General features: G+C 53.2%; 1 protein-coding gene across 2 annotated transcripts; it reads right to left on the bottom strand.

The window, feature by feature from the left end:
- Positions 1-13065: 13065 nt before the first annotated feature.
- ACVR2B (activin A receptor type 2B) lies at positions 13066-49781 on the bottom strand. 2 transcript variants are annotated; one of them, XR_003763858.2, is made up of 12 exons: positions 49405-49781; positions 27430-27637; positions 27044-27153; positions 26041-26192; positions 25516-25659; positions 24714-24857; positions 23705-23853; positions 22132-22246; positions 21687-21825; positions 21046-21176; positions 19503-19842; positions 13066-13384 (listed from the first exon to the last, which is right to left on the bottom strand). XR_003763858.2 is itself a non-coding variant. In XM_029077793.2 (11 exons), exons 1-11 carry the CDS (start codon positions 49454-49456, stop codon positions 19648-19650), a joined length of 1539 nt encoding a protein of 512 aa, XP_028933626.1. In that variant the 5' UTR covers positions 49457-49781; the 3' UTR covers positions 13066-19647. The 2 variants fall into 2 exon arrangements, 1 of the variants encoding a protein (XP_028933626.1); XM_029077793.2 differs by having other exon boundaries at positions 13066-19842.
- Between the last annotated feature and the right edge of the window lie 21508 nt (positions 49782-71289).

Raw genomic sequence — 71289 nt, 5'->3', positions numbered from 1 at the left:
TTGAGAAGCAGCATGGCCTAGTGGATAGAGCATGGGCCTGGGAGTCAGAAAGACCTGGGTTCTAATTCTGGCTTTGCCACTTGTCTGCTGTGTGACTTGGGGCAAGTCACTGAATTTATATTATAAAATGTAATAATAATAATAATAATGTTGGTATTTGTTAAGCGCTTACTATGTGCAGAGCACTGTTCTAAGCACTGGGGTAGACATAGGGGAATCAGGTTGTCCCACATGGGGCTCACAGTCTTAATCCCCATTTTACAGATGAGGTAACTGAGGCCCAGAGAAGTTAAGTGACTTGCCCACAGTCACACAGCTGACAAGTGGCAGAGCTGGCATTTGAACTCATGACCTCTGACTCCAAAGCCCATGCTCTTTCCACTGAGCCACGCTGCTTCTCTAAATGTACACTCTAGGAGGATTAAAACAGTGAAAGCCCTGATACTGGACCTTTTGTTTGGACCCCAGAAGGCAGCTGAGGAGGCTCTATGATTGTATCTGTGAAAAGTTTTGTATGCACTGTCAGTGCTTTTTTCCAAGTACCAAGTCATACCCATGAGCTGAGATGAATGCTCAATCCATGAGCTGAGGTGAATGCTCTATCCATAGTTAAACACCTCTTAAAAGCAGATACAGTGTGGCCTTGTGGCAAAAGCAGGGGCCTGTAGATTCTAATCTTGGCTCTGCCACTTGTCGGCTCTGTGACCTTGGACAAGTCATTTAGCTTCTCTATGCCTCAGTTACCTCATCTCTAAAACTGGAATAAAAATGTGAGCCCCATGTGGGACAGGGACTGTATCCAAGCTGATTATCTTGCATCTATCCCAGCAATGAGAACAGTGCTTGGCACATAGTAAGCACTTAACAAATACGATAACAATAATAATAATAATCTGTGCCTCAATTACCTCATCTGTAAAATGGTAACTAAGACTGTGAGCCCCATGTGGGACAGGGACTGTGTCCAACCTGATTTGATTGTATCCACTCCAGCACTTAGCACAGTGCCTGAAATATAGTAAAGACATCAAATACCACAATTATTATTATTATTATTATTATTACAACACAACTAGTAGTATTAGTAGACACTTTCCAGGCCCACAAGGAGCTTATAGTTTAGAGGAAGGGACAAGGTGAAAGGACGAAGTTTGTCTGGCACAGGTGGCACTAAGAACAGCTCTGCTCTCTGACCTATGGTGGCAGCCGCTGCTTGCCAGGATTGTGTGGACTTCCCCTCATTTTTCTTGGACAGGAGACCACCCTTGGACAGGACACCCTTGGAAAGGGACCACCCTTGGACAGGGGACCACCTTTGGGCAGGGGACCACCCTTGGACAGGACACTCTTGGGTAGGGGACCCCTCTTGGACAAGGACCACCCTTGGGCAAGGCAAGGCAAGCCCCCCTTTTCCTCTGCTCCCCCTCCCCTCCCCATTACCCCGACTCACTCCCATTGCTCTACCCTCCTCCTGGGACCACCCTTGGACAGGGACCAACTTTGGGCAAGGTAAGCTCCCTTTTTCCTCTGCTCCCCCTCCCCCTCCCTATTGGGCCAACTCGCTCCCATTGTTCTACCCTCCTCCCCACCCCACAGTATATATGTACATATTTACAGTTCTATTTATTTATATGAATGACGTGTATAAATCTATAATTCTACTTATTTATATTGATGCTATTGATGCCTGTTTAATTGTTTTGATGTCTGATTCCCCGCTTCTAGACTTTGAGCCCCTTGTGGGCAGGGATTGTCTCTGTTGCTGAATTGTACTTTCCAAACGTTTAGTAATAATAATAATAATAATGTTGGTATTTGTTAAGCGCTTACTATGTGCAGAGCACTGTTCTAAGCGCTGGGGTAAACACAGGGGAATCAGGTTGTCCCACGTGGGGCTCACAGTCTTCATCCCCATTTTACAGATGAGGGAACTGAGGCACAGAGAAGTTAAGTGACTTGCCCACAGTCACACAGCTGACAAGTGGCAGAGTACAGTGGTCTGCTCACAGTAAGCGCTCAGTAAATACGGTTGCATGAATGACCAGCCTCGACGGGGGGGCTAGGGATGAGACCCGACCCGGCAGTGCGAAAGGGGCTCCGGGCGCCCCCTGGTGGTCGGCGGGGACAGCCCCTTGCCCGGTCCGGAGCGGAGCCCGCGGCAGCGCCTCTCTGCTGGGACCGGCCCCGTCCCACCCTCTACCCGAGGCCGGAGGAGAGGACCGAGACTCCTGAACCCTCATCACCAAAGGGACACGACATCCTGGGGCTCTGGACCGAGGGCGGGGGGCTACAGGGCAAAACAAGGACAAAGATGGCACAGGCCCCATGCTGAGCCGGCTGCCCCGGGTATCGTCGATTCATTCTTTTTATTTATTTATGGTATTTGTTAATTCATCGATTCATTCATTCAATCGTTTATTTATTGGGTGCCTACTGAGTGCAAAGCACTGTACTAAGCGCTTGGGAAAGTACGATACGGCAATAAAGAGGGACAATCCCTGCCCTCAACGAGCTCACAGTCGGGCGGGGAGGGACCACAGGCATCAATACAAGTAAAGTCATCGATATAAATAAATAAAATGTCGGATATATACATAACTGCTGTGGGATGGGAAGAGGGGAGAAGAGCAAAGGGAGCACTCGGTCAGGGTGACGAAAAAGGGTGAGAGAGATGAGGAAAAGTGGGGCTTAACGCTTGCTTGGTGCCAGGCCCTATACTGAGCGCTGCTACGTCTCTGTTCTGGCCGGTCCGGGTCCAGCGGGGTCCGGGCCCCGCCGAGCGGAGAGGAGGGGAAGCTCCAGGCCCGGGGCCCTGAGCTGCCGGCCTGGACCTTCCTCTTGCCTTCCCACGGTGGCTCCGAGATCCCCGCGGAGAATCGCGGGCCGGGCTGCGGGGATCTTGCGTGGGCCGTCGCGCTGGGACCAAAGCCTTGCTTATCTCCCGATCCGTTTCCGATTCTCCCATCGAGCCCCGGCTAACAGCTTCCCAGGTGGGAACCTCCTCCCCACTTTCTCTCGCCGGGCCAAGAGTTTCCCCTTACCGTCCTCCCACTCCCCCAACCCGGGGGCTGGGAGTCGCCCCCTCCCCCCTCCCATCCCGCTACCCCCCGCCTAGGAATCGCCTCCGGGTTAGGAATCGCCCCGTCTCCACTCCCAGGCTAGAGTCGTCGCCCCCCGGAGGTTAGCAGCTACCAGATTAGAAACTCCCCTCTCCTTCCCCCTCCACCCCACCCGTCCGCTAATAGCACCCCCGGCTGGGCTTCATTCATTCATTCATTCATTCATTCATTCATTCATTCATTCATTCATTCAATAGTATATATTGAGTGCTTACTATGTGCAGAGCACTGTACTAAGTGCTTGGAATATACAAATCGGTAACAGATAGAGACAGTCCCTGCCCTTTGACGGGCTTACAGTCTAATCGGGGGAGACAGACAGACAGCTTCCCCCACTGGACTGACACAGTCCATGACCCGTATGAGTCTCACGGTCTTAATCCATTCTACAGGTGAAGTAACTCAGGTACAGAGAAGTGAAGTGAAGTGACTTGCCCAAGGTCCCTCAGCAGACAAGTGGTGCGGCTGGCATTAGCACCCAGATCCTTCTGACTCCCAGGCCCATGTTCCGATTCACTAGGCTTCCCTGCTTCTCTGTGCTTCATCTGTAAAATGGGGATTAAGACTGTCCGTGTGAGACACGGACTGTGTCCAACCTGATTAGTTGTATCTATCCCAGCGCTTTGTACAGTGTCTGGCAAAGGGAAAGCACTTGGACAAATCCCACTTGGAGGAAAAAAAGATTGATTGTGAAGGGCGACCTCAGCAGAATGCAAGTGCTGCTCTCTAGTGACCACAGGAGGGAAAGCTGTAAAACCCAGCCTGCGGACTAGGCCCGCACCAACCCACTCTGAGGTCGCCCAGCTCCCGGACCTGGTTCTCGGATGGGCGCAGAGGTCAGCAGTCACAAGGGCCCTTGCCAGGACCACCACCCTCAGCCAGGCCTCCTTGCTTTCAGAGGTTGCCAGTCGACAGACACAGCATAGTCACGAGGCTAAGCCCGTTGTGTGTAGGGATTGTCTCTATCTGCTGCTGAATTGTACTTTCCAAGCTCTTAGTACAGTGCTCTGCACAAAGTAAGCGCTCAGTAAATACGATTGAATGATTGAATGAATGAGCCTGATTTCTATAACCCTCCCCAGATAGCAGGGTCAAAGAAGCAAAGCCCCCTGCATGGGGAAATCGGTCTCAAGGGGGAGCAGCGGCCCCTCCCTGTTGGGCCTGCCCCTCAGAGACACACTCTGGTCTCCCCAAGCAGCACAGCGGGGCCCAGCACACCAGACACAATACCACACAGTGTAATATGGTAAGACTGTGAGCCCCATATGGGACACAGACTTTGTCCAACTTGATTAACTTGTATGAGGCACTTCGAACAATTCCTGGCACAAATTAAGAGCTTAACAAATATCCCTAAAAAAAATGGCATAAAACGTGGCATAAAATGGCTTTCTGTCCCTTTGGAAATGTTTGTTTCGCAACTTTCTTTCCTAACATCTTTCCGTTCACTTGGAAATGAGAAGGCCCAGTTGGGGTCAGGCGACTACCAACTGTTTATCCTACCCAGTGATGCCAGGAACTTTTACTTGGGTACCCTGCCACTGGTATTATTTATTACTATTTATTTATGGTATTTGTTATTTACTTTGTGCCAGGCACTGTACTAAGCGCTGGGGTGGTCACAAGATAATTGGCTTAGACACAGTCCCTGTCCCAAGTGAGGCTCAAGCCTTAATCCCCATTTTACAGCTGAGGAAACTGAGGCACAGTGAAGGTAAGTGACTTGCCCAAGGTCACACAGCAGACAAATGGTGGAGCTGAGATTAGTACCCAGGTCCTCTGACTCCCAGGCCTGGACTCTTTACACTAAGTCATTCTGCATCCCTGCCTTGGGCAGTTCCCACACTCAACAGCCTAAGCCCTACTCTTCCAAAGCAGTATGGCCTAGTGGATAGAGCATGGGCCTGGAAGTCAGAAGGACCTGGGTTCTAATGCCAGCTCTGCCATTTGTCTGCTCTGCGACCTTGGGCAAGTCACTTCACTTCTCTGTTCCTTAGTTACCTCATCTGTAAAATGGGGATTAAGACTGCATTAAAACAGGGACTTTGTCCAACCCAATCACCTCTATCTACCCCAGCACTTACAACAGTGCTTGGCACATAGTAAAAGCTTAACAAATACAACATTATTATTATTCTTATTATTAGCCTCTTCTGGACACTACAGGCCCCACAGAAATTATGTCCATATCTGTAATTTATTTGTCTATCTCCTTCTCTAGACTGTAAGCTTGTTGTGGACAGGGAACGTGTCTACTCTGTTATATTTTTCCCTCTGTTATATTGTTAGTTCAGTGCTCTGCACATAATAAGATTTCAATAAATATGATTGATTGATTGATACAACATTGGCAGAGAGTGTCCTGCAGATTTCTCTTCACCTGCCACCTTGTGTTTCATGTGTTGAGGTGGGATGAGTTTCTTCCCTGTTCCAGAATCCGGAATTATTCTCCCAAGTTCTGAGGTACAGTTTTGGAGAGGTAGAACCTTTCAGTTGTGGTCTGCAATCAATCAAGTAAACAATGATATTTATGGGCCGCTTACTTTGGGCAGAGCGCTATACTACATGCTTGGGAAAGTACAGTAAAATAGAGTTGGTTGACGCTATTCCTGCCCACAAAGAACTTACAACAAGGGGCAGAGAGACAGACATTAAAATAAATTACAGGGAGGGGAAAATGGCACTGTAAGAATATGTACATAAGTGCTTTAGAGTTGAGGGAGGGGTGTATATCAAATGCTTAAAGGGTACAGATCCAAGTGCATAGGCAACATGGAAGGGAGAAGAGTTGAGGAAATAGGGACTTAGTCAGGGAAGGCCTCTTGGAAGAGATGTTATTTTAATAGGGCTTTGAAGTTGGGGAGAGCGGTGGTTTGTCAGATAGGGAGCAGAAGGGAGTTCCAGGCCAGAGGGAAGATGTGGGCAAGGGATAGATGGAGAGATAGATGAGAATGAGATACAGAGAGTGGGTTGGCACTGAGGAGTGAAGCATGTGGGCTGGGTTGTTTTAGGAAATAAGTGAGGTAAAGTAGGAGGGGGCAAGCTGATTCAGTGCATAAACTCAACGGTAATAATAAAGATGGTATTTGTTAGCACTTACAAGTGGCGGAGCTGGGATCAATAAGGCTGGGATCAAAAGAAAAGGACCCTTCAGGGGAACAGAGGGCACCGAGCAGGAAGCACAGGGCGTGAGGCAGGGGGCCAGGGAGCATGGAGCAACGGGCGAGGTCTCTGACTGACTCTCGGCTTTGACACTTGCCTCAGTTCCACTGTTTTCACTGTATTCCTTGTCCAGTATTTCCTGATTGTCAGTGTGGCTCAGGGGAAAGAGCACGGGCTTGGGAATCAGAGGTTGTGGGTGCTAATCCCGGCTCTGCCACTTGCCAACTGTGTGACTTTGGGCAAATCACTCAACTTCTCTGTGCCTCAGTTACCTCATCTGTAAAATGGGGATTAAGACGGTGAGCCTCACCTGGGACAACCTGATAGCACTGTATCTCCCTCAGCACTTAGAACAGTGCTTGGCACATAGTAAGCACTTGATACCACAATTAATTATTACTAGATGAAGGAGCTCTAGCTCCTAGAACCCCTGTTCCCAGGGTCTCAGCACCTCCTCCCTCCCCAGGCTCAACACCTCGCCCAACCCCTGGGCTCATCACAACCCTCTCCCCTGAGCTCAGTTCCACTCCCCACCCCTGAACTCAGTACTACCCCCAGTTTAGCTCTAATTAGAGCACCCAGGGTTTGTCTTCAGGCCCATGGCATCAAACCCCATGTCAAAGGTCTGGGGGTATTGACTTTTGACATGACCTCTTCTTGGCCCCTTCACAGTCCCTTTTCACCTTTGGAGCCCAATGAAATACCCATCATTTGCACTCTCATCTCCCTGTAGGCCCTCAGCCCTCCTCACTTTGGCCAAGCCAACTGCCTTCCCTTCCTGCCCTCAGGGTTGGCATAGGCTCCCCTCCGCACCATCGCGGAGACCCCTGCTATCCTGATGCCCTCCTTACCCTTGGAATGAGAACAGTACCTGCAGCATGAGGCCTCATATACCTCAGGAAAGCTGGTGGTGCATAGCCATTGATGTGGACTCTGAATCACAAGGAGAAATTCTGCTCCTCTAACTACAGCTCCTCTAACTACAGTTTTTATTTTGTGTGTTGTGTATTTGTCCTTGTCCCTTATGCTGTTTTAGTGCTTCATTTCTCCCAGTGTGTCCCAATCAATTCATCACTTGTGAGCTCCTCGAGGAACAGGGTCTGTACCTAATTCCCACCTATATGCTCTTTCCCAGCACACACTTAGGACAGTGCTCTGCACACAGTAAATACTTAAACAATATTGTAGTTACTAGGGACTGACTGCAGCCAAACCTAAGGCTTTTCAGTATGGACCTCCCTCCCTCCCATCCCACTTGCCCATCCCACTTGAAGATCAGCTTGGCAAACTTGGGCTAAGAGGTGTCCCCCCGTGGAAGGGTGTCTACCAAGACCCCAAACCCAGCCAGAGTGGCTGTTGGGGTACAAATAATAATAATAATAATGGTATTTGTTAAGCACTTACTATGTGCAAAGCACTGTTCTAAGCGCTGGGGTGGATACAAGGTAATCAGGTTGTCCCACGTGGGGCTCACAGTCTTAATCCCCATTTTACAGATGAGGTAACCGAGGCACAGAGAAGTTGAGTGACTTGCCCCAAGTCACACAGCTGATACGTGGCAGAGCTGGGATTAGAACCCATGACCTCTGACTCCCAAACCTGAGTTCTTGCCACTAAGCCACGCTGCTTCTCTACATGCAACCGAAGGTCAGGGCACCGACCCTGCCCGCCCTCAAGCCCAATTCTCCTTTGCACCCTGACCTCACCCTGATGGAAGGACTCAAACATGCCTTTTTCCAGGGTAATGGTCCACCGTGCTTGTGGACCTTGCAGTCAAAGGGCAGACCCTGGCCTGGAGAGGACAGCCCCTGCGTGCTGGGCTCGGTCCACCTCTCAGGATGTTGGAGGATTGGGTGGGGAGGGGGTCTCTGAGACACTCGGTCAACTTGATCCAGAGAGGGTCTGGGTGGCAGCTGGCCCCCAAGTGCTGGCCACCTCCCGATCCTTTCCCAAGAAGCAACTCCAGGCCCCTGCTGTGTAGAGCTCCAGGTGACTCTGTGGGGCTGGAACCTGCCAACTGGTTCCCAGGCTCCCCCATGGGGCTGCACCCCAAATTGCCTGAGGGCACAAAGCAGTCCCCGGAAGAGGGGCCCAAAGCTCACAGACTCCGCAGGCCCGCCAAGCCGCCCGGGATGCTCGGGGCCCCGGCTCGCCCCAGGGGAGCCCTTTGGGACCAGACGCGGGGGGGCTTAGAGACAGTCAGGGCAGACTGAGACATGTGCCATGCGCTATGCCCTGGATGCCAGTTATCATGTGCCATGTGTTGTGGGCCTTATGCCATGTGCCACGAGTCTGGTCTTCGATTCCTGGGGAGGGTGCAAATGAACCGGCCATTAATGACATAGAAACAGGCCCTCTCACCCCGACTCACGCCTTAGTCCCTTTGCCCCATCTCTCTCAGCTGTCAGGCTCTACCTTCCTTCTTCCTTCCCCCTTCCCTCTCTTTGTCCCCGCTTCTTGCCACTAAGGCCAACCAGCATCCACTGCGCCTCGGTGCATCAGGTCGGAGGGAGGGCCGAGACCCATGGCAGAGCCAGCACCCAGGAGGATGGCAAACAGGAGAGGAAGCAGCATGGCCTAGTGGATAGAGCATAGGCTTGGGATTCAGAAGGACCTGGGTTTTAAACTCTGCTCCATCACTTGTCTCTGTGACGTCAGGCAAGTCACTTCACTTCTCTGGGCCTCAGTTCCCTCCTCTGTAAAATGGCAAATAAGATCATGAGCCCCATGTGGGAGAGGTACTATGTCCAACCTGATTACCTTGTATCTACCCTAGCGCTTAGAATAGTGCTAGACACATGGTGAGCGCTTAAATACCATTATCATCATCATCAAGACAGTGCTTGAAGTATCAGTAAAACTCTGCTAACTCTTGCTGATTTGGGCCAACCCGAGAAAATGGATTATTTCTTGCTGGTGCCATGAGACTCTGTGTTCCTCTCCTCCCGAGGTGGACCTCACTGGCAGGCGGCCCCAAAGGGTAACAGGGTCTGGTCCGAATGTGCAGTGTTGCTGGGCCACGTTGCCTGGAGAGTAACATTCCAAACGGGCCGGTTATCAGCGGGGTGGCGGGCTCGGGAGAGGGCAGGCACACGCACACCCACATGCAAATGGGCGGAGTGCGCCGGCCCCTCGTTATCTCTCCCGGCGCCTTGCATTCCGGACTACACGTGGGCCCTGAGCTCTCGGGATGGTTGACGTGCTTTCCCTTTTCGATGGAGATAGGGCTGAGCCAGTGTGGGACAGAATTTGAGGCCTTGAGTCCCACCCTCTGTCTGGCTCCTCAAGGCCTGCTCCCCCCTATTCCCTATCCTCACCCCCAGGTCCCACTCCCATCGACCTGGCTCCTGCCGCCAAGACCGGCTCTCACCCTCCTGGTCTGAAGGGAAACTGTGGAGACACCGGAGGGGACCCTGCTATTTCCACAGACGATCACCACGGGAACAGGGACCCAATTTGCATCTTAACAAGTCTGCACCTAGTGAAATAGCAGGCAGATAACCAGTACAGACGCCGAAACAACTTGTCCCGGACAGGCATGCACTGTGGGGAGGAGGGGCGGGGAGAGGATGGGGGATTGCTGGTGCCTCATGGCTCCATCTGTGCCTCGACAAACATTCGGGACCCCAGTGCGCTCAAGACAGAAGCCTCTCGTGGGACAGGTGGCTTGGGCAGTGTCGGTTTTGCCGACTGGCTGGCCGCCCTCGATGCTCCGACAGAGCAATACGCCAAGGAGGCGAGGGAACCTTTTGTGGGCAAGGTGGGGGAAGAGCTTTTGAATTTATCCTCTGGCAACAACATCTGCCTCCGCCCCCAGCAAACATCCCAGATCCCTTGGTCTCTCCAAACCCTGGGAGAGTCAGAACCATGGTCAAGCCATCTCTGCTCTTCCTTTCCTCTTTTCCCACTTTCTTTTGTGTTGCCCTGACATGCTCCCTTTATTCATCCCCCCTCCCATCCCCACAGCACTTATGTCCATATCTGTCATTTACTTATTTATTTATATTAATGTCTTATCTTGTATATTAATGCCCCACCTGAGACCACAGTCTAACTAGGAGGGAGAATAGATGTAAGTGCTCAATCTTTTTGATTAATTAACCCCCCATTTTATAGCTGAGGAAACTGAGGCCCAGAAAAGTTAAGTGACTTGCTCAAGGTCACACTACAGGTAGCAGAGTCGGGATTAGAACCCAGATCGTCTGTCTCCGAGGCCCTTGTGAGTCATAGGCAACCATGCTCCTCATCTTAACAAGAGGGCCACTTCTCGGGACATTATGAAGGTGGTGCCAGGGAAAATCTTTCCAAAATGGCCACCAAAGATGCACAATGTCCTAGGGGCAGGTGGTGCTGCGGCCCAGTCCCAGCCTTCTGCTCCTTCTGACATTAAGTACGCGCAGTGACCATATCCTCTACTGTGAATCGACACATTATCGTGGCAGGAGCTTTTGTGTATGCTGATGAAGCTTAGAGCTATGCCGTATTGGGTTATCCATAACAGAAATGTCTAAGCCAAAGCAGCGGGTGAAATTGATTCACCTATGCTGGGCAGCAGCGGCTTGGGAAAGAGTCAAAGGCAGATAATAATAATAATAATGATGATGGCATTTGTTAAACACTTACTATGTGCAAAGCACTGTTCTAAGCGCAGGGGGGATATAAGGTGATCAGGTTGTCCCAAGTGGGGCTCACAGTCTTAATCCCCATTTTACAATTGTAACTCAGGGCCAGAGAAGTCAAGTGACTTGCCCAAAGTCACACAAGAAGCGGAGCCAGGATTTAAACCCATGACCTCTGACTCCCCAGCCCATGCTCTTTCCACTGAGCCACGCTGCTTCTCTACGTTGATCAAAAACCACGGCAGCGACTCAAGCTTTTACTGCATGAAAGAAGGTGATGGTAAACCACTTCAGTATCTGTACCAAGAAAACTCTATGGATACATGTACCAGAACTACTTTATGACAGAAGATGGGATGTTCTGAAGAGGGTGCGTCCATGCAGTTGCTATGGGTTGGAAACTAGTCGTTGGCATTTGAAGAAGAAAGAGGGTCCGTGTCAGCCTTCACTCCACTGAGGATCGGGGGTTGAAGGAGGCAGGGCTGGGCAAGTCCCACATTTGGAGCTCCGGTCCAATTCCCTCCAGTGTGCTTCGCCCCTCACCCTGGGCCGAGGCTGGCAGTCCCACCTGCCCATGGGGTGCCCGGCGCGGGCCCAGTCCGGTCTGTTGCGTGAAAGGCCACTGAATGTGGGGGCTCAGCACCGACTCAAGGCAGTGGGGATGGGTAACTCGTGACTGGAGCTGGTGTGTTCCTACCCAGCAGACATGGTGAGGCTGACGGATCCTTCCACCAGCCCTGGGCATCCCACCGTCCCCCTACCTGGGTTGGGGGTGGGAGCAGGCTGGCCCAGGGTGAGGCTGCTGGAGGGGCAGGGACCTGTGGTCCAGACCCTGGGCGGGCTACAGCCACCACCTCATGGGATGTTCCAGCTGTCCCAGAAGCCTCCTCCCTCCTTTTTCCTCACCTCTCCCTTATCGTTCCCTCCCTTTTCTCATCCTCCTCTCCCCTCCTTCCTCTTTCCCTCCCCTTCCTCCTCTTCCCCGCCCTCCGCCCCAACCTCCTGTCCTCTCCCCTGATCTGCCTTGCACTCCATTCAGTCTGGGGTTGCAGCTTGCAGATTTAAAGCAAGTGGGCATCTTGTCCACAGAGCCCTGGTAACTCACAGTGGGACACCGGTGAATGTGCTGTGTGAGATCATTAGGCTCATTATCATACAGTCGTGGTTTGGGGCTGAAAGAAAAGTGGGGTGTAAAGTGAGGGAAAGGCCAGATCGATGCCCCTTTCTTCAGTGCCTTGCTGTTATCTAATCCTGGATTAAGATAAACAGGTGGAACTCAAATCACAGATACTACCAATAACAGGCACTGTGAGAGCCCAAGTCTGTTACATAACATAGCTGTGCTCTGATGAGCATCAGAGGGACATGTGCAAAGCTTTTGGTCAAGCTGTTAAGGATTTCTTATTTGTGCATCTTTTAACTTTTAATTGTTTAAATTCATCTTGTAGTCCTGGTCCATCTTTAACTCTGGGGGTGGGTGCACATAATGATAATAATCATAACAATAACTGTGGGTTTTGTTAAGTGCTTATTATGTGTCAAGCACTGTACTAATCAGGTCCCACATAAGCTCACATTCTGAGGAGGAGGGAGGATATCTACTGAATCTCCATTTTGCAGATGAAGGAACTGAGGCACAGAGAACAGAAGTGACTTGCTCGAGGTCACAAGTCAGAGATGTAGTAGAGCTGGGGTTAGAACTCAGGTCCTCTCTCTTTCCACCAGACCACGCTGCTTTCCTGTTTGTGGCTGCTCCAAGCTTTCTGGTGTCTATTGGAAATCTGGGGCTGGGCAGAACATGGGTCTGACCCAAGGGGTTTCTGATGGGGGTCCACAAGGTTCAAGAACACAGTTTTTTAGATAGACCCCAGAGGAGGATCAAGAAAATGTGGCTTTGAAGCGCAAAGGGAGGGATTAGACATGGGGGGAGGGTGCAAGGGGTGGGGGCTCAATTCCAGGCCCAGCCAGATTTTACCCATCCCAGGACCCCAGGGAGGGAAACAGAACTCCTGAGCTCCCCTTCTGGAGGGAATGAGTTAGACTCCCCCAACCCTTGGGTGGGGATTTCCTGACCCCTGATCCACCCCATCACGGCCCAACGAGCAGAGCTGGAACCCCCTCCCATCCCCCACCCCCCAAAGGTGGAGGGAGACGGCTGAGCCCTGCACGGTTTATGGTTTTATTTTCATATATAAAAAGATAGTCAAAATCGTACTTTCTAGATTATTCCTACAGAGCCGGGGGCCAGCCGGGCGGCCCCTTGGGCAAAAAACACATTCATCCCGAGTAGCTCTGGGAGAGACTGTGAGGGAACTGGCAAATCTCCACTGGCCAATTCAGCCCCCCTAGATCTCATTTCTCCAATGGCCACAGGAAAAGCCACACATCACTCCCAATGAGCTTGGACACAGTGTCCGCCTCACCCGCTGCATCCACGTCCTTCCCCAAGCATCGCCATCTCTGCAGGACAACAGTGCTTGGACTCTGCTCTCGGCCATTTCAGAGAGAGAGAGAGAGAGAGAGAGAGAGAGGGGTGTGTGTGTTTGTGTGTGTGTGTGTGTGTTTTATATATACACAGCACACTTTTCAATCCAAAAGGGGTAACAGCAACAAGATTAACTTTCTCTGTAGACTTTTTTCTTCTGTAACAGGGAACTTTAGTATAACTTCTGTTAACTCAGTAGTACAAGCTATCTCTGCTCTACAAAATTTTGCATTTTATAGCTACAAGAGTGAAATATACCCGACCACATTTACATTTCACACATCCTGGCAGACAAACAGTCCCTGACCAAATGGGGACCAAGGAGCCGTTTCTGCCCCTAATGGGGCAGGCGTCCGGGGCGAGCTCAGTTCTGCAGCTGACAATTGATCTCATCCTCGGAGGTTCTGGCCCATTCAAACTGGGAATCCTGAGAAAAACAGGTCCCTGCAAAGTTGGGGTACAGCAGACTGGACTCTTCACACACAAGTGGAGTAAAACAGCATAATGAGATTCAGTTATGCTTCCTAGAATCGACGGACACACACCTCACTATGCTAGACACGTCTTGGAACTCGTAGAACACTTCTTTCTCTTAAATACAGAACAGTCTAGAAAGGAACTGGTGAAATAAATGGGTTTCCCTGGTGGCTCTCTCCTCGGGAGCTCACTGACTCAAGGAGGGGCTTGGAACCACCGTGCCTATGAAAGTCAACTGAAACCAGGCATCAGGTCAAAGATCAGATGCTAAACAGTGTTCTGGGATGGCGTCGGGTGGATTTAAGGGACAGAATGACGGACCACAGGACGCGACCGAGTCTGCAGTTGCTGAGGCCCTCGCTTGGTTCTGCAGTACCAAATGTTTTGCTTCACATCTCTACCAAGTTCCATAAAATAAAAACCAAAGCCACTGGCTTTACAAACATTCCCCTCCCTCCTGGGGGGGATTAATACTTCCAAAAAGATTTACCTAAGAAAACCCACCGGGAATTCCCCACTTTGTCTCCACGCCAGGACACCGAGATCTACTAAATAGATGAAGATGGATTATCATCCTGCCATCCACCACCCATCTGTTCACTGCTGCTGCTCCGTCACCCAGGTGCTGTCCCCCTACTTCCGATCTCTCAGTCACCTGGATTCTGTGACCTGCCCCCATCCCTGGGGTTATTCGGGACAGGTAGGGAGGCTGGTCTTTGGCCACCAATGCATTTCTGGTTCAAGAGGTTTTCTCAAGGACCAGAATTGCGGCCTTCCCATCCCATCACTCTCAAACTGGGGCCAGGTTGGAGATACGAGTGGCCGTTTGGGGCCTGGGCATGGGAACGTCGGGAGTGACCGGCAGACATGGGGCAAGATGGTTTTCTGGAGCCTGAGAGTTTCTTGCAATGCCGAAGAGGAATGTTTACAGCTTCGACGTCACCCCCAGACACTTGTCACAGTGATGCCCCCCCCACCTCCACCCAAGTGACCTGTGGGCCTGCTCACCCCCATCTCTGTCCTCCTCCAAAATTCTGAGACCAGGAAACTGCCAAGAGCTCAGGAAGCCCTTCACAGACCTGGCCTTCCTCATCTCCCGGGAGCCCTGAAGGGCATGGGGTCACTGTTCACTTTGAAACAGCAATGAGTTGAACATGGGGCAAGTCTCCTGTATAGGGGTGGGCTCTACAAAAGGGGGTCTGCGAAGAGCCGGGGCTAACACTGTCACACGAGAGGGAGGTTTGAGGTAATTGGTTCGTAAAATACCTGGCTCATCAACTGCATCTGGTAATTAAGAGCAGGGCGCCAAAAGGGGAGACAGAGACAGAGAAAGGGGGAGGGAAGAGAGATTGAATTTTGCCTGGATTGGAGTCAGAAAAGACCGACAGAAAAGACTCGCTGCCATTGCTTTTGCACAGAAAGAAAAATCTCAAAGGCACGGCCAAATTTGAATCCAGGAGTGGGGACCGTGGGAATGGGGTGGGGAGGATGGTGGGAGGGCGGGCATGGACTGGCCTGCTACTTCATTGTCCAACAGTCTGGCCCCTCCCTCTCCCCATCCCAGATGTCACCATGCCCTCAATCCTGGCCAGAGTGGCAGGACACTTGGGGGCCTCAAGCCAGACTGAGATATCCTTGCGAGTGTAGGTTTTAATGTGGGATTCCCCCGGCCCCCTGATCCTCCAGGCTTGGTTCACTAACAAAGCCCTTTCATTCCGGCCCCCAAAGTGGGTGAAACAAGAAAAGCCACGGCGCTTCGCCTGTCTGCCTCTCACTAGGCTCTCTGGGCCCTGACCCAGGAAGAGGCCATGAGATTGGGGTTCCTGGGGGTCGGCCAGCAATCCCTGGCTCATTCTCCTCCCTGGTGGTGTAGCCCAGCTGATACGGCTGCTTTCTTGACTCTAAACTGGAAACTCTCTGTCTTCCCACGTTTGACTTGCCCCACGGCCCTGCATGCCAAGCTCAACCAGCCATCGCAGCCCACGGGAAAGCATCTATTCCGAGAAAGGTCTGGGCAGCTCTGTCCTGCCATGGGCACTGCCACCCTGCAGCCTGAGGGATGTGGTGTAGCTCTGGGTTGGCTCTGTGCCATGCACTACTGTACCCCCAGGTGTCCTGCGTGTGGCCTGACACAAAAAACAACAACCTTCTCTGGGGATTTGCACCAGGTTTACAAAAATAATCTGTGGTATAAAACAATCTTCACACGGTGATCCATTCTGGCTAGTTTACATAATGAACTATATACACATCCGCACAAACGTGTCCCCCCCCACACACACACACACACACACACACCACACCCTGTACAGGACAGCGTGAGGGGTCCTTGCACCACTATAGCGCCTCCTGCCTGGCAAAGAGTGGGATTGGACAACATTCTCAACCCCCGAACCATTCAGAGTTTGGGCTACCTGCCAGTCGGACCACTTGGCCCTTATGTTGGAGCAGCAGTCACGGTGTAGCCACTCCACCTCCACCACTGTCAGCATCACATCCCGCGCCCCTTACTCACACAACACACAGTGCAGGGAGAGCTGTGCACATGGACTCACATGCATCTCCCCCACCCCCTACAAGACAGCAGACACCCACATATACACACACACACACTCTCTCTCTCCTCATGCCCCTACATTGTCTGCTCGCTTTGGGTGATTCAGGGCCAAACCTACATTTCCAATTTCATCACCCAATAACCAGCCAATCCAGACCTTCCAGGGAAACTTTAAAACCATCACAAGCATGATGCCCAGATGACTGGGTGTTGGGGAGTGGGAGTTGGGAGGCAGCAAAGGAAACAACTGGCCCTTGATGACAGACCTGAGGAGGGAAACCTGGTCCCTGCTCCCACCCTGGGTGAGCGGTCTTTCCATTTATTGATAGTTCACTTGAGTCTCTCGGTCAGTGACCTGAGAGCAAAAACTAAAACCACAACGGTCCCGGTCGCTGGTCAATCAGGGCAGTCGCGGGCCTCTGAATGCTCAATTTCATGGTTAATTAGATTTCAATTTCCTCCGATGTCTAAAGCGGGCCCGTTGCCCTCAAGCTACCTCAGACCGGAGAGCTCCGCTGGCCAAAGCACCCACTGCTCAGACAAGGCAGTCTTGACCCCAGCCCTCTGACCTCCCGTCAGCTCTGGGTCACGTCCAACAGGACCCCGGTCCTTCCTGCCTCAGACGCACAAGGACAGATGTCCATTCTCTTATTTGCGCACCACTGGGTTCCCTGGGCCCAGCTTGGAGGCAGAGGACAGGGTGTATCCTGCCTGCTCATTTGTTGCCAGAGGGAATACTGCTGGAGAGGAGGCGTGGCCTGATGTGGTCTGGCCAAGTTGGGGTTGTGCCCCTTTGGCACTTTGAACCAACATTGAAGCTTCCCAAAGAAACCGCTTACAGAGAGCCACAGTGCTCTTGCCCACCAGTGCCACAAGGGCAGAGACGGAGCAGCTCCTCACCACATCAGTCAGCTGGCACTTTGGGGGAGACAAGCGAGGGGCCCCTAGCTCCGTTGGTGGGCTCCCAGGGGCCGCCATGGCCACCGGATGGCTTCAGCCAGTGGGGCCCAGCGGTTCTGGCTGGGTTTTGGGAAAGAAGGGACACAGAGGCAGTGACGGGGATCTGGCCCAGCTGGGGATGGCTGAGGCAGCTCCTGAAATGGAGGGAGAGTTGCAGTCCCCATGCCTACCCCGTTGCCCATGCCGTGGGGCTGTTGAGAAGTGCCGCCCCTGCATCCATCCGCACCTCCACTTCTGCACACCCAGGTCCCACCCCTCGTTTTGGGCTGGCTGCCGCTCACCAGGGAGAGAACAAGTGTGCATGTTTGGATGGGAGTCCCAGCAGAGAGCGCCGCCTGGCCACCGGGACACTGATCCAGACACCGCCTCCCCCACCCTCATCTCCACACCCAGCGGGAGCCAGAGCGGTCTTGGGGCCAGGGGCGAGTCATATCGTGACACGACATGACATGACATGGCATGAGTCTTGTCACCCAATAAACACGGCCCCTGCACCTGGATACAAGTGTCCTGGTGCCACTGCGTCACGCCACCCAACCGACATGCCAACGACAGCACTTCCTAACAGTCCACAGCTTTTTTTCCATTTTTTCTTTTTTTAAAACCCCCTGGTCATAAAATCCAACTGACGTTAAAATATACTCACTACGAGACAACACAACTAACAAAATAGATAATAAAACTCATACAAGTAGAAAAGTCTGAGGTATTTCTGGTTTTGAGGTGATCTGTGGTCGTGAAGTTTAAATTTTTTTTTTCTTTTCAGCTTAAACCTCGGAAGCCACGGAGCTGTGTTTTCTTTTTCTAAAAACATTGCATGTGTCACAAATTAAAAAAATATCTAGATGTTGAATCAGCAGCATCAAAAACATTCCCTGCCCAGGGTGAGCAGAGGGTGCAGAGAGGGGCAGCTCTCCCAGGATGCACCACAGTAAGATCCAGCTTTATCCGGGGGTAGGGAGAAACGGGGCTGGGAGTGCTACGGTCGGGGTCACCTCACACAGCGTCGAGCTAGACCGGGAACCCCAGGACCTAGGGCCGCCCCCCACTCCGCCCAGGGGAGGGTTCCGCATACTTCCTCTCATTCCCGTTCAGGACGGCCGGGCAGTCTAGAACCATTCCCGCCACAAGCCAACATTCCTGGTTGTCCCGCCCTCGCTTCACCCCTCCTCAGGTGGGCAATGGGACTGTGGTTTTAATTGTCCATCTTCCCCGCTCCCTCAGCCCCCCACCCCCAGTCTGATCCACGGGGGGCCGAGGGGTGCCAGGCTTCCCTAGGGCTGCCTCTGCTCTGCCCCAAAGCTGTACCCTCGACCCCTGAACCGCCACCACCCCGGGCACTGGTTACCTGAGAAGTTAGTGTCAGAACAGCGATATTTGTCCAAATGCTGCCAAGTCCAAATGCCCCCGTCCTAGTTACTCGGGCCCCTCCCCACCCAGCACTGATTGCCCTGGCTGGGCCCAGCTTCTTCAGTACCCCCATCCCTGTGGTCTGTGATCCAGAACACATTCTGGATCTGCGAGAGAAGCCCACCGCTTCCAAAGGTCCGGTCTTGGAAGAGGATAGGATGGGAGAGGAGCCGCAGAGCCCAGTCGGGATGGGAGGCTGGTGGGAGGGAGGGGAAAGGAGAGCTGAAGAAGCTGGTGGAGGGGAGGGGCGAGGAGAGCGATGGGGACCAGTCAGGAGGCAAAGCTGGAGAAGAAGAGCCCGGGGAGGAAGACGTCCAGGGAGAGCCGGATGAGGGAGGCTGTAAGGAAAATTGGGAGGGGAATGGATGGAGAGCCCAGGGGAAAGGCCCACGGGAGAGCTGGTGAGGGAGGTGTTGTTCCTGGGGCAGGTGTGACCCTATAAAACAGTCTCGAATGACCCCTTGGGAGTTTGCGGCAGCCCGCGTTCCACCAGGGGAGGTGTTTTCCTTGTTCCCGGGGATTCTGTGTGGAGGGCAGCAGCCGCCCACTGGGCAGCCAGGGAAACGTGGGGCTGTCGAGGTTCTGAGGTACCAAGCCCCCGCCATTTCCGCCGTCACGGACAGCACCCGGGAGCTCAAGGAGATGTCCGTTGTGTCCAGTACAGTAGAGAAATGTGCTGGTAAAAACCAATCCAACCCCAAAATAAAACCCACCATCATCATCACCATCATTGTCATCATCACCATCATCCCCGATGACGGTGACCAAAAAGTCGAGGTGAAATAGCAGCTGCATTCACGGGTTTGTCGGGCTTGGGGTCGGATCATCCGGTCTCGCCTTTGGGCCCCGGGCCCGGGCTCAGATGCTGGACTCTTTGGCCGGCAAGTCCACATTGGTGACGGACGTGACTATGGAGACCAGGCAGTCCGAGGTGGGGCCGTGGACGGATCTGCGGATCTGGGCAATGCGCTCCTCCACACAACCGGCCGAGAGGCGGGCCTCGGCATCGTGATCCCAGCACTCCTCTATCGTCACGCACAGCTGGGCCAGGCCCTGCCCGAGGACAAAAGGCCCCAAACCCTCAGCCGGGGTTTCCGCTGTGCCTGCTAGGGGATCCCCCTACCTGGGGGATTTGCTGCGGCACAAATGGCCGATGGTGCCTTGGCCTCCCCCTCTCCTGGGGCGCCCCCAACCCAAGCTCTTCTCAGGCTCCTTGAACCAGGGCTGCTTCCTGCCCCACTGTGTGACTGCCCTCCTCTCTTCCCGTCCTCCTCCTCCAAGTCCCGAGATCATTCCTACTTGGACAGTCAGACCTTCCCCCAGCAGCCAATGCGGTGCATGGCTCTTGGCAGGCCCTTGGTCTAGATTAATAATGACAGTAATAATAATATAAATTGCGGTATTTGTTAAGTGCTTATCATATGCCACGCACTGCCTTAAGCACCAGGGAAGATACAAGAAAATTAGTCCCCACATGGGGCTCACAGTCTAAATAGGAGGGAGAACAGGGTTTGAGTCTTCATTTTGCAAAGGAGGGAATTGTGGCACAGAGAAGTCAAGTGATTCTCCCATGGTCACACAGCATACGTGGCAGAGGCAGGATTAGAAACCAGGCCCTCTGCCACGTCCAGGCCGTTTCCACTAGGACACACTGCTTCTCTCTGCTTTACTAGTAATCAGACAGGTAGAACCTTGGTTGAGATTTTCGACTACCGATTGGATGGGAGGCCCCCTTGATTGCAGTTACTGAGTAGTGGCTGAATGAGTGGCCACTGATCAAGGTTACTGATCAGTGATTGGATGGGCAGTCCTTGATTGAGGTTATTGAATAGTGATTTTTTTCTATGTGAAATCCTTGACTGAGGTTACTGATTAGTGATTGTATGCATAAGTCTGAGCACACAGCATTGAGAGGGGGCTCCACCCTGCCCTCTCTGCTCTGGATCTAGAACCAGTCACCTCCCCAATTCTTCTCCCTCCACTGCTGGACTGGTCAGAGCAGAGGTCCGTCAGTCTCTGGGGCAGAGAACCTGAGAGCCTACTGGTTGGGTGCCTCTAAGGAAGCCGGAGGTGGGGCAGGTTCCTCTGCTGGTTTTTCCAAAACACAGACTTTCTCTATGGGGCCTTAATGGAGTCAGATTGATCCCAGTGGCTGGGGGTGGAGATCTAGGGCAGGACCACTGCCCCCCACCCCTAAACCCCCTCTCTTCCGCTCACTCCCCAAGGCCTGGCATTTTGTGTAGGGAGAGGCCTCACCGGATGTTTGAGCCAGTGTCCCTTGAAGGATGGACGCATCTTCTTGTGCACGACCACCTCCTGCAGGTCTTCCAGGGTCGGGTGCTGTCCAATCTCCTCCTCAAAGGGCAGCAGGTACTCACCCACCGGGCCTGGGGCAGTGGGGAAAGAGCAGCCCCGCGTCATGGTGAGAGGGGCAGGGGGTGGGCCTGGGCGGAGCCAGTCTGCCCCAGCCATGGCTGCCCTGAGACAGCAGTGAATGAGGCTCTCGAGAGCGATGGATAGGCGGCTGACGCACAGATGGGCTCCATCCACTCAGAGACATGGATGGACAGGTGGACAGACAGACGGACGAATAGACACAGCCACGGCAGGAGGGAGCTTGAGGGGAGCAGTGGGTCACAGCTGGTACCAGCTGCTTGGAACTAGGCCAAGTTTTCTGGAGAGGCTGGCTTTCAGTTGCCGGTAAGAGATATATTGCCGGAACCTCAGCACCAACTGACAGTGACTGAGCTGCAAGGTATGCCCTGACCCACTCCAAAAGACCGCCATGCCTGGTCCTGGCCCCAGCTACCCCCCTCCCCGGGCTCCTGGTCAGGAGCCCTGTCCCGGGGCAACATTGCTTGTCCCTATCTGAACCCAGGTGTCGGGCTGAGACTCACCGTCAGCGGCCGTGCACCGGGACACGAGTTCCCACAGCACGAGGCCAACAGCGTACATGTCGATCCGCAGGAAAGCATCGCGCTGGAAGTTGATGGCCCCCTCCAGCACCTCGGGTGCCATGTACCTCCGTGTCCCCACCTGCCCAAAGCAAGCACAGATGGTGTCAATGTAGAGGTTCCCCATGGCTGGACTCCTGCCCATATCTTGCCCCCTGTGTCTCGTTCTGCTTGGCTCCCCTGCTGCTCAGCAGCACCTAGGGCCACACCTGGGGGTCCCTGGGCCTGGCAGGCACCTCCTGCAGACAGCAGAGTGCAAGGAGAGCAAGGGCTCATGCTGGGATTGGCTATGGGTCATCACCTGGCTGGACACTGAGCAAGGGCTGGGAAACCCTGACTCCAGGGGCAGTTGCAGAGGCCATCTAGGAGGCCCATCTTTGCTCCTCACCTGTCCATGGGTGTCCCCGGGGGGCTTCCCGGGCTCAAACCGCACAGCCAGTCCAAAGTCGGCCAGGACAGCGGTCAGATCATTCTTCAGCAAAACGTTCTTACTCTTGAAATCCCTGTGGGTGGTGGGAAGAGGAACTGCTCGGGATGTGGCCAGACCAGAATGAATTGGACTGATCTAGACCGTCTCCTTTACCAAACCCCCCGCCCACCCAACCCCCCCAGACTGGTCTACCAAATCGGAGTAGAAAGAAATCTAAACGTGGTCTGCAGTCCCCACCCCCATTGCTCCAACCCGGCTGCTGTAAGCCCCACGTGAGACATGGATTGTTGTTGTTAATGGCATTTGTTAAGCACTTATGTGCCAGGCACTGTACTAAGCACTGGGGTAGATACAGGGAAATCAGGTTGGACACAGTCCCTGTCCCACATGGGGCTCAGTTTCCACCTTCATTTTACAGATGAGATAACTGAAGCACAGAAAAGTGAAAGAATTTGACCAGGGTCACACAGCGGACAAGTGGCAGAGTCGAGATTAGAACCTAGGTCCTTCTGACTCTCAGGCCCATGCTCTATCAACTAGACCACGCTGCCTCATTAGTTTGTAACTACCCCGTTGCTTATCACAATGCCTCGTACATAGTAAGCACTTAACAAATACCACAAAAGAAAAAAAAGGATCTAGTCAGATGTGCGGCTCCATGAACCTCTGGTGGGGTAAGTTCCTTGTGGGCAGAGAAGCTGTCTACCGACTCTGTTATATTGTACTCTCCCAAGTGCTCCGTACAGCGTTCTGCACGCACTAAGCGCCCAATAAATACAGGTGATGTTTGATGGATTGATTGAGAGACAGGGAACTTGCAAGTCCCAATCCCAGTGAGCCTCTCCCCTTGGCCGGGCCCAAGGAGTTTGTGGAAGGTGTAGAGGTGCAGAGGATGTGGGCCTGCTGCACTGCATCTCCAGCTGCACTAGAGGGCACTGTCAGTCCAGGCAGCGCTGACTTCACCCCTGGCAGCAGCTTGTCATCTGTCTGGCATTCCAGAGGGATGGTTGAGAGCGGGCCCGGGGGCTGGGGACAAGGGACAACAGGGATGTGTGACGGGGTATAGGGGAAAGGGAGGGGTGTTGCTTGTACATCCCTGTGTTTGTCTGAACATGGCATCCTTGCCCCGCCTCGTCCTCCACCTCCTCCTTCCCTCCTCCATGTCCTTCCCACTTTCCCTCACACGTCCACCCTGCTCTCTCAATTCTCCCAGGCCCCTTCCCTGGCTCAACGTGAACCAAATTTCCCCAAATGCGAGGACCGTGATCCCAGGGCTGGGCATCGCTCGACGACTCCTGGGGTTAGGGGGAACCTGCTGGATCTCACCACCCTGCCGGGTTCCTCTCTTTCAGGGGCCTCTCCCAACTCCCTACCTATTCCCTCCTTTCTCCTCCCCGCCATCTCTCCTCCATCCTCTCAGCCTAGCCCATCTGTCTCTTCTCCATCCTCCTCCAACCCATCCCTGGTACTCCCCCGCACCGCTGGACATAGACGAACTTCCCAGGCCCCCGCTCCCCACCGGCAGCCGTACCTGTGGGCGATGGCAGGTTTGTGTCCCTCCCCCCGACACCAGGGCACGTCCTCGTGCAGGTAGGAGAGCCCCCGGGCCATCGTCTCTGCCACGTGGCACAGCTCGTTCCAGCTCACCAGATTTCCCTTCAGGTAGTCGGTCAGGGAGCCCTGGTGGGGTTGGGGGGGGAGAGGGGAGCGCGGAGGGCAGCACACACTCAGTCGCTGACCCCAAACAACCGGGTGGGGAGCTGCTCACTCCCCACAACCGCCCCCCCAGAAATGGCACCCTCACACCCACCCATAGCACTGCTTGCTCCTCCCCTCCTGTTTGAGCAGCAGCTCATGCCGCTGTTCACTTTTCCTCCTTCCTCCTGACCGTAAATGACAGTGATGTCTGCCTATTAATCCTACTGAACGCTGCCAAGATCACTGTACAGGACAGCCAGGACAGTCCTTTTGCACATGAAAGGAGCTCAATACAGCTCCCTGCATGTGGCAGGTGTTCAGTAAATACTACTGATTAACTGAATGATTGATCGATTGCCTTGAAAACCCAAGAGCTGGTATGAATTAATTTTAATCACATGGGCAGTGGGGTCTGGATGCCACCCATGGCCACTTAGTGTTTTACTGCCCAAAATGCATGAATAATATGGAGAGACCTCATTAGGCTGCCCACCTTACACTGAGGCCTGGTCACCCTCATGGAGGAGGCGCATGGGGGAGGCACCACCGAGGGTGATGTAGAGGCATGGGGGAAGCAGAGGGGATGCTAACAGGGCTGAGGGGTGCTAATGGCATATATATTAGACAGTGGGTGCTGTCACGGGGGCACCGGGAGAGCCACTAAGGGACTGGTATGCTAATAGGAGTATTAGAGAGGGCGTTAACAGGGGTACTAAAGGGGGTGGCAATGGGGGGGTGTAGATCGGATGCCAATGGGAGGCATTAAAGAGGCGCTCTGAAGGTGTTAGAGGGAGCGGCAACAAGGCACTAGAGAGAAAACTAAGAGGGATGAGGGGGCTCACCTTGTCATGGAAAGCCGTGATGAGCCATAGCTCCACTTCCAAGTTGGAGCCGCGCTTCTCAGCCGCAATGAACTGCAGGAGATTCTCATGCTTCATGCCTGGCGTGCTGAAGATCTCGCGCTCACTCTGCCACGACTGCTTGTCCTGTGGGTGTCCAGTATGGCACAGGACCCTCAGAGTGCCTCCAGCCCCGCACCCCTGGGGCCCCTGTTGTCTAGGGCCGGGGGGGGGCGGGGGGAGATCTCTCTCCCAGAGTCTATCACAGAAGGCGGCCTTGGGAAATTTCCAGTGGCCCAGGGCCCAATGCTCGGCCAGGGGGCCTGACGAGAGCGGCGTTGTGGTCTTGAGGAGATTGCCTGCTGGGGTCGGGGTGGCACGGGGAGCATGGCAGGCCCAAGTTGCTCGGAGAAGGGTGAGCATCAGTCATCTCCAGGAGATTGGGGACGGGGCTAGCACGAGGAACATGTCTTGACCAGATGCTTGGGAACAGCTCGAGTGACCCATCCCACTAGTCGAGGGACCCACAGAGGCCGGGCACAGGGTCTAGGCTGAGGGACCCATCTGGGCCGGGCACAGGGCCTACGCCTAGAGACATGTCCAGGCCGAGCACAGGTTCTAGGCCGAGGGACCCAACCAGGCCGGGCACTGGGTGTAGGTCGAGGGACCTGTACGGGCCGAGCACAGGGCCTAGGCTGAGGGACCTGTCCCAGTGTTAGGAGCAGCTAAAGTGACCTGTCTCGGAGGGGTGCCGGGCCTAGGTTGAGTGACCCACCCCAGGCTGGTAGGGTGAGCTTGAGCCTACCTGCAGAGGGAACACCTTTACGGCCACATAGTCGTTCATCAGCTGGGCCTTCCAGACACAGCCGAAGCGCCCCCGTGCCTTGATCTCCAGCAGCTGCAGGGGCTTTAGCCCCACCAGGGGTGAAGGGGGTGGGGGGCCAGGGTCCTGGGGAAGGGCCAGAAACAAATTACTAAGGCCAACTTGGCTCTGCGTTGCCAGGGAATATTGTCAAGCTTCCTTCCCCACCCTTTCCTGTAGGTGTCTGCTCATTCAGTCGCGATCCCGGGGTCCCAAGTAGCCTACTGAATGGTGTCTGATTCCAGCAATCCATCCCCTTTCCAGTGGGAATTCCCTCTTGTCCCTTGCCAACTCCCTCCTGTCCCAAAGGGCCCCACCCTTGCTGCTCCCAAGGCCCAAATTTTTGTTTGACTAAACCAGGGTGACGAGGCCCGCTCATGGAGAGGTAGGGTAGCTTCATAGAGAGAGCCCAGGGCTGGGAGTCAGAATGCGGGGGCTCTCGGGGAGACCCAGGACCGCCCAACAGACCTCGTTGATGTCCACGTGTCCGTAAGGAGGCTTGCGGTGCCGGTACATCCAGAAGGCCAGGAGGACGGCCAGCGAGAGGCTGCTGATGGGCAGCAGCGAGTAGACCAGGACGCTGAGCAGTGACGGTGTCGGCGGGGGCGGCTCGTACGTGACTGTGGCCGGCACGGAGGGAGAAGCCGCAAGGTTAGTAGGCTTTTCACGGAGAGGACGTGCCGGAGGGGCAGCAGGCCTCGGGACATTTGGATGGGAGGAGAAATTTCTCAGCTGTTGTGGGGGCAGGGTACCCAAGGAGTTTGGGGGTCTCAGACCCCTGAGGAGAGATCGGTAGCCTGCCTTTCCTGCTGCGCTGGGCCCTCCTGCATAGAGGCGGGGGGCTGCCCAACATGATTCCTCAAGGCTCTGTCCAGCTGTGTGTCCAGCAAGGGAGAGGAGCTGGACATTGTGCTCTCAGGGCAGAGGGTCTGCATTGGGGCCTTGAGTTTGGTCTGGCCCATCCCTCGGACACGGATTGAGGACCCTCTGCCCCCAAACCCACTCCCAGATTCAAATAGTGGGCTCAGCTGGAAGGACCCCCCCATCTCAGACTTACCTGCCAAGCGTGTGTGTGTGCGCGCACGCAGGTTGGGAGAATGGCATGCAACATACTATACTATACTTGAATGTAAAATGAGCATAGCATGCATATTACAGAGATACACACATGTAGTCACATATAAACACACATAGAAAGGCTCACACATACACTCACCTACATGTGCACACACTCAGACATGGGGAAATGAGTTATGCCACTGGGATAGACCATTTTCAGTTTGAAACCCAAACCCCTTGGACTTGGCAAAATGTCTCTCCGCTGCCCCTGAGGGTGCCCTTTCCTCACTTGGCCAACTCAGTGGCTGCCAGGTAACGCATGGGTATGAGGGTCACTGGGCAAGCACCAGCCAGGCTCCCGGGCTCCCCTGCCCCCACGGCCCACACTGCGTGGACCCCCAGAGGTGCCTACCGTCGGGTCCTGAGGCCTCGGGGAGGTGGGTGAACTGCAGGTTGCAGAAGTTGCCCTCGCAGCAGCAGAAGAAGACCTGCGGGTTCTCCTCTGTGGCAACACACTCCTGCCTGAACCGTGGCAGGGGGAGGGGTCAGCGGGGTCCCTCAATGACCGCTCCCAGGCAGCTGCCAATCCTCTCCTTCCCCCGTGGCCCAAGCCCGTTTCAGCCCTCAGAACCACGGGTGGACCCGGTTGGCGGAGGATCACTCCACAGCTATGTCCACCCTGAGCCCCACAGCTGACCCCCACAGCCCAGCCCTGAGGTCTCCAAGACAGACTCTCTCGCTGTGGTCCCCAGCTCCGGCCCCTCCCCGGCAAGCCCGGCCCCGCTGCAGCCTATCCACCTGTCGTAGCAGTTGAAGTCGTCGAGCCAGCATCCTTTCTTGACCAACTCGATAGTTCCGGACTGGTTCCTCCAAGATGCGTAGCAGTGCAGACGCTTGTCCTTCTCCCCCTCGCAGCGCTCCACCCCGCTGCGGTTCGTCTTCTCCAGCTCCCAGTTGGCGTTGTAGTAGACGCACTCCCTGGTCTCCACCTCGCCGTGCCCTGGCCCTGGTGGCAAAGATCCCCCCAACCCAATCCCTGGGGATCAGCACGGCGCAGCTCCCCGACCTGGGATGGGGATGGTGTGTGGCGATGCCCATCCGGCAAGGGGTGGTCCCTCGGTAAGGGAGTGGCCGCTGTCCCGCTGTCCCTCTGTCCCACCCTCCCTCTGCACATGCTTCTCTCTCTCTGTCCCTCCCTCCTTCTGTCCGTTCCGTCCCCGGACACCTATACAATCATACCATACACATACATTCACGAACACACATGTACATACATATATACACATGCATGCCTGTGCAGTCACAAATACATACAAACACCACACATACATACACATACACATATATTTTCAACCAACTAGTGCAGGGGACAGATAGCTACCTGGCTTTCCACTGTACATCCCGTCTCTCATCCCAGAAAAGAGTCTCACCCTGATTCTCCTGCCCCAGCAGGGAAGGGCAGGGGATGCTCAAGACTCAAAATACTGGGCTGGGGAAGGAGGGAGGGACTCTTGGCAGGGCTGGATTATCCGCCTGTTCTAATTACTAGCACCCATCCTGTTTCCCTGGCAGTGGATAAGAAGGAGCCTAGTGAGGCCTGTGTGGGGTGGACTGCTGGGCAGCCCTGCAAACCTGCAGACCTCTGGGGACACTCAGGGTGAAGCGTCTGGAACGGTTTGAAACCTGAACCGTCCCTGGCTCTATTTATAGCCCAGGCTGGCTTGTTTGGGAGGAGGGAGGAGACCAGAAACACAAAAACAAAGTCAACTCTCTGGGCAAGAAGGACTTTCTCCAATTGGAGGGGGAGGGGTTCGGGGAGGGGCGCCGGGGGCCGCCTTGCTGCCCCGGTGCTGAAGGCATTTCCAGTGCTGGGGGAGGGGAGGGTCTCCGCTCTACTCCCCCCTTTCATTCATTCATTCAGTCAGTCAGTCAGTCGTATTTATTGAGCGCTTACTCTGTGCGGAGCACTGTACAAGGTGCTTGTAAAGTACAATTCAGCAACAAAGACAATCCCTGCCTGTCACAACAAGCTCACAGTCTAGAAGGGGCAGACAGACATCAAAACAAGTAAATGGGCATCAATAGCATCAATACAGATATAGGTATAGATACACATCAGAACAACTGAACAGGTATTAACATAAATAAATAGAATTATAGATATACATATATATACACAAGTGCTGTGGTGCGGGCGGGGTGGAGCAAAAGGGGTGAGTTGGGGAGATGGGAAGGTGAGGGGGAGCTGAGGAAAATGGGGGGGCTTAATCTAGGAGGGTCTTTATCTGGGCAGATCTGTGCCTTCCCCCTGCGGGCAGCGGCAGGGGCAGTGTGTAGTGTGTCCTGGGCCCGGGCCGTATGTAAGGTGGGGCAACGGGCATCACCAGCCGGGCTCCCGCACATCAGCTCCTCCGGAGCGGGCAAAAGCTCCCCGGCCCTGCCCTCGCTCGTCCAGGCCCCGCCCCCCCCCCGACCCTCCCCCGGCCCTCCCCCGGCCCTTCCCCGGCTGGCCTCGCCTCCGGTCCGCCCCCGGCCCCTCCGCTCTCCCGAGGAAAAGGCGCCAAAGTGGAAGACAAAAACTTTCTGAGCCAGGGCTTCTGGGGGGCAGGAGGTCGCCCTTCCACGTCCCCCCTTCTTTCATTCATTCATATTTATTGAGCTCTTACTGTGGGCAGAGCACTGTACTAAGCGATTGGAAAGTACAATTCGGCAACACATAGAGCCTCAACAACGGGCTCATAGTCTAGAAGGGGGGAGACAACGAAAGAAAACAAAACAAGTGCTTTCCTCTCCCCACCCCGACTCAGACTAAGCCCCCCCTTTCTCAGCTCCCCCTCCCCTTCGCGTCGTCCCGACTCGCTGCCTTCGCTCTACCACCCCTCTCCCGGCCCCATAACATTTGTGTATATATGTACATAGCTGATCATTCTATTTATTTATATTGATGCCTGTTTACTTGTTTTGATGACTGTCTCCCCCTTTCTAGACTGTAAGGCCAGTTTGGGCAGGGACTCTCTCTTTAATGCTGAACTGTACTTTCCAAGCGCTTAGTACAGTGCTCTACACACAGTAAGCGCTCAATAAATACAATGAACGTCTCAGGATGGGGAGGGGGACAGGAGAAAGCAGTGTGGGCCAGTGTGGGCCGCAACCTCCCCGGGACACAGTCTCCACTGATCGACTGGCCATCTGTACGAACCTTCCCCGGTCCCCTATGCATTAACAACCATACACATACATACACGCAAACATGTCCCTACATATATGCTAATACACACATGTGAACACTCTAAAATACCAACAGCACCCCTGCACATAAAACACACCAACACGTAATTACATATTCACACATGCACACCTCCCCATACATATTCTTAAAAGCTCACATATGCAGACACAGCCCGCAGGCATGCATGTGAAGACACACACACACACACACACGTTCTCCTTGTGACCCCCTCTTTATCGCTTAGGCAGTGGCAGAAACTGAGATATAGAGGACTTGGGGCGGGGAAGCAGGCAGGGCCGGGGACAGCAGTGATCTATGGCTGAAAAAGTCTTGGATTAAAAATCCTGGTTCTTCACTCTTCATTTTCACCTCCAAGGCTGCCGGGGAGATTCGATTAATGGAGCTGGGACTCTGGGTGTTCAAGCAGCAGGCTAAGGGAGGGGGATAATTAGAGATAATCCCCCTGGCTCATTAGGAGAAGCTGGCAACAGAGCTATGATCAATGATATTTATTGAGCGCTTACTGTGTGCGAAGCACATTACATACTATTGATTGATTGACTGACTGTTTGATGATTGACCACTGTACTCAACGCTCGGGAGAGGGGGCCTGGTGGGGGCCAATCTTCCTTCACTTCCCAGGGAAGGAAGCCCAAAAGAAGGGGATGGAGCATGGAGGTGACTGCTCTGCCCCAGTGACTCCAGGGGCAGGCTCCGGGCACATTCATTCGTTCATTCTTTCAAATGTATTTATTGAGCGCTTACTGTATGCAGAGCACTATACTAATCGCTTGGAAAGTACAATTCATCAACAGAGACAATTCCTGTCCACGATGGGCTCACTGTTTAGAAATGGGGAGACAGACATCAAAACAAGTAAACAGGTATCAGTAGCATTATTATAAATAAATATAATTTTATATATATAAACATCATTAATAAAAAATATAATTATTACAAATATGTACAAATATGCATAATTGCTATGGGGTGGGGAGGGGGGTAGAGCAAAGGGAGTGGGTCGAGGCAATGGGGAGGGGGAGGAGAGGAAAAGGAGGGCTCAGTCTGGGAAGGCCTCATGGTGGAGGTGAGCTTTCAGTAACGCTTTCAAGGGGGGAAGTGTGCTAGTTTGGAGGATTTGAGGAGGAAGGGCATTCCAGGACATAGGTAGGATGTGGGCACGGGGTTGAAGGTGGGACAGGTGAGAACGAGGCACAGTGAGTGGAGTGTGCGGGCTGGGATGGAGAAGGAGAGAAGGGAGGTAAGGTACGAAGAAGCAAGCTGACAGAGAGCTTTGAAGCCAATACTGAGGAGTTTTTTGCTTGATACGGAGGTTGATAGGCACCCACTGGAGGTTTTTGAGGAGGGGGGTGACATGCCTAGAACGTTTCTGCGGAAAGATAACCCGGGCAGCAGAGCGAAGTACAGACTGAAGTGAGGAGAGACAGGAGGTTGGGAGATCAGAAAGGAAGCTGAGGCAGTAATCCAGTCGGATTTGATCAGTGATTGTACTTAACTTAGTAGCGGTTTGGATGGAGAGGAAATGGTGGATCTCTACACCGGGTGACCCAGTGACCCCAGGGGCAGCTTCTGGGCATAGGAAAGTGACTGCACCATGTGTCCCAGTGGCAGCGTGGCTCAGTGGAAAGAGCACGGGCTTTGGAGTCAGGGCTCATGAGTTCGAATCCCAGCTCTGCCACTTGTCGGCTGTGTGACTGTGGGCAAGTCACTTAACTTCTCCGTGCCTCAGTTCCCTCATCTGTAAAATGGGGATTAAGACTGTGAGCCCCACGTGGGACAACCTGATTCCCCTATGTCTATCCCAGCGCTTAGAACAGTGCTCGGCACATAGTAAGCGCTTAACAAATACCAACATTATTAATTTCTTCATTCAGGAAAGTGACTGTACTCTGTTTCCCAGCAGTCCTTGGGGCAATTTCCAGGCTCAGGAAAGTGCCCATCAGATGGGAGGTTTGTGATAATAATGATGGTATTTGTTAAACACTATGTGCCAGGTACCGTACTAGGCGCTGGGGTAGATACTAGCAAATTGAGTTAGATCCAGTTCCTGTCCCATGTTGGGCTCACAGCCTCAATCCCCATTTTACAGATGAGGTAACTGAGGCCCAGAGAAGTAAAGCGACTTGCCCAAGGTCACACAGCAGACAAGTGGCAGATCCAGGTCTAGAACCCATGATCTACTGACTCCCAGGCCTGTGGTCTATCCACTACCCCATGCTGCTATGTGATGAAGCTGGGACTTGGCCATCATCAGCTTCCTCCCTGTCTGTCTGTCAAACCCTTTCACTAGGTCAGCAAAAGGAACTTATTCTACAGGCTGACTCCTGGCCCTCCACAACCTCTCATTCATTCATTCATTCATTCATTCATTCATTCATTCATTCATTCATTCATATTTATTGAGCGCTTACTATGTGCAGAGCACCGTACTAAGCGCTTGGAATAAACAAGTCGGCAATGAACAATGAACAACCTCTCACCAGCAGTGACCATCCACACCCCCATGACCCCTCCTATATCCAGGCTCGTGCCCCAGTCCAAGCCCCTCTCAGCAGGCAGCCCTGACTGGGCTGGGCCATCCTCGCTCACTGACTGGCCCCCAGAGCGGCAGCTTCACCAGCACTCCCGCCTTGACATCTCTTGGAGGCCTCTCAGGAAAGCTGGGCATCTTGGGGCAGCCACGCCATACTATGGCTCAGATAGCCACCCAGCCCATAAGGCTCCCCATCTGCACCCACCACCACCACTGGAGCCCTGGGAGTCACCCCAGAGCCACTGATGCCCTCTGCTTCCTGCAACGAGGGCAGGGAATCAGGTGTCCAGGAAATCCAGTCCCCTGCCTTTGAGGGAACCACAAGCAGAGGCGGTCAGAGGTGGCACTGACCATTGGTCAGGCACTAAGTACAGTATTCCATGCATGGCAGACATCCAGTACATAGTCCCAAACCCAGTGCAGCACAGCAGTATAGCCAAAGTACTCCATGGGCATCCACTCTGCCCTCAGCAGGTAACCAGTACAATGCTGTAGTAAAAAGAATAATTGTAGTATTCCTTAAGCTTACTATGGTTTTTTGTTTTGTTTCATTTTTAATGGTATTTGTTAAGGGCTTGCTATGTGCAAGGCACTATTCTAAATGCTGGAGTAGATACAAGATAATCAGGTTTAACACAGTCCCTGTCCCACATCCCTTGACTCTCAGGCCCAGCCTCTTTCCACTAGGCCACACTGCTTCTCCCTAAACTAGCCATTTGGCAGATAGCCTGTGGCCCTATGCCCATTTGCCAGCCTGTGACCATCAGCCCACTCGCCAGCCTATGGGCATCTCTCAGCTCGCCAGCCTGTGGGCATCTCCCAGCTCGCCAGCCTGTGGGCATCTGCCCACTCGCTAAGCACCATTCTTAGGACCAGAAGAGTGGATAGGGGAGTTGTCTGGGTGGGAAAACTATGAGAAGGACGGGGGGAAACCAGGTGAGAGGTGGGACTGGCCAGGATCCCCTCCCTTCCGGAATTGACCCTGTTGCATACTGCCTGTACCATGAAGTCCTCACTGCCCATCACATAGCAATCGCACAGCCAATCAACGATGCTTTCCCCTCCCATCTGCCCTGTCCACTGGGAATTCAGGCCAGGCCTCTCCCCAGTTGGCTCTTAAGTAACACTTGGGGGTCAAGGAAAGGAGAGGGGAGGTAAGGAGTGGGAGAAGGGGTGGAGGTGGGGAACTCTAGCTAAGAGGATTACGATACAAATAGCTCGCAGGCTTTAAAGCTGCAGGATTGTGAAGAAACCAGGGGCAGGGCTTCCCCTGGGCCTCCCCTGGCCCCTCTCACCTCACCGGGCCCTCCCCCCAACTTCCCCTGGCCTATCCCCCCCACACCACCTCCTCCTAGCTTCATTGCCAGGACAGTTAGCCGTCCCTGAACGCAGCCCCATCTGGGCTCCTCAGAAGGCCCATTTGTCATGTTCCTGTAATAATAATTATAATAATAATGATTAGTGGTATTTGTTAAGCGCTTACTGTGTGCCAGGCACTCTACTAAGCACTGGGGAGGATACAAGCAAATTGGATTGGGCAAGGTTCCTCTCCCTTGTGGGGCTCACAGTCTTAATCCCTATTTAACAGATGGGGTAACTGAGGCACAGAGAAATGAAGTAATTTGCCCCAGGTCACACTGCAGACACTTAGTGGAGTCTATGACCTTCTGACTCCCAGGCCTGTGCTCTAACCGTTATGCCATGCTGCTTCTCTTCATGCCATATCCGTAAATCTCCTCGTCTACTGCTCGTGGGCTCTATTCCCTGAAACCACAGCGCGGTCAAGGTGAGCTTCACCATTGGCATCAGTGCTGAAACTTGGCCACAGTGCCTGTGGCCCAAGTGGATGTGTGTTAGCCAATTTGGTTTATACTAAAACTGGAGCCCACAGCTTGCTCTGAGTACTGCTGGTTTCAACTGGCTCCAAATGGAACAAGGAGTCTGAGTCCAGGAAACCATTTCGCCTGCAAGCTCAGTCCATCCACCTGCAATCAGTAGAGTTTATTGGGCACTTACTCAGTGCGAAGTGCTTGGGAGACTACACTATAGAGAGTAGTCACAATCCCTGCTCTAAAGGAAGGAACAGTGCAGCAGGGCTTACAATCTTGGTCACCCTCATCTGCAGAGCCCACAGGACTACCAGTCTGATGAAGAGACAGGACATACGTACACACATTCACAAACACACACACAGAGTGCTGATGCTGGCAGAAGGGATGGATGAAGAGGAGGAGGCAAATTGTCAACCCTAAACTCTCCAAACCCTTTTCCACACTGGGGTGAGAGCCAGTGTGGGGAGAGGAGTTCGGAGTAGGAATCTTCACCTTTGTGTCTCATGGCCCCAGTTTTCTGGATACCCTAAGGCTCCCAGACCCTCTCTGAACGCTGTCACCAAACCCTGTGCGGTTCTATCTCCACAGCATTTCCAAAATCTGCCCTCCCACTTCAACTAAATTACTATTGTGCTAGTCCAGGCACTTGCCATGACCTGCCTCAATTAGCACATCAGCCTCCTTGCTGACTTTCAGCTTCTCCCCTCTCTGGGCCCTACTTCACTCTAATGCAGGGTTCATTTTTCAAAAAGCAATCCATGCACAAGTCTCCATGGCTCAGAAACTCCCAATGGTTGCCCATCCACATCTGCATCCAACAGAAACTCCTGACCACAGACTTTAAAACACTCAATCAGCTCTTCCCAATACGCCTAACCTTGCTCCCCTCCCTTTGCAACCCAGCCCACACCATTCCCTCCTCTAACATCAACCTCCTGATTGTACCTCGATTTCCGCTCCCTCACGGTCAACCCCTCGGCTCATATCTTCCCTCCTGCCTGTAATTCCTTTCCCCTCATATCTGACTGTCCATCATTCTGCCCATCCTCAAAGTCCTTATAAAATTCTATCTCCTCCAGGAAGTCTTTCATCTCCCCATCCTACTCTTCTGCACTTGCGTCCATACCCACTGAACACTTTGCTACTCACTCTACCCCCACCAACACAGCATATAAGTCCACATTCATTAATTCAATCATATTTATTGAGTGCTTACTGTGTTCAGAGCACTGTACTAAGCACTTGAGAGAGTGCAACATAACAATAAACAGAGGCATTCCCTGCCCACAACGAGCTTACAGTCTAGAGGGGGAGAAAGTGCATAACCTTAGACTCTTTTGCTTTCTCTACTTGATATTTATTTTAATATCTGCCTTCCTCACTAGACTATAAGCTCCTCAAGGACAGGGATCATGTCTACCTACTGTACTCTCCCAAGCCCTTAGTACAGTGCTTTGCGCACCGTAAGCACTCAATAAATACCATTGATTGATTGATTGACTAGGGACATGATACCACAATGAGGCTGCTGGTGAGGGTTGCCAGAGCACCAGTGTTCCCTGCTCCAGATTCATCCATTCATTCAATCATATTTATTGTGTGCTTACTGTATGCAGAGCACTTTAATAAGTGCTTGGAAAGTAAAATACAGAAATAAAGAGAGACAATCCCTGCCCACAATGGGCTTATAGTCTAATTGTCCCTCTGTGCTCCTAGGCAGTGAGATGATAATAATAATAGTAATTGTGGTATTTGTTAGGTGCTTACTATGTGCCAGGCACTGTACTAGGAGAAGCAGCATGGAGTAGTGATGTTGCTTTATCAGGGTGGGGAGGTGGTGGGCAGTGGGGAATTGTGCCCCTTAGGGGGTGGAAGGGCAGCAGGGAAGGGAGGGAGGGATACCTTCCTGAGACCCGTTCAGAAATGAGGAAATATGATCGGAAGACACCAGCTCCATTTCCACGTCTGTCCATGCTTTCTCTGAAACACCTTCCTCCAGTTCCTCCTCCTCCTCCTCCTCCTTCTTCTCTGCTGAAGGAATCTATCTTTTGACTCCCAGCCAGCTGGGTGCCTGTGGGGATTCCCCTCCCCACCGCTGGCTTCCCCTCCTCCACCAGGCACGCCCACACAGACAAACATACACACACACACACACACACACACACACCCAGAGACACATGGCCGTGCTATTTATAGCTGCTGGAGAGAAACCAACCACAAGTCAGCCACACGAATTCAGCCTAATAGTTACCGGATGGATCTTTGGCCTCAGCTAGAGAGACAATGGGACAGGAATGGGTACCACACGTCCCATCGCACACAGACCCTGCCACAGACTGACACAGAGACAACCAGCACACACTGCCACACACACAGACACCATACCAGGACACGTAGAGGTGGATGGTGAATTGCACACATGGACACCATCACAGAACACAGAGAGACAACACACAATGTCACACACACACACACACAGAAAGTCACAGGACACACAGAGATGGCCACTGTCACACACGAACACCATCACAAGACACACACTGATGGCCACTGTCACACTCACAGACACTGTCGTAGGATACACAGAGACAGACAGCGTACACTGTCAGACACAGATACTATTACAGGGCACACAGATATGGCCAGTGGACTGACACACACAGACACCATCACAGGTTACACAGAGAGAGCACATACTGTCAGATACAGAGACAGCACATACTGTCTCACACACACAGAGTGTCACAGGATACACAGTCACAGGACACACAGAGACAGCACACACTGCCACCCACAGACACAGGACACACCCACACCCACACACATATTACACACTATCATCAGGCCACACATTTTCACAGGCATATATAGCCCCAGACAAGCAGAGAGACAGCACACACAGTCATGGGTACACACACTCTTACAAACTGTTACAACAAGAAGCGTGGCCTAGTGGTTAGAGCATAGGCCCGAGTCAGAAGGATCTGAGTTATAGTCCCTGCTCCTCCACTAGTTTGCTGCGTGACCTTAGGCAAGTCACTTCACTTCTCTGTGCCTCAATTTCCTCATCTATGAAATGGGGATTAAGACAGGGACCCCTATGTGGGACAGGGACTGTGCCCACCTCAATTACCTTATACCTACCCCAGTGTTCAGTAAAATGCCTGCCATTTAAAATAAAATAAATAGCACAAAAAATGTCCCATTGTCACCTGCTCACAACCAGTTCCAGAGACAGGGCATGCACATTCTGTCTCACACACACACACATAGTCTCACATACATGCTTTATTCATTAATCCTGTTCCCCACTTCAAGGCTAGGAACTCTTTCCCCAACCACACCAAAGAGGGGAAGAGATCCCTGCCCACAAAGAGCTGACATTCCAAAGAAGCAGCGAGAGCTAATGGAAAGGGATCAGATCTGGGAGTTAGGGGACCCAAATTCTAATAATGGCTCCACCACTTGTCTGCTATGGGACTGTGGGCAAGTTACTTAACAATAATAATGAAGAATAACTGTGGTACTTGTTAAGCATCTACTAAGTGCTGGGGGCATAGTCCCTCTCCCACATGGGGTTCACAGTCTAGATAGGAGGGAGTAAGATTTACTCCCCATTTTTCAAATGAGGAAACTGAGACATAGAGGAGTTGGTATAGTGAATAGAGCATGGGCCTGGGAGCAGAAAGTCATGGGTTCTAATCACTGATCTCCCCCTTGTCTTCTGTGTGGCCTTGGGGAAGTCACTTGACTTCTATTTGCCACAGTTACCTCATTTGTAAAATGGGGACTAAGACTGTGAGCCCTATGTGGGACTGTGTCCAACCCAATTTGCTTTTATCCTCCCTGTGCTTAGTACAGTGCCTGACACATAGTAAGTGCTTAGCAAATACCATAATAATAATAATAATCGCTACTATTATAATTATTATTATTAGGTGACATCCAATGTCACACACAGGCAATTGGTGGAGATGGGATTAGAACCCAGGTCTGCAGACTCCCAGGCCCATGCTTTTTCTACTAAACAACTTTCCTGTGCCTCATTTTCCTCAACATGTCCCAAACTGACATCTTCATCTTCTCCTCCAACTAAAGCCCTCATCACTGTAGATTACCTAACATTATCTTTGAGCCCTCTCTTTCAACCTACGTATCCAGTCACTCCCTAGGTCCAGTTGGTGAGTTCTCCACATTTCCAGGATCTGCCCTTCCTTCTGCACCCAAACTGCTGCCACACTGGTCTGGACACATCCACAATCAATCAATCAATCAATCATATTTATTGAGCAGAGCACTGTTCTAAACTTTTGGGAGAATACAAGAAAATTAGCAGACATGTTCCCTGCCTATAATAAGCTTACACTCTATATTCCAGTCACTAACACTTCAGCCTTCTGGCTTCCCTCTCTGTCCCCTACAATCACTTCCTTCTTAAGTCCATACTTCAAATTCAAATTTGAATTCAAATTTGAATGCTGCCGTGGGGCAGTATTCAGGAGGGAAGAGCAGGAAAAGTGTGGTGGAAGCAGGGGGAGGAGAAGGGAGGGGACAGAGGGAGCAAGGAAGGGGATGGGGTGATCTGGGCCCCATTCTCCAGTCTCCGGTCTCCCGCCCGGCTCCTAGTGCTCCCCATGGCGAAGACTCCAAAGTCACCATCCTCAGGTACTGCTGCTGCCCAGCTCCATTTTCATGAACAGTTTTATTAGGGGGGTGGAAGAGGCAGCTGGTGCACACACATGTGTGTGTGTATGCATGTGTGCATGTGTGTGTGTTGTCAATTTGCTGGTGTTTATATGTGTGCTTGTGTTGCATGCACATGAGCTGGTATGGATTTGTGACTCTACAAATGTATTAAATACTAATAATTGTGGTATTTGTTAAGTGCTCACTATGGGTCAAGCATTGTGCTAAGCACTGGGGTAGGTACAGGAAAATGAAGTGGGTCCCAGTCTCTTTTCTACACAGGGTTCAGTGTGTGTGTGTGTGTGTGTGTGTGTGTGTGTGTGTGTGGTGGCATGGCTGTGTGTGCCTGGGTGTGTCTGTGCAGAAATAGCTGTGTGTGTGTGTGCCCCTATGCCCCCGGCCCTCAAGCAGTTCACTATCTAGTCAGGGAGACAGCTAGTAACATCAATTGCAGTAGGCGAAGCAACCAGAGAATGTAAGGCTGTGGACATTACTTCTGTGGGGGTGGGTGGGCACCAAAGTGGTTTGAGGGTATGGACTCAAATGCATAAGTGAGGCAGTAGGATGGGTGAGGGAATGACAGATCATTCTTTCTGGAGAAGATATGATTTTAATATAGAACTATGAAGGTGGGGACAGCAGTGATCCGTCAATCTGTCCCAGGCGCCTCCTGTGGGCCGGATGCTGTCCTGGGAGCTGGTCACCCATGAGGGGACACAGCCAGGGCCCAGTCTGCGAGTCAGAGGACCCGGGCTCTGCCCCTTGCCTGCTGTGTAACCTTGGGTGAGTCCTCCGGGGCGGCGGCAGTGGCCGAGTCCGGCCGACAGAGAGGGTGGGAGGTGACCCGTGATACCTCTCAGCTGCCTTTGACACTGTTGGCCATCACCGTCTCCTCCACACCCTATCTCACCTTGGCTTCACGGACTCCGTCCTCTCCTGGTTCTCCTATCTTTCTGGCCGTTCAGTCTTGGTCTCCTTCGCGGGCTCCTCCTCCCCCTCCCATCCTCTAACTGTAGGGGTTCCTCAAGGGTCAATTCTTGGCCCTCTTCTGTTCTCCATCTACACTCACTCCCTTGGTGAACTCATTTGTTCAAGTGTTCAACTATCATCTCTATGCAGATGACACCGAAATCTACATCTCCTCCCCTGTTCTCTCCCCCTTCCTTCCAGCTCGAATCTCCTTCTGCCTCCAGGACGTCTCCACTTGGATGTCTGCCCGCCTCCTAAAACTCAACGTGTCCAAAACTGAGCTCCTTATCTTCCCTCCCAAGCCCTGTCCTCTTCCTGACTTCCCTGTCACTGTGGACGGTACGACCATCCTTCCTGACTCTCAAGCCCGCAACCTTGGTGTCATCCTTGACTCAGCTCTCTCATTCATCCCACACATCCAATCCATCACCAAGGCCTGCTGGTCTCACCTTTACAATATCTCCAAGATCTGCCCTTTCCACTCCATCCTAACGGCTATCATACTTGTACAAACTCTCATAATATCCTGGCTGGATTATTGTGTCAGCCTTCTCTCTGATCTCCCTTCCTCCTGTCTCTCCCCACTCCAGTCTATTCTTCATTCCGCTGCCCAGATCACCTTCCTGCAGAAACGTTCTGGGCAATGTCACTCCCCTCCTTAAAAACATCCAATGGTTGCCTATCAACTTCCACACAAAACAAAAACTTTTCACTCTGGGCTTCAAGGTTCTCCATCACCTTGCCTCCTCCTACCTCACCTCCCTTCTCTCTTTCTACTGCCCACCTCGCACACTCCGCTCCTCTGCCGCTCACCTCCTCACTGTCCCCCATTCACGTCTATCCCACTGTCGACCTCTGGCCCACGTCCTACTGCTGTCCTGGAATGCCCTCCCTCCTCACCTCCGCCAAACTAACTCTCTTCCCCTCTTCAAGGCCCTACTGAGAGCTCACCTCCTCCAAAAGACCTTCCCAGACTGACCTTCCCCTTTTCCCTCTGCTCCTGCCTCCGCCCTCTGCTCCCTCCCCCTTCCCCCCTTCACCTCCCCTCAGTTAAGCCCTCTTTCCCTCTGCTTCTCCTCCTCTCCCTTCCCCTCCCCTCAGCACTGTGCTTATTTGTAAATATTTTTATTACTCTATTTATTTTGTTAAAGAGGTGTACATCCCCTTGATTCTATTTATCATGATTATATTGTCTTGTTTTTGTCCGTCTGCCTCCCCCGATGAGACTGTAAGCCCGTCATTGGGCAGGGATTGCCTCTATCTGTTGCCAAATTGTATATTCCAAGCCCTTAGTACAGTGATCTGCACATAGTAAGCGCTCAATAAATACTATTGAATGAATTAATTAATGAATGATCCTGCCCCCCCAACACTCCCACCCCAGACAGAGGAGAAGGATCCTCAGTGAGGATCAGGAGTTGGGGCAAAGTGACCTGAGAGGTCAGCTCTGCTTTCTGCCTCTCCGCCTTAGTTGGGGACCAGTCCTGAAGGTGATTCCCACCGGGCTTTCTGAGGAGAACGGTGGGAAGTCCCATCCCTGCGGCAGCAAACCCATCTGCCCCGGCCAGCCTCACCAGGGAGGAAGCCCCCTTCCAGCCACAAACTCACACACCGCCCCCCCACCCCCACCCCCTGCCAATCACCACCACCACCTTCCTGCCATCTCCCCTCTTCCCTCTCCCATGAGCTGAAAGGAAAGTCCACCTGCTCTTGCCGATAATTCCTCTCCCATTGGCCAGTCAGAAAATCACACTCATCTGTTCCTTAACCGCCCCAAGGCTGGATGAGATCAAAGGGAAGGAAACTTTTCCCAGAGAAGAGATTCTGCCTTTGATTTCCCTTCCTCAGCAGCAGCCAACAAGTGGCTCCCTAAATGCCACCAAACCAACAGTGATCCCGATCCTCACCCCCATCATCCCCATCACCCTCACAAATACCTCTGAACCAACTGTAACTCCTGACCTTCATACCCATCACCCCACAAATTACACCCAACCAAAAGCGACCCCGACCCTCACCCCTGTCACCCCCACAAATACCTTTAAGCCAACCTTAATTCCTGATCCTCACACTCCTTGCACCCTACAAATTACAGTAAACCTACAGTGACCCTGACCCTTAAGCCTGTCACCCCCCCACACATCAAACCAACCACAATTCCCAACTCTCACATCTAATACCTCCCCAAATACTGTCAAACCAACTGCAACCCCTGATCCTCACACCTGTCACATCTCACAAACTGTAAGCTCAGGGGAAGCGATAGTGTTTGCCCACCCAATTGCAATGTTCTTTCCCAAGTGCTTAGTACAGTTGTTCAGCACAAGGTGAGCAACCCATAAATAATATTTACTAATTTACTTATCTATTTATTTTTAATGGTCTTTACTAAGCACTTACTATGCACTAGACAATTCTAAGTGCTGGGGGAGACATAAGATAATCGGGTCGAACATAGACCCTATCCCACATTGCGTTCACAATCGTAATCCCCATCTTAAAGATGAGGTAACTGAGACACAGAGAAATTAAGTGTTATGCCCACGGTCACACAACAGACAAGTGATGGAATTGGGATTAGAACCCAGATCCTAATGAGAAGCAGCGAGGCCTAGTGGTTAGAGCATGGTCCTGGCAGACAGGAGGCCTGGGTTCTAATCGTGGTTCCACCACTTGTCTGCTGTGTGACCCTGGGCAAGTCATTTCACTCAGTCTCAGTTACCTCATCTGTAAAATGGGGATTAAGACAATAAGCCCCATGAGGGACAAGGATTGTGTCTAACTTGACTAACTTGTACCTACCCCAGCACTTGGACCAGGGCTTGACACATAGTAATCGCTAACAAATACCATCATTATTATTATTATTATTATTAGAACCTCTGACTCCTAGCCCCATGCTTTATCCACTAGGTCACACTACTTCTCTTCTTTATTGAGAAGTGCTTACTGAGTGCAGAGCATTGTACTAAGGCCTTGGGAAAGTACTAAACACCAGAATTCCAATGAATCCAGAGCACCCTCTCCTCCTCACACCAGTCACACTATAGCTGTGTAATCAATCACATTTATTGAATATTTACTGTGTGCAGAGCACTGTATTAGGTGTTTGGGAGAGTACAATATAACAGAGTTGGTGGACACATTCCCTGCCCACGATGATCTTAAAGTCTAGAGGGCAAGCTTACAGATTAGAAGATGAGCTTCCAGTCTAGAAGTCCAATTCCTAATGCCAACTGGGCCCCAAGCTGGGGCTTTAACTTGGGGAAAACACGGCAGATCAGAATGCTTGATCAGTAGCCTGAGGGAACCCCCGTGAAACCCCTCTTCCATTATGACAGCCACAGCACAGGAAAGCCTGCATTTAGACGGTGAAATGACCGGCTGTTATAGACCCAACAACCCACCCAAAACACTCTCACAACACAACGCTCATACAGATGGCACAACACACACACAAGGAACATATTACACCCACAACACCCACGACCACCATCCAGGGCCCGTCTCTGCTCAGGTCACGATGAGGGGTGTGGGTGATCTGGGCAGAGGTGGGGGCCGCAGGATTCCAGACGCCTCTCCCCTTGGCAGCTTCAGTGGGCTCCGATTCTGCTGCCCCCTCAGAAACTTGTCTTAGCTTCAGCTGGGCACTGAACACCCTAGAATCCTAATCTCCTAACTCCCTGCCCAGCCTAGCCTGAATAATAATAATAATTGTGGTATTTGTTAAACATTCACTATGTGCCAAGCATTGTACTAAGCTCCAAGATGGATACGAGCAAATAGGGTTGGACACAATCCCTGTCCCACATGGGGCTCACAGTCTCAATCCCTGTTTTACTGATGAGGTAACTGAGGCACAGAGAAATTAAGTCATTTGCCCGAGGTCACACAGCAGACAAGTAGTGGAACTGGATTATCAGCCAGGTCCTTCTGACTTCCAGGCCCGGGCTCTATTCACTAGGCCATGCTGTCTCTCTGTACTAAGGGAAGCTGTGCTGTACTAAGTGCTTGGGAGAGTGCAATAGAACAGAGTTGGTAGTCATGTTCCCTGCCCATAACGAGCTCACAGTCTAGACGGGGATGATGGCAGTGTGGATGGTGAGGTAAAAGCAGAACCCAGTCCTAACCCTGCCCTGCCCAGTTTGGACCCAGCCCTAACCCTACCCAGCAGAGCCCTTCCCTACCCAGCCTGGACCCAACTCTAAACCTGCCCTGCCCTGTCTGGCCCTAGTCCTACCCTCCCCAGCTAAACCCTAATCTGCAAGTAGGAATTCATTGAGGGCAGATAGGAGAGGGCAAGTTGAAAGACTGCATTAATGCCCACGGTGAGAAGTTTCTGTTTGATGTGGAGGTAGATGGACAACCACTGGAAGTTCTCGAGGAGTGGGGAAACCTGGACTAATTTTTTTTCTTAGGAAAATGACCAGGGTATGGACTGGAGTGGGGAGAGACAGAAGGCAGGGAGGTCAGCAAGGTGCGATTGGATAAGTGGTTAGATTAACATGTTAGCAGTTTGGATGGAGAAGTCAGGGCAGATTTTAGCGATGCTGTGAAGGTTGAAATGACAGGATTTGGTGACAGATTTAATATGTGGGTTAAACTAGAGAGATGAGTGGAGGATAACGCCCAGGTTCCAGGCTTGTGAGACAGGGAGGATGGTGGTGCTTGCCTACACTAATGAGAAAGCCACGGGGCCAGGATTTGGGTGGGAAGATGAGGAGATTTGTTTTGGACATGTTTAAGTTTGAGGTGTTGGTGAGACATCCAAGTAGAGATGTCTTGAAGGCATGAGGAAATGCGAGCCTGCAGAGGAGAGATCAGAGTTGGAGTTGTAGATCTGGGAATCATCTGCACAGAGGTAGTTTTAGAGGTAGTAGTTGAAGCCATGGTAGCAAATGAGTTTTCCAAGGGAGTAGGTGTAGATGGAGAATAAAAAGGGACCCAAGACTGAGTCTCATTTCCCCTATTTCCTCTCCCTTCTCCCACCTTTATGCACTTGGATCTCTACCCTTTAAACACTTTATTCACCCCATCTTCAGCCCCACAGCACTTACGAACATATCCGTAATTTATTTTAATGTCTGTCTCCCCGTCTAGACTGTAAACTGATTGTGGGCAGAGAATGTGGTTACCAACTCTGTTATATCATCCTCTCCCAAGCGCTTAGTACTGGGCTCTTCACACGGTAAGTGCTCTATAAATATCACTGATTGATTAAGGGGAGCAATAGAGAGGGGAGGGAGGAGAAGAATGGGAAAGGGAGAAGAGGGGATAGGGGAATGGGGGTGGGGAGAAGGGTCTTCTGGGAGTCATTCCCTTAGAGAAAGGATTGTTGACCTTCCAACGATCAGGTATCCAGACCCCTCAGCTCCACCACTTCCCCCAGCTTCCCTGGCTAAGTAGAGCCCTGTGATAGGGTGCAGAGATCCTGGGCCTGAATTGATGAAGCTGCTCCTTGTCAGTTTGAGGTCAAAAACTCTGAAAACTAAGCCTCAAGCCCTTCTCCAAAGCCCCCCACTTCACCCAGGGTGGGGCTGGGGTCAGACTGGAAGGCAATGGCTTGATGCCTTACCTGACCGAGCACAGTCTCAAACCAGATCTGTGCAATCACACAGGCAATACACACCCCTGCATGAAAATCCTTTCAAGTACCCACACACAGGAATACTCACAGATAATATACAACCCACCACACAGAAATACCTGTACGCAGATCCCACATTCAGAAATACCCATATAAAGGAAACGCACAACCCACACACTGGGATATCCACACTTAGAAATACCCCATGTAGGTAATACATGACCCCCCCACACACACATGATACTCAGCCTCAGAAATACCCATGTAAAGACACCACACACCCCCACCCAGAAATATAATAATAATAATAATGTTGGTATTTGTTAAGCGCTTACTATGTGCAGAGCACTGTTCTAAGCGCTGGGGTAGACACAAGGGAATCAGGTTGTCCCACGTGGGGCTCACAGTCTTAATCCCCATTTTACAGATGAGGTCACTGAGGCACAGAGAAGTTAAGTGACTTGCCCACAGTCACACGCTGACAAGTAGCAGAGCCGGGATTTGAACCCATGACCTCTGACTCCAGAGCCCGTGCTCTTTCCACTGAGCCATGCATTCAATATCCGCCCAGAGATCCCACACCCAGAAATAACCACACCCAGACACCCCACAGAAAAGCCCTCATGCAAATAACAGACCCAGAAATTCCCACATAGATTACCCATACGCACCCTCACAGAGAACTACCCACATACAGACAACATCCCCTTCGTAAGTACCCACTTACGGATAACACAACGTCTCGCACAGAAATACACTCCTACAGGTAACACACACCAACCTAGCAATACTCACATGCAGATCTCCCCACCCAGAAATATCCAAATATAGATTACAAACACACACACACACACACATACACACACCCCCTCACACAGAACTCCCCAAGTTCAGATAACATGAACCTCCTCTCATAGGAACAACCCAACCCATCCCCCTGACCTCTAGTTTTCCCAGCAAGCCACCAGTCCCTCCAAGCAGGTCGAGTCAGGAAGCCAAGGGGCACAAAGATCATATTCCTTCCCCAAGAATACGAGGAAACAGCCAGTGGACACTCAGAGCCTTAACTGTGCTCCTGCCTCTGCCTCTGCCCCTGCCCCCCCCCCCCCCAACTTCCTCCGCCCCTGCCTCTGGTTGTGCTCCTGCCCCTTGCTCTGCCCCTGTCACCTCTTCTATCTGCCCCTGGCTTTGGCTGTTCCCGTCCCTGTCCAGCTTCCCTGCCCCAGCAGACCCCAGTGGGGGACTCCCTCCCAAGGATCAGCCCATTTAGCCATTTTTTAACAGGTTGCAGATTTTGGTCACTTCCTGGGGCACACAGTCCCTCACATATAAAGACCCACAAATGCACATACAGATAGATTCCCTTCCACATAAACACACGAACACACATGAGCAAAGATATATTCCAGCAAACACCCCCCCCATAAATACACACAAATGCTTTTAAGAGGGATACCCCCAAACAAACATCAGTACCATATGTTCACTCCTTCAGTTCCCTCTGCGGCCACAGCTCCAATTAAACAATCAATCGGTCAAAAATCGATCCTGGGGGGGAGGGGTGTTGCCTCTCTGGGGGCCTGCCCTGAGACCCTTTCTCCCTGGCTTCCCCAGGTCCCCAGGGTTGACGGACTCCAACCCCCACCCCCAACCCCCCAACAGTGCAAACAGGAGGGGGGGGGGGTCTCCCGTCAGCTACCGAGGCAGCAACCTAAACCTAAACCTTCGGGAGATAACACTCCCCCCCCCACAAAAAAACCCAACCAGACCGAAAGAGACCTCCGCGAGAGACTCCCGCCCCAAAACTACAACTAGCCTGAATCTATTGAGAGTATCCCGCCCCCAAAGCAACCAGATCGAGTCCATCGCCGAGCCCCGCCCCAAAACAATCAGACTGAATCCACAGGGAGAGAACCCCGCCCCCAAAACAACCAGACCGAGGGAGACCTCCGAGAGAGACCCCCACCCCCAAACTACAACCAGACCGAATCTATCGGAACAAATTTCCGCCCCCACAACAACGAAACCGAGTCCATCGCGGGGGGCCCGTCCCCAGAACAACCAGAACAAATCCATCATGAGAAACCTCCCCAAAACAACAACCAGACCGAATCCACCAGGACAGACCCCCGCCTCTAACCTAACAACCGGACCGAATGTATCTTGAGACCCATTCCATCGGGACAGACCCCCCCCCCCCCACCTCCAAACAACAACCAGACCGATGGTATCGGGACAGATCCACTGGGCAGAGCCCCCCAAACAAGCCAGAGCAAGTCCATCGGATCAGACTCCCCCAGCAACAACCACCAGACTGAGCCTATCGCGAGACCCCCGCCCCCCAAACAAATAGAGCGAATCCATCGGGACATAGCCCCCGCCGAACTAAAACCAGACCGAATATTTCGGTACAGATTTCCCCAAACAACCAGAATCCCTAAATCCAACGGGACAGACCCCGCCCACCCATCGCCCCCGAACAACAACCAGACTTAAGCGCAGAGTGTGAGCCCCGTCCGGGACAGGGAGTGTGTCCGGTGTAATTAATTTGTACCTACCCCAGATCTTAGAACAGTGTTTGATACATAGTCAGCGATTAAAAGACGCCATAAACAAACAAAAAAACCAGACGGAATCCATCGGGACAAACCCCCATCCCTAAACAACCAGACCGAATCCAACGGGATAGGTCCCCACCTCTAAACAACAACCAGACCGAGCCCATCGGGACAACCCCCCTCCCCTAAACCACCCGAGTGTCATACGACAGACCCGCCCCCTCCCCCCAAAAGAACCACCAGATCGAGTCTATCGCGAGAATCTCCGCTCCCAAAACAACCGGACCGAACCCATCGGGAGAGGCCCCCCTCCTCTCCCTTAAAGACTGACTCCACGGGGACACATCCCCTCCAACCAACAAAAACCAGAAGAGACCCCCTCCCCACCCAAGAATCCCAGCAACAACTCGTAGCCCCAAACTGCCTGGGGAAAGGGAGAAGAGAACGTGCCGCGGACGGACTTAATGTATTTATTCTTATTTTACAACTTTCTATTATCTCACCCGCCACAAATCACTCTCATGACTCACACCACCGGAACGGCGGAGCGCTCGGGGTCTGAACATTTTCATTAAGAAATGCCTGGAGCTGCTTCCTCGGGAACTCCGGGACGGAAATTTAAATGGAGAGACCGTGTGCGTGTGCGTGTGTGTGTGTGTATGGGGGGGGGGGGGGGAAGGTGGGGGCGAGGAGAATAAAACGGGAACAGCCCAGCACGGAATGAAAACCATCCCGATGGAAAGATGGTGCCCTGTAATCCCCCCGACCCCACCCCGCGCCCCTCCGGAGAGTGGGCCCGCCGTCAGATCGGGCCACAGGGAGGCCCTGGCCGCCCGCCCCGTTGCTCACACGCCCAGGCCCTCCTCTCCGGGACCGACCCCCGGCCCCCCTCCCGACCCCCGACCCCCGGCTCCGCCGCAGCTGTCAGGGAGGGGCGTCGGGGGTCGGGGGGGGGCCCTGGGTCCGGGGCCAAGGGGGCGGATGCCGCTGCGGCCCCGCCAAGTCCCGCGGCTGCGTTGGTAAATACGAGGGCGAGGGTGCCCGACCCGGAGCGCCTCAACTCCCGAGGTCCGCCCCGCCGCCTCCCCCCGCTCTTCTCATTCCCACCCCCCAACACACTCCCACCCCTGGTTTTACCCCCCCGATACACCCCCCCCCCCCGATACACTCCCCCCCGCCCCAACCCCGGAAAACTTTAAAATCTGTAAAGACACCGTGGGAGCAGGCCTGAGCTGGGGCTGATGTCCTTTCTAAAGCTCATTCCGGGACGCTGGGGTCCCCATGAAGACGCCCCCCCCCTCCGCCACCACACACACACACACACACACACACACACAGAGCAGTCCGAGCCCCCTCACCTGCCCAGAGCGATCCACAGAGGACGGCGAATGTCAGCCACCGGGCGATCATGTTCCCAGCGCTCTCCTCCTCCTCCTCCTCCTCCTCCGCCGCCTCCTCCTCCTCCTCCCCGCGAGGGAAAACAAACAGAAGACCTTTCGCGGGCGAGGCGGCGGCGTGGAGGGGCGGGGAGCACGTCGCGGCCCGCGGGGAGACCCCCGCGTCCCGCGTCCCGGCCCGGAGCGACAGCTATCCCGAGCGCGATCCCGGCCCCGGCCCCGGTTCCGGTCCCGGTCCCGGCCCGGGTCGGTCCCGGCCGCCACGCGTTAAAGGCAGTCGGCCCCCCGGCTCTCGGCGGCCCGCTCGGCTCCGCCGGACCCCGGGGCGTCGCGGGGCGAGGGCGGCGGGAGGAGGGGCCGGACCCCAAGGCCGCCGCGACCCCCGCCCCCGCCCCCGCTCCCGCCCCCGCCCCCGCCGGGCTATCGGCCTGCGGGAGCCGGACAGCCGGGCCGGGCCGAAGCCGGGCAGGGGAAGGCGCCCCCGGACGGGACGGGACGGGACGGGACGGGACGGGACGGGACGGGACGGGCCGGACAGGGGGAGCGGACACGAGGACTGGACACGGGGAGCGGCCCCGGGGGCCGGGCAAGGGGGAAGCGGCCCCGGGGACGGGGGAGGGGGAGGCCGGCGGCCCCTCTCGTCTCGTCCCGGAGGCGGCGCGGACCAGGACGAAGACGAGGACGAGGACGAGGACGAGGACGAGGACTGCCCAAATAAACTTTGCGGATCTCAGCCCCGCCGGGTCGGGGGAGGCCGGGGAGCGCGGGGAGCCAGGCGGCCGGCGGCGGCGGCGGCGGCGGCGGCGGAGGAGGAGGAGGAGGAGGAGGAAGAGGAGGAGGAGGAGGAGGAGGAGGCCGGTGGCCGGCGGCGGCGGAGGCTGGGCTGCGGGCGGGCGGCGGTGGCGTTGGGGCGGAGAGGCGCGGGCGGCGGCTGCGGGGCGCCGGGCCGGAGCATCGCGCGGCGGGGCGGGTGGCGGGGCCGGGCCGCGGGGAGAGACACGGGCTCGGGCGTTGGAGTGGCCATCAAAGGAGGGGGGCGGGGGAGGGGGCGGGGGGGAGGAGAGGGGAGGGGAGGGGAGGGGAGGGGAAGGGAGGGGCGGGACGGGAGGGGAAAATCTGAACCCAGTCCAAAATGGCTCCTGAGAGGAGAAGGCGGCCTGGAGCCAGCGGGGGAAGCCCGGATGTTTGATACAAAGAGGCTGGTGGGAGGGAGAGAGAGAGGGAGGGACGGAGGGACGGAGGGACGGACGGAGGGAGGAGGGACTCGGAGGGGGCGGGAGGTCCCCCGCCTCTGTCGCGGGGGGAGAGGGCGCGGCGCGTCACCGCCGGAGAGGGCCGGACCCGGGCACCGAAATTATAATAATAACCATGTTGGCATTGCTTAAGCGCTTTCTATGTGCCAAGCACTGTTCTAAGCGCTGGGGTAGATCCAAGGTCATCAGGTTGTCCCTCGTGGGGCTGACAGTCTTCATCCCCGTTTTCCAGATGAGGTCGCTGAGGCCCCCGAGAAGTGAAGTGACTCGCCCGAAGTCCCACAGCTGACAAGTGGCGGAGGCGGGATTAGAACCCCCGACCTCAGACTCCCCAGCCCGGGCTCTTTCCACTGAGCCACGCTGTCTCAGCGAAATGGGGCGGGGGCGCGGGCGGCGCCGGCGGGACCGGCCGGTTCCCCGCAGCCTGGGACCGCGCCCCCGCCTGCTCGGACAGCGCCCCCGCGCCCCACTCGGACAGCGCCCCCGCCTGGTCGGACAGCGCCCCGCCTGCTCGGACAGCGCCCCCGCGCCCCACTCGGACAGCGCCCCCGCCTGGTCGGACAGCGCCCCGCCTGCTCGGACAGCGCCCCCGCGCCCCGCTCGGACAGCGCCCCCGCGTGGTCGGACAGCGCCCCGCCTGCTCGGACAGCGCCCCCGCGCCCCGCTCGGACAGCGCCCCCGCGTGGTCGGACAGGGCCCCGCCTGCTCGGACAGCGCCCCCGCGCCCCATTCGGACAGCGCCCCTGCCTGGTCGGACAGCGCCCCGCCTGCTCGGACAGCGCCCCCGCGCCCCACTCGGACAGCGCCCCCTCGTGGTCGGACAGCGCCGCCGCGCCCCACTCGACTCCCGCGGCCTTCCCGCCCCTCCAAGCGCCCCGCGGTGCCCGCAGTCGCCCGCCGTCTGCTCGGCGCTCCACGCTCCGGGGCGGGCGGGAGGGCGAGCGGGCGGACGAGCGGGCGGACGAGCGGGCCGGGGTCTCTCCGGGATTCCGCCGGGGAAACCCAGCCAAGACGGGGCCGACCAGGGTGGAGAGGCGGGGACCCGTCGGAAGCGACCGCCGGGCGGCGAGGCGGGCGGGGTAGGGAGCAAGTGCTGAACCGAAGAAGCGGAGGGGGCGAATCTCTCGACCCTAAACTACCCCTCCGCCCCCGTCGTTCATTCATTCATTCAATCGTATTTACTGAGCGCTTACCGTGTGCAAAGCGCTCGGATAGTACAATTAAGCAACAGAGACAATCCCTGGCTACAACGGGCTCGTAGTCTAGAAGGGGGGAGACAGACATCAAAACAAGTAAACAGATATCAGTATAAATAAATAGAATTACATAATTCTATGCGGGGAGGGGGGCAGAGCAAAGGCAAGGAGTCGGAGCGACGCGGAGGGGTGAGGGAGCTGAGGAAAAGGGGGGCTTAGTCTGGGAAGGCCTCCTGGTGGAGGTGAAGCCCTTCAGTAGGACTTTGAAGGGGGGAAGTGTGGCTGGCACATCTGAGGAGGGAGGGCATTCCAGTCCAATTCTCTCTTTCTACCGTCCACCCCGTACCCTCCGCTCCTCCGCCGCTCACCTCCGCACCGTCCCCCATTCACGCCTATCCCGCCGTCGACCCCTGGCCCACGTTCTACCGCCGTCCTGGAATGCCCTCCCTCCTCACGTCTGCCAAACTAACCCTCTTCCCCTCTTCAAAGCCCTCCTGAGAGCTCACCTCCTCCAAGAGGCCTTCCCAGACTGAGCCCCCCTTTCCCTCTGCGGTCCCTCCCCTCCTTTTCCCTGCCCCCCACCCTCTGCTCTTCCCCCTTCCCCTCCCCTCAGCACTGTGCTCATTTGTATATATTATTTATCACCCTATTTATTTTCTTAATGAGGTGTACATCCCCTTGATTCTATTCATCTTGATGATCTTGTCTTGTTTTTGTTTTGTTCTGTCTTGCTCTGCTGTCTCCCCCGTTTAGACTTTGAGGCCGTCATTGGGCAGGGATGGTCTCTATCTGTTACCGAATTGTACATTCCAAGCGCTTAGTACAGTGCTCTGCACATAGTAAGTGCTCAATAAATACCGTTGAATGAATGAATGACGTGGGCCAGGGGTCGACAGCGGAGCAGGTGAGAACGAGACCCAATTAGCGGCACCAGAGGAGCGGGATGTGCGGACTGGGGTGGAGAAGGCGAGAATGGCGGTAAGGTAGGAGGGGGCAAGGGGATGGAGAGCTTTGAAGCCAATAGTGATTATTTTTTGCTTGCTACGGAGATTGATAGGCAACCACTGGATATTTTTGAGTGCCCAGAATCTTACTGTACAAGGATAATCCGGGCAGCAGAGTGAAGTAAAGACTGAAGTGGGTAGAGACGGGAGGTTTGGGAGATCAGAAAGGATGCTGATGCAGTAATCCAGTCGGGTTATGATGAATGATTGTACTAACGTGGGAGCGGTTTGGATGGAGAGGAAAGGGCTGATCTTGGCGATGTTGTGAAGGTGAGACCGTCAGGATTTGGTGATGGATTGGATATATGGGGTGAATGAGAGAGCTGAGTCAAGGATGACACCACGGTTGTGGGCTCGTGAGATGGGAAGAATGGCTGTGCCATCCACAGTGATGGGAAAATCAGGGAGAGGACAGGGTTTGGGAGGGAATATAGGGAGCTCGCTCACTCTTGGATATGGTGAGTTTTAGTTGGCCGGAGAACATCCAGGTGGAGATGTCCTGAAGGCAGGAAGAGAATGCGAGCCTGGAGGGAGGGAGAGAGAACAGGGGAGGAGATATTCACTGAGTCAGCTCTGGGGTTCTTTCCCTCCTCCTCCTCTCGTTCCTTCTCTTCCTCCTGTTCCTCTTCCTCCTGTTCCTCCTCCTCCTTCTGTTCCTCCTCCTCCTCCTCTTTTTCCTCCCTCTGTTCTCTTCTTCCTTCTCCTCCCTCAGGCAGCCATCCCCATTCTCAGGGAAGTGGTGGCCCCCTGGGAGCCCCTCCCTCTTCATGCATCTCCCCCTCCCCACATGTGGGGGATTTTTGTTTCCATCGAATTGGGCCCATCTTGGGACCCTCGGGGATTACGTCCTTATCAGCGTGGCTTGAGGACACCCCCGCAGTCTTGTTGAGGGGTCAGGGTCATGGAGACCATGGTGATTATGACAGGGATGGTGATCTTGGTCATGAGGCTGCCTCCCAGTGCCCCCTCCCCCCCCCCCCCCCCGCACGAGATTCCATCTGCTCCAGGGCTTAGAACAGTGCTTGGCACATAGGAAGCATTAAACTAACCCCATCGTAAATGATGATAGTGGTAATGGTGTTGATAGCTAAGACCTCGATGATGGTGATATCTTGGTGGTAGTGGTGGTGATGTGCTGATGATTATTACAAGAAAGATGGTAATTTTGGAGCTAGGACAGCCAACTAGTCGTGACCCCAGAGGTATTCCCACGCCTTAATCAATCAGTGAATAGTATGCATTGAGCATTTACTGAGCTAAACACGTGAGAGCGTGGCTTAGTGGATAGAGCCCAAGTCTGGGAGTCAGAAAGATCTGGGTTCTAATTCTAATCCACCACATGTCTGCCGTGTTACCTTGGGCAAGTCATTTTACTTCTCTGGGATTAAGAGTGTGAGCCCCATGTGGGACAAGGACTGCGTCCAACCTGATTAACTTGTATCTACCCCAGAGCTTAAAACGGTGCTTTGCACATGGTAAGTGCTTAACAAAAACTGTAATTATTATTTTAGAGTGAGTAGACACCATTCCTTCCTGTAGCCTGACCTCGAGAAAGGCAAAGCCCAAACTCTTTCAATAACGCCAGCTCAAAGTGCCCCAACTTCCCTTCCAGTCAAGAATCAATCAGTCTGTGGAGGCTGGGATGGGATCAGCCCTTCCTCTCCTTCCCCTCCTCCTGCCCGAAGCTGGGGAGATTGGGAGGGGCAGGTGGGACGAGGAGGGAGGCGGCAGCCGATAGGGCAGTTGAGCGGAGGAATGGGCTAAGGGATACTTCTGTCCCCTATGGCCAGGCTCCTCCTCCTTTTTCCGGCCCAACCCCCATGGGGTTGTGATTGTCCCAGTCAGGTGGTATAACCTCCCCTTCCGGCCCCATGCTCTACTTCCTCAGGTGAGCCCGGGGGACATAAGCAACGAAGGCGAGGCAAAGGCAGCAGCAGCTCCTCAGTCTCCAGTCCCCGAGGGCAACTGCTTAAGCCCCTTTACGTCCCAGAACGTACCTCAGTCTTTTTAAGCACAACCCATTGTTACTCTTGGAAACTCAAAAATATATAAAAAAAACCAACCAACCAACCAAACTCTTTCCCGGCAATTAGCTGACCAGGTTTTCCCTGGATTCTTTTCCCCAATCCCGTTACGGCTCCAGTCACGCCCTGGGCTTTGTCCGTTGCCATGTGCTTTTGAGGTAGATTCCCCTGGAATTGTGCTCTGGCCCTGGATTCCAGCTGAGACTCGAAAGTGGGAGAGAATAATAATGTTGGTCATTTGGGAGAATCAGGGATGAGGAGGGAAAAGGAGGGGAGGGACTGTTGGATGGTTCTTGCTGGGTCAATGCAGGAGGGACAGGGATGGAGAAGGGAGAGTTAGGGGTGTTGTATGGTTTGTGCTGGGTCATCAGGGGAGAGTCAGGGATGGAGAGGGGCAGGGAAGGAGTGTTGGATGGTCTGTGCTGGGCCACTGGGGGAGAGGGAAGAGTTGGGGCCATTGGATGGTCTCCCTGACGATGAGGGCAAGTGTCCAGGAGGGTGACCAGCACATGGTTCTCCCCCCAGCATTCCCCAAGTCCTGAACTGGACAAGCCATGGGGTTGAGCCAGGGAGGGGTCGCTGATCTCCTATTTCCAGAATACAGAGCCAGGAAGGAAGCTTAGTTGGAAGCTGGCTCCAAGGAGTCGAGAGTAGGACCTGTGAGTCTGTCCAGGGACATTCAGGTGCTGTAATTAAAAGCTCCGCACAGTAGATTTGAATCTAGCATTCTTCTCCACAACCAGCAAATCTCATTACTTATCCCAGAGATCCAAGTCAGCCATGTGGAGCGATATAAAAAATGAAGACACAGTGACTTCCCAGTCTTGGGACCTGGAGCTGCTCGTGGTTTAATATTTTTACGACTACAATAGGTTAGGGAGCTGTAGAACAGTGCATTAATTACTAGGGGAAATCTAAATATCTAATTAAGAAGTAAGAATAAAATCAATCTTATTGATTGCAAAACAAATAAAACCACATAAAGTGGCAAGTGAAGTCGGCAAGATGAAACCATACAGGATTATGAGTAAAATTATAATGATTGGTTTTAGCTCACCATTTTACATTCTGTTCCAGCTGTTGTTTGGCATCTCCCGTGAGAGGTGGAATCCTGCGGCTCTCAGCATGAAAAGCCTCACCCTCCTGCCCCCTGCCTGCTCCCCAGAGGGCAGAAACTGGGTTTCCAAGATGAATCATTCCTTGGAAACCCAGTGTGGGTCGGCATCTGGAAACGGCCCCGTGAAGTTGTCTGCATGCCATTAATGTTCCTGCCCTGAGCTCGATTTACTTAGCCCCATGTCTCCTAACTTCCCCCAAACGCTTCCCCAAAATGGGCAACACTGATTGCGAGTTGGGAGTCGGGAGGCCTGGGAGGCCTGGCTCTGGGAATTGAGAGGCTAAGCTTCGGAATTGGGAGTCCTGGGCCTGAGAGTCAAGAGTCTTCGGTTTGGGTTTGGGAGGCCTGGGATTTAGTCTCAGCTCTGCCCCCAAGCATTCTGTGAATTTGAGCTGGTCACTTCACCTCTCTGGGGTTTCAATTTTCCCAACTGTTCTCTGGGGATGAGGCTCCTGCTCTCGCTCCGTCTTAGGTTGGGATTCCTAATAATAGTAATGATGATAATACTACTAATAATCATTGTGGTATTTGTTAAGCACTTACTATGTGCTGGGCACAGTTCTGAGCCCTGGAATAGAATCAAAATAACTGGGTTGAACACAGTCCCTGCCTACATAGGGCTCCCAATCTTAATCCCCTATTAACAGATGAGGTAACTGAGGCACACAGAGGTGAAGTGATTTGGCCAAGGTCACGCAGTAGACAAGTGACAGAGCCAGGATTAGAACCCAGGTCCTTCAGACTCCCAGGCCTGTGCTCTATCCATTAGGTCACACTGCTATCTTAGGCCACACTGCTTCCCTGGGTGGGACAGGGAACAGATCAAGTTTGTTTTTCCTGTACATACCCCAGTATTGAGCACTGTGCTGGACACGCAGTGAACGCTCAGGAAATACTTTTATTAGGGGTGAAAGTGAAAAGGGAATGCAGAGGGAAATGGGGGCTCGTTACCAAGGCAAGTAAAGGAGCCTGACCTTTCGGATATGTCCGGTGGCACGGAGGACTATCAGACCTGTCACTCGATCAATCGATCATATTTACCGAGTGCTTACTGCACGCAGAGAACTGTACTAAGCGCTTGGGAGAGTACATTATAACAGAGTTGAAAAACACGCTCCCTGCTCACAAGGACCTTGGGGTGTAGGAGGGAGACAGATATTAATATATTAATATTAATTATTTTTTATTAATAAAAACTACGGATATGGACATAAATGCTGTGAGGCTGAGAGAGGAGTGGATAAAGGGAGCAAATCCAAATTTAAGGGTGGCACAGAAGGGAGTGGGAAGAGGAATAGAGAAGCAGCGTGGCTCAGTGGAAAGAGCACGGGCTTTGGAGTCAGAGTTCATGGGTTCAAACTCCGGCTCTGCCACTTGTCAGCTGTGTGACTTTGGGCAAGTCACTTAACTTCTCTGTGCCTCAGTTACCTCACCTGTAAAATGGGAATTAAGACTGTGAGCCCCACGTGGGACAACCTGATTCCCCTGTGTGTACCCCAGCGCTTAGAACAGTGCTCGGCACATAGTAAGCGCTTAACAAATACCAACATTATTAGGAAATGTGGGCTTAATCAGGGAAGGGCTCTTGGAGGAGATGTGCTTTGATTAAGGTTTTGAAGGTGAGGAGAGCTATCGTCTGTGGGATATGAAGAGGGTGGGGGTTCCAGGCCAGAGGTCGGACATGGGCCGAAGTCGCCGCGTGGGTTTTCAAACCACAGTGGTGGTAGCGGTGGCCTCTGGCTCCCCCTGCAGGCCGAGGTGGATGGGGACCTACCCAATAACAGTGGCACCTGGTGGAAGATCACAGGCCCAGGAATCAAGAGGACGTGGGTTCTAGTCCCGGCTCCACCAACTATTTGCTCCATGCCATGGGACAAGTCACTTAACTTCTCCGTGCCTGTTTCCTCATCTGTATTATGGAGATTAAATCCTACTCCCTTCTACTTAGACTCTAAGCCCCTTGTAGGATGGGGACTGTGTCCAACCTGATTATCTTGTATCCCCCCGCAGCGCTTAGTACAGTGCAGGGCGCATAGTATGTGCTTAACAAATACCATGATTATCACTGTTACTTATATTAGGTCCCCATCGGGCTCGAGCCTACAGAGAGATCATTGCTGCTCTCTGGGCCAGTTAGCCCTCCCATTGGCCACGATGCATTGGCAACAGGTGAATCCCGGTACAAAAAAATCTCATCCTGATCGGAGTTGCGGCGGATGTTATCGGTAACAATTTGCGGTCCAGAAGATTGGACTGTGGCACTCAATTCCGCTCAGGCCACGAATGGAGGAGGCTGCTGTGAAGGGCGGGAAGCGCCTGTTGATGATTCAGCCCGGGCTCAGGATGTGGGAATCGCTCTGTAATTGAGATTTGATTAGTCTCTAAAACTCAGTTTAACTTAGATTCGACCGGAATTGATTAGTGTTTCTTCCCAACGGCATTCCTGGTTCCTGGGTTTCTGCATTCGCAATGCTGGAGATGCTTGGCTCGGTGGCCTGTAGGTTCCCGGGGAAGGAGCCAAAGAGTGGCCACCGGCTGCAGTGACAAGTAGAGGATACGGCTCTGGCTTGGAGCTCGGGGGCTGCGGCCTGGTAATGGTGGCTGCCATGTGGGGAGAGGGGCTGTGGCCCGGGAGCGGGAGCAGTGGGGAGGGGGCTGTGGTGTGGGGCCAGGGACTATGGCCCCTGACTAACCTCAGCCACCACCACAGCCTCAGCCACAACTTCAGGAGCAGCTGCATCCACAGCCACCCCCACCCCCGCTGCTCTAGGAGTTGAGACGGCACCTGCTGCTCCTGATTTATTTCTCAGGTGAGGGGTAGGCATGGGCACACTGGGAAACTTCCAACCCCCTCCCCTCTGGGCTGAGGCTGAATTCTAAGGACCTGGGTTCTAATCACGGCTCTGCCATATGTCTTCTCTGTGACCTTGGGCAAGTCACTTCACTTCTCTGGGCCTCAGTTACCTCATCTCTAAAATGGGGATTAAGAATGTGAGCCCCTTGTGGGGCAGGGACTGTGTCCAACCTGATTAACTTGTATCTACCCCTGTGCTTAGAGCTGTGCTTGGCACATAGTAAGCACTTAACAAGTACCATTATCATTATTATTATTGTTTGGAAGCAGAAGGGTGCACAAGAGAGGATGGAGGCTCAGATAGGAGCTGACCGCTCCCAGACAGAGTTGAGTTGAGATGATGGGCCACAGATCGAGAACATCCTGACAATCCCAAGCAGATCCTGCACCCAATCCCCTCTGCCCTCGGGGGTCTGGCCAGCTGATCAGTCAGTGGGCACTAAGTCTGACTGTCACCACCCTGTAGTAGTTCCCACCGGCCCCTTCTCTCCTTGGAGGATTTCTGTGTTCACTACTTCCTCCCCAGGCCCATTCCCGCTCTTTTTATCTCCCCCAGTTGGCTCACCCCACCTTGGTTGATTGATTAGTTCATCCTGGGAGGGCCATGCCATTCCACCGTATCATTACATGATCAATACTGATTAGGTTCCAGTCAAGTCTGGTGTCTTTGTCACTTAACTCAATACCATTTTGGTATGTTGGGTGAAAGCAGGAGCGCTTCACACCCAATCCCCTGTGGGGTCCGGGGCAGCAGGCTCACCCAAAGAAACCTGATAACCCTCCTGGCTCCCAGACTCTCAGATCCCTCCATCTGTGGCCCCCAGCTGGGCTTCTCTATTTTACCTACAACGCCTCCCCCATGCCCTGCCTCTGGCCTGGACCTCCCTCCCTCCTCAAATCTGACAGACAATTACTCTCCCTGCATTTAAAGCCTTATTGAGGGCCCATCTCCTCCAAGAGGCCTTCCCTAAGTAAGCCCCGCTTTCCTCTTCTCTCACTCCCTTTGTTCATCTCCCCTCCCAGTCCTTCAGTACTTATGTACATATCTGTACTTTATTTATTCATATTAATGTCTGTCTCTGCTCCTTCCTGTCCCCTCAGACTGTAAGCTTGTTGTGGGCAGGGATTGTGTCTGTTTATTGTTATATTCTATCAAGGACTTAGCACAGTGTTCTGCATACATCAATAAATACGATTGAATGAATGAATTTACTGGGGGCAGAGCACTATACTGAGCACTTGGGAGAATACAGCAGTGTAAGTAGACTGATATTACCTGATATTACCCTACCACTCCCCCGCCTCTCCATGAGATGTGTCAGTTTCTTGAGGGCAGGGATTTTGTCTTCTAGTTCTCTTGTCCTTTCCATAGTGCTCACTACAGTGCTCTGCATGCAGGTCCTTAGAAGATGCCATCGATTGGATTGAAGCAGGAACAACCAGAAGGGGCAATTCAGGCTGAGCCAGAGACAGGGACTCCCCCAGACTACCGGCAACCCCTGCAAGCCTCCAGGCTATGGGCTATCGGCAAACCCAACCGAGGTGGCAGAGATGGCGAGCACAGAGCAGCACTCCCACACATCTCCACCCCATCTGCAGCAGCTGGGCCCCTCGCCGAGACCTGCTGAGACCCCTGTTCACCAAGATTTCCTGAGGAGTCCCCACCGAGCCCTCCAGTCCTTGCCTCTGGGCCTGTCTTTGGAAGGTCTTTCTGAGGCACCTACAATGAATCTCTGCAGCTTTACCTCCGTGGTAAGAGTTCTCTTCTATCCCTGGATCTCTGTCCTGCCTCTAGGGCCCTCTGTCCTCTCCTCTTCCCTTTTCTCTCCTTCTTCCACTTTCCTCTTCTCCTTCACCTTCACTTCCCTTCTTCTTTCTCCTCCTCCTCCTTTCCTCCTCTGTCTCCCCCTCCTTCTCCCCTCCCCCCAGTTTCTGCCTGTGAAGTCGTCTGGACTGAAGGCTTTTAATTTCCCCAGAATGGAGCCAGGAAAGAGTGGGGAGAGGGGTCTCCACCGAAGCTTTGAGTGACTGATACTCAGTTCTGTGCATGCATGCATTCACACAAACACACACACACACACACACACACAAGACTAAGATTCTTGAGTGTAGGGATCATGTCTGTTACCTCTATTGAATCCTCTCAAGTGCTTAGCACAGTGTTTTACCCACAAAAGGTACTTAGTACACACCACTGATAGATGGATGTGTATACACACATATGCAGCTTCTTTCAAGAGCATTTACACATATAGACATACATATGCCTCTTTTATACATGCACTTACACAGGCATGTGCCCATTTAAGCTATACACACATACACTTAGCCAGACATTATATACATGCACATACACACTCATCCAGGTACTTATAACACACAGGCACATTCACATTCACTTCTGCACTCTGCACACCTACAGACACATACCATACACATACTGTGTGTTTGAGCAGCAGCATGGCATAGTGGATAGAGAATGGGCCTAGGAGTCATGAGATCACAGGTTCTGCTCCCTGCTCTGCTACTTGTCTGCTGTGTGACCTTGGGCAAGTCACTTCACTTCTCTGTGCCTCAGTTATCTCATCTGTAAAATGGGGACTGAGGCTGTGAGCCCCACATGTGTCCAACCCGATTTGCTTGTATCTACCTCAGTGCTTAGGGCTTAGTGAGTGCCTGGCACATAATAAGCACTTTATAAATACCATGCTTATTATTATTATTATTGACACATCATTTATATACCACATATGCATACAGACAATGGCCTGTGGCCTGACAGGTCCAGAGATTTGGCTTCCAGCTCATTCCCTATCGCTTCCTCCCTCCTAATCTCCCTTCTGGCCTCCCTCCCTCATTCATTCTCCCCCTGCTCCATGAATTTTTCCTCCCTCCACCTTTGTCCTTCTCTCCCTCCTTCCCCTTCTCTCCCCCATTCCTCCTTCCTCCCTCCCTCTCCCCTTCTTCCTTCCCTCCCCGTTTCTCCTTCCCTCTTCTTACTTGCCCCCTCCCTCCTTCCGTCCTTTCTCTCTTCCTTCTTCGTCGCTCCTTTCTGCCCTCCCTCCTTCCCTCATTCATGCCTCCCTGTCTCTCTCCCTCCCGCCGTTCATCTCTTCCCCTTCTCTGTCCGCCCCCACCGCCTCCTCCAGCAAGTTTCTGTGTATAAAACCTGAAACCTCTCCCATTCATCCACTTTGGTTCGTCCCCCCGAGCACCGTGTGTGAGGGACCCCAAATCAGGGATCTGCTCCTCCCCCTTGCCCCCACTTCCCTCCACTTCCCTCCACTTCAGCCCCTTCCTACTCGACCCCCTTTCGCCTATTCCCCCTCCCCCGCCCCTCCCAAAGCTCTCCCTTTCCCTCCCGCCCTCCCCCCACCCCCGGCCGCGCCCCACAGCCCCAGAGACGGCCCAGTCCCGTGGCCGAAGACCATTTATCTATGGCCCCCGTGTTGGGTGGACGGCCGTGGGCCCCGGGCCCGGGGCCGGGGGCTGCCCGAGCTCTGTCCGCATTCCCAAATCTCCTTTCGTGCTGGATTGCCTCTGTCCGCCTTGGGGGTCAGCTCCCGCCCCTGACCCAGGGCCCGCGCGTGGCGGGGGCCGGTTTCTCCACGGTCCCCACGCCGCGGGGGGTGGGACAGGGGAGGGGGGAAAGAGGGATCCGACGACTGGGGGGAAGGGGGGCGGCTGCTCCAGCGCCCCGCACCCCGAAACCCACATCCTGCGCTGTGCGACCTGCGACCCTCAGCCCTCGCGGCGCCAACGCGGGGAAGGAAGAAAGGAAGGAAGGAAGAGGCGAGAGAGGGAGAAAGGGGAAGGGGAAGGGAGGAGGGGGGGGGAGGGAGGAGGGGGAGGAGGGGGAGAAGGGAAAAAGGGGAAAGGGGGGGAGGGAAAAAGGGGAAAGGAGGGGGGGAGGAAGGGAGAGAAAGGTGGCGGGGGAAGGAGGAGCAAAGGGAGAAGAAGAAAGGAGGGAGGAAGGCCCTGGCCCAGCTCGCTAGGGTCGCCTGGCCTCTCCTCCCTTGGAGGTCCGTTCTTCACTCCCCTCCCACTGCCCCTCTGTCCCTCCCCCTCTGCCCCCTGGCCCCGGCCCCGCTGCCCCGTCAGGTCTCTCTGCGGAAACTCTGTGGCCTCCCCGCGCGGGCTCCCTCGGGCCACCCCCGAGGTGGTGGAGGCCGAGACAGATGGCCCGGTGCTGTCACCGTGGTAACAGGGTCAGAAGCCTGGCGCCAGGGGTTACACAGCACAGCAAATGCATAGGCCGGGAGAAGAGGGCCCCGAGCCCAGCCACCGCCGGATCTCAAAGGGCAGCGCCGGCCAGCAGCTTTTGGTCGGCGGCCTCCAGTTCCCAGTCCTGGACCACCACCCCTAGCCAGTGGACCCTGGACAACCACTTTTGATCAGCGGTCCCTAGTCGGTGGCCTCTAGGCAGCCACCCCTAGTCAGAAGCCTTTGGTCAGAGGCCCCAGACAGCCGCCTCGGCCCCCCAACCCTGGTCAGCAGTCACTGGAGAGCCAACCTCTGTCTGTGGCTCCTGGTCAGAGGCCCCTGATCGGTAGCTTCTGGACAGCCACCCTCAGTCAGAGACCACTGGACAGCTGCTGCCGGACAGCCACCCTCAGTCAGTGGCTCACAGGCTGGGGAACCTGGGCAGCAGTCTAGAGCCCTAAGCTTGTTGTGGGAAGGGAATATGTCTGTTATATTATCATGTTGTACTACCCCAAGCACTTAGTACAGTACTCTGCATACAGTAAGTGCTCAATAAATATGACTGACCGGTAGACTAACTGCCGGACAGTGTACAAACAGTGACCCCCTTCTCCCTTAGTTTTGTGAAAGATATTTCTGGGGCACCATCGGGGAGAGAAGGGGGTGGGCATGGCGGGGGGGGGACGCGGGAAGGTTTGGTGTCAGGAGAAGGGAGGTGGGGAAAGGGGAGATTGGCCATGAGAACAACACAGTTGTGGTCCCTGCATCCAACTCACCTCACAGACAAGCACGGTGTAGACTCAGAACCCAGAGGTCCATCCACACAGTCACATACAGTCACACACTTGTACCCATACACACATAGTCTCTCATAGAAATATTTATGGAAACTAATGCCCAAAACATATTAATAAATCAATCATATTTATTGAGCATTTATTGTGTACAGAGCACTGCACTAAGTACATGGGCGAGTACAATATAAAAAAGTTGGTGGAAAAGTTCCTTGCCTACAATGAATTTACAGCCTAGAGGACCAATTTTCCTTTCAATTTCAGCTTAAAAGGAATTGGCTAGACCCTGAAAATATTTAGAATTGTGAAGCCCCAAAAAGTTCCGGAGAGTCCAGTAGTGTGGTGGGGTTTAAAACAGTGATTCAGTGTGGCATGGTTCAGGAGATTCTACAGTGTAGTTCAACACAGGTCTGGGGTGTAAAGAATAAGAAAGCACCAGGGTGCAATCAGGGCATGCAAGCCACTCAGTGCATGTGCAAGTGATCAATGAGTCAATCAGTGCCATTTATTGAGTGCTTACTCTGTGCAGAGCCCTGTATTAAGCATTTGGGAAAGTACAGTCCAGTGGAATTGGTAGACACGTTCCCAGCCCACCAGCAGCTTACAATTCTGAGGGATCAATAACGTTGGTTGATTGATTAATGCAGCAGTGACCCTGAAGAGCACTGTAGGATGCTTATTTCTTCATTCATTCATTCATCCAATCATATTTATTGTGTGCTTACTGTGTGCAGAGCACTGTACTAAGCCCCGGAAAGTACAATTTAGCAATAAAGAGAGACAGTCCCTACCCACGATGGGCATACAGCCTAGAAGATTATTTCTTCTGTGTACTCATTATGTTGAATGTCAGTGGGCAGAAAGAATGCTCCCTAAATTCATACGTCATGCTGGCTCAGCTCAGCATGGCTTGTTTATGCTTCTCCCCAATACCACGGTTTTCCTGGATGATGTCAGAGTTGCCCCTTAGAAATGCAGCCCGACGTGTTGGGTTTCAGTAGCTTTGGGCTCATGCAGACATTCACATCTGTGGTTGCTTTTGTTGTGGATGGCCACATATTGAAAAGCTCCGAGAGCTTTTTATAATGCCAGTGTTGAGAGCTTTGGAAAGGGATGGTCACTTGTATTTCATTTTTAAATAGTGGGGGAAATCTAGACTGTAAGCTCTTGTCTACCAACTCTGTTGTTTTGTACTCTCACAAGCATTTAGTACAGTTCTCTGCACACAGTAAGGGCTATATAAAGAAATAAGATTCACTGATCTATTATTTACTTCCTCTATATGAATAGGCTACGTTTGTGGGTTTGAGATAAAGTTGGGGTAAATATTCTTACTTTGTAGTTTACTTGAAAGCCTGCTTGGCACTGAATACAGTTAAAACTGATAGAGCAGAGTGAAGCGTATCAATCAATCAATCAGTGATATTTATTGAGCGCTTACTATGTGCAGAGTGCTTGGGAAGGTACGTCAGAGTTGTTAGAAACGTTCCCTGCCCACGAGTTTGTAGTCTAGAGGGAGAGAACCAAATAGGACTAAGAAAATCTGCAGAGAGCCATCTGACACAGGACAGTATGAAACATGTAGGGTCCTGTAGGGCTCAGAGCCTCTTTACATAATAGCACAGCGAAGCCCCAAATAGCGTAGGACACTCTGATACAGCTCAGGTTGATACAGTACACAAGTGTGCAATACTGTGCAGTATCGTTTAGTGCAGTATGATAGAGCACTGTTTGCTGTGCTAGTTCCAGGGCAGCGCAGCCTGGTACTGCGCGGCACGATACAGTGAGTGCAGAATGGTGTCGTGCGGGTTAGTAGAGTCTGGAACAGTTTTGGTATAATGCAAAGATAAGACACAGATTCATTGACTTTCAGATTCGTTTCGTTTTACTCCGTAATAACTAACTGCCTCCTAGTGTCCTTTTCTGGGCTCTGCTCTACCCAGGAACTGCGGCGCCACCTGCTGGGGTCATTCATTCATTCATTCATTCATTCATTCATTCATTCATTCATTCATTCATTCATTCATTCATCCATCCATCCATCCATCCATCCATCCATCCATCCATCCATCCATCCATCCATCCATCCATTCATCCATCCATCCATCCATCCATCCAGCCATCCAGCCAGCCAGCCAGCCAGCCAGCCAGCCAGCCAGCCATCCACTCAGTCATATTTATTGAGCGCTTACTGCTTAAAGGACTATACTAAGCACTTGGGAGAGCACACTGTAACAATAAACAGTCACATTCCTTGCCCACAAGGATCTTACAGCCCAGAGGAGGACACAGACATTAATATAAATGATAGCTTTGTGCATAAGTGCTTTGGGGAGGGAGGATGAATAAAGGGAACAAGTCAGGGCGACACAGAAGGGAGTGGGAGAAGAGGAAAGAAAAAGTCAGGGAAGGCCTTTTGGGGGGTTCTGGCTTCCATCTTTGAGCACCATTTCCCCGGCCCACGGGAGAACCCCAGAACAGGGCCGTCTTGGCCCGATGGCAGCTCCTGCTCCAGTCGCTGAGCCTGTGGTGCATGTCAAACCCCGTCCCTGCCCCACCATCCCCTTCCGCCCACTCCGGGCCCTGGCCCGGCCCTGCCCGCTCACCTGCCCACACCAGGTGGTCCAACGGACCCACCGGAGCCCTCACCGAGCTAGCGTCACCACCAGGACAGACGACTTCCATGTCTTTGCAGACTTTCCATCCCCTTTGCCGGCCGTGCCGGCTGGCTATCCGACAGATTAGTCCGGGCCGCAACTGGGAAACATCGTTAGAGGAGCCACCGATGTGGAACTAATGCTATCCCGAGGCCGGTAACGAAATTTGACACCCAATATAATGTTGTTGTATCCCAGAAATATTGCATCCGAACTGGAAAGTCCTGTTAAATGTATTTTCCACCCAGCACATGTGATCTGGAGGAAAGAGTGAGGTTTTTTTTACCCTTAAACTTATTTCTGTGGAGAGCTATATACGTTTAAATTGGATTCATGGACTCCGTCCTCTCCTGGTTCTCCTCTTACCTCTCTGGCCGGTCATTCTCGGTCTCCTTCGCTGGTGCCTCCTCCCCCTCCCATCCTTTAACTGTTGGAGTTCCTCAAGGGTCAGTTCTTGGCCCTCTTCTGTTCTCCATTTACACTCACTCTCTCGGTGAACTCATTCGCTCTCACGGCTTCGACTACCATCTCTACACAGATGACACGCAGATCTACATCTCCGCCCCTGTCCTCTCCCCCTCCCTTCAGGCTCGCATCTCCTCCTGCCTCCAGGACGTCTCCACCTGGATATCAGCCCACCACCTAAAACTCAACATGAGCAAGACTGAGCTCCTCATCTTCCCTCCCAAACCCGGTCCTCTCCCAGACTTCTCTATCACCGTGGACGGCACGACCATCCTTCCCGTCTCTCGGGCCCGCAATCTCGGTGTCATCCTTGACTCGTCTCTCTCGTTCACCCCACGCATCCTATCCGTTACCGAGACCTGCCGGTTTCACCTTTATGATATCGCCAAGATCTGCCCTTTCCTCTCCACCCAAACGGCTACCTTACTGCTACGGGCTCTCGTTATATCCCGGCTAGACTACTGTGTCAGCCTTCTCTCTGACCTCCCTTCCTCCTCTCTCGCCCCACTCCGGTCTATTCTTCACTCCGCTGCCCGGCTCATCTTCCTGCAGAAACGATCTGGGCATGTCACTCCCCTTCTTTAACAACTCCAGTGGTTGCCTATCAACCTCCGCTCCAAACAAAAACTCCTCACTCTAGGCTTCAAGGCTCTACATCACCTTGCCCCTTCCTACCTCTCCTCCCTTCTCTCTTTCTACCGCCCACCCCGCACGCTCTGCTCCTCTGCCGCCCACCTCCTCACCATCCCTCGGTCTTGCCTATCCCGCCGTCGACCCTTGGGCCACGTCCTCCCGCGGTCCTGGAATGCCCTCCCTCCTCACCTCCGCCAAACTGATTCTCTTCCCCTCTTCAAAACCTTACTTAAAACTCACCTCCTCCAAGAGGCCTTCCCAGACTGAGCTCCTCTTCTCCCTCTACTCCCTCTACCAGCCCCCCTTCACCTCTCCACAGCTTAACTCTCTTTTCCCCCCATTTCCTTCTGCTCCTCTCCCTCTCCCTTCCCATCCCCTCAGCACTGTACTCGTCCGCTCAACTGTATATATTTCCATTACCCTATTAATTTTGTTAATGAATTGTACACTGCCTTGCTTCTATTTAGTTGCCATTGTTTTTACGAGATGTTCTTCCCCTTGATTCTATTTATTGCCATTGTTCTTGTCTGTCCGTCTCCCCCGATTAGACTGTAAATCCGTCAAATGGCAGGGACTGTCTCTATCTGTTGCCGACTTGTTCATTCCAAGCCCTTAGTACAGTGCTCTGCACATAGTAAGCGCTCAATAAATACTATTGAATGAATGAATAAATTTAATAAGAGGTCTCAGGTGGCGAGGGGTTTCAGGCCAGGCAGAGCTCTGCTTTTCGATGGGGCTGGAGGCTGCGACTTGCTAGCTCGTGTCCTCGGTAGTGGCACAGACTGTATTCTAAACTGTGAGTGTAGTGGACTGAGTGTCGAACAATTTCGAGTCCCAAAAGTGCTTTATCGAAGGATTCTATGGCTCCATCCAACTACCACTTGATAGCAGGGGGCGGAGTGGGGGGAGAAGGCCAAACTATGAGGGGTGAAGAATCAATCAATCAATTAATGGTATTTAATTGAGAGTTACCAGGTACAGACTACTGCACTAAGCGCTTGTTCTAAACTCTGTAGTAAGAAAAATCACGTCTGGCAGTGATAGAGAAGCGGGGCAAAGACTTGCAAAATATAAACCAAAACGTTCTCGTGGGAATCAATTCATTAAAAACACAGACGGTTATTTATGCCTGGGTCCACCAGATGGCGTTAGAGAGGCAAGGCCAGCTGTTTTGTAAGCCTTTGTCCACCAGTCAGCGATACATGCCCAGCTTCACCATCTTTGTCCACTAGATGGCGATAGAGAGCTCCGGCCGGTCATGCCGCATCTTTGTCCACCAGATGGCAGTAAACAGTCCTACCCTTCCTCAAAGAATTTTTGCCCAGTACAAGGCGATAGAGACAATGTCTCTAAGCTAGACAAGACCTGTGCCACAGAGTTGCGGTGGTTTCTATTAAGCCCTGTATTTTTTAATGCTACTTGTTAAGTCCTATGATCCAGGCTCTGTACTCAGTCATATTTACTGAGTGTTTACTAATAATAATTATGGTATTTGTTAAGCACTTACTCTTTGCAGGGCACCGTTCAAAGCACTGGGAGAGATACAGGGTAATTAGATTGGCCCACTTGGGGCTCACATTTTTTAATTCCCGTTTTTACAGATGAAGGTAACTGAGGCCCAGTGACGTTAAGTGACTTGCCCAAGGTCACACAGCAGACAAATGGCGGAGTGGAAATTAGAACTTGGGTAATAATAATAATAGTAATAATTGTTATATTTGCCAAGTATTTAGTATGTGCCAGTATCAAGCTCTGCATCAACTTCTGGGATAGATAAAGGATAATCAGATCAGACACCGTCTCTGTCCCACATGGGGCTCAGTCGGGCCTCTTCCATTCATTCACTCAATCATATTTATTGAGCACTTACTGTGTGCAAAGCACTGTACTAAGTACTTGGGAGAGCCTCTTCTCTACTCATCTTCGTTCCCCTTCTCCAGATAGCCACCGTGGGCACAGCTACTCCTTTCTGCCACATTCCTGTCCCGTGGGGGGCCCTGACTCCCAAGGCTAGTATGGAGTGAAGCAGCATAGCTTAGTGGCCATGGGCCTGGGAGTCAGAAGGTCATTAGTTTTAATCTAGGCTCTGCCACATGTCTGCTGTGAGACCTTGGGCAAATCACTTTACTTCTCTGGGCCTCAGTTACCTTATCTGTAAAATGGGATTTAAGAGTGTGAGCCCTATGTGGCACAGCGACTCTGTCCAACCTAACTTGTATCTACCCTAGTGCTGAGAAGACTGCTTGGTATATAGTAAGTGCTTAACAAGCACCATACTTATTATTATTGAGAGACTATGCATCGCTCCCCACAAGCTTCCCCCTGAGTGCCCCCCCACCCCACCCCAGGTTTCCACCTCCCAACCCCTGCCCCATTCCCATCCCATACCCTCGTTGCCGGGTCCCGGGGTTGGGGAGACAGCACTGTGCCACATGTCTGCGGCTTTCCAGCCACCCCGGGGTCTCTCATGGGGTTCGCGCAGGGCCATACTTGGTGAGGATGCTGGTGGGGCTTGCCTTGGCCCGGAGCTGGGGGGACAAAGTTGCCAACTTGTCCCACAACTTCTCTCTGCCAGCCGGTCAGAGCCGAGAGCACGGTGATGGTGGGGGTGGTGTGGCTCCGAAACCCAGGCCCCAGCATAGTGCATCTCTATGGTGTTGTGGGAGAGCTGGCCTGCCTGGCTTCCCGAGGGAGGACGGAGCCACTGAGGTTTGGCATTTCCCGCGAGAGCATCATCCCGAGACTGTGGGACATGCGACTGTTGGATGCGGGACTGGACCAACTCCAAGTCTCTGGTTGGATGTGGTGTCCTCTGTGTTTTTCTGACATCCAGGTATTCATTCAATTAATTCAATCATGTTTATTGAGGGCTTACTGTGTGAGAGACACACAGTACTAAGTGCTTAGGCAAGGGCTTCAGGGGTGGGGGGCAACTGCTCCTCCTGAACATGCTGGGTGCTGAGGGGGCAGTGGCTGAGAGCTGTCCCCATGGCTGGAGCCTGGGGACTCTAAAGGTGTGGACGGGGCTGGTACCTGGAGACCGAGGAGAGGCAGGTAGTTGGGGGAGTGGGTGGAAGATGTGGGCCATGGGAGAACTCTTCCTGGGAGTGGGAGATGTGGCCTTTTCCCCCTAGTATTTCTCTGGTGGGGGCAACGCAGTATGTAACACTAAAGAAGCAGTGGGGCCTAGTGGAAAGAGCGTGGGCCTGGGAGTCAGAAGGACCTGGGTTCTAATTCCAACTCTGCCACTTGTTTGTAGTGTGACCTTGGGCAAGTCACTCCGATTACCTCATCGGTCAAACACGTATTAACAACAATAAAAGACTATGAGCTCCATGTGGGGCAGGGTCTGTGTCCAACCTGATTTGCTTGGATCTACCCCAGGGCTTAGTACAATGCCTGGAGCATGCTAAGTGCTTAAGAAATACAATTATTTTTTATTATTATTAACAATAATAAACCACCCAGGACCAGCCTGTTTAGGACCCCACTTTTCCCCTTCCCCCATCTCGCCGGCTTCAGGCTTGGGAAGGGGCGGCCGGCGGGAGGGAGGGGGTCGTCCAGGCCGGGGCGGGCGCTGGCCAGGGGGCTCCCGACCCCAGACCGGTGGATCTGAGACGGGCCTGACCTCTGGTGAGTGATGTGA

This window comes from Ornithorhynchus anatinus, chromosome 13 (assembly GCF_004115215.2).
Source record: "Ornithorhynchus anatinus isolate Pmale09 chromosome 13, mOrnAna1.pri.v4, whole genome shotgun sequence".
Lineage (NCBI taxonomy): Eukaryota > Metazoa > Chordata > Mammalia > Monotremata > Ornithorhynchidae > Ornithorhynchus > Ornithorhynchus anatinus.
The sequence above is the reverse complement of the archived record's forward strand: the minus strand, read 5'-3'. Positions and strand labels throughout refer to the sequence as shown.

Excerpts from the sequence above, each read along its gene's own strand:
- ACVR2B (XM_029077793.2), bottom strand. The coding sequence starts at position 49,456 with ATGATCGCCCGGTGGCTGACATTCGCCGTCCTCTGTGGATCGCTCTGG. Across the intron at positions 26,193-27,043 it reads CGAGGCCTCAGGACCCGACG|TCACGTACGAGCCGCCCCCG; the intron begins GTAGGCACCTCT and ends TGCCGGCCACAG. Across the intron at positions 21,177-21,686 it reads CCGGTGCACGGCCGCTGACG|GCCCGGTGGGTGAGTACCTG; the intron begins GTGAGTCTCAGC and ends CCACTGCCCCAG.